Source organism: Scylla paramamosain, chromosome 5 (assembly GCF_035594125.1).
Source record: "Scylla paramamosain isolate STU-SP2022 chromosome 5, ASM3559412v1, whole genome shotgun sequence".
In the NCBI taxonomy this organism is placed as follows: Eukaryota; Metazoa; Arthropoda; class Malacostraca; order Decapoda; family Portunidae; genus Scylla; species Scylla paramamosain.
The window spans coordinates 31,940,222-32,012,310 of NC_087155.1; the positions used below are offsets into that span (position 1 = coordinate 31,940,222).

The 72,089-nt window shown below is 36.2% G+C and overlaps 3 protein-coding genes and 1 long non-coding RNA gene across 13 annotated transcripts in view; 2 read left to right on the plus strand and 2 right to left on the minus strand.

Annotated features, from left to right (window-relative positions):
* Positions 1–5,083, plus strand: part of LOC135100838 (ras-related protein Rab-9A-like) — a 33,568-nt gene extending 28,485 nt beyond the window's left edge. For 4 of the 7 annotated variants that reach the window (XM_064004282.1, XM_064004280.1, XM_064004277.1 and 1 more), the window contains one exon: positions 2,967–5,083. The gene's annotated coding sequence lies outside the window, so the exon portion shown is untranslated. Of the gene's footprint in view, positions 1–204 lie in introns of all 7 variants that reach the window. The other 3 variants (XR_010268940.1, XR_010268939.1, XM_064004281.1) reach the window with 2 other exon arrangements.
* A 13,708-nt stretch (positions 5,084–18,791) lies between these two features.
* LOC135100841 (uncharacterized) lies at positions 18,792–27,161 on the minus strand. Its single transcript, XR_010268942.1, has 3 exons — positions 27,027–27,161; positions 25,728–25,841; positions 18,792–19,542 (listed from the first exon to the last, which is right to left on the minus strand). It is a non-coding gene; the product is annotated as an uncharacterized LOC135100841 (long non-coding RNA).
* Positions 27,162–27,247: 86 nt separating this feature from the next.
* Positions 27,248–58,355, plus strand: LOC135100840 (dentin matrix acidic phosphoprotein 1-like). Of its 4 annotated transcripts, XM_064004283.1 has the most exons (9): positions 27,248–27,410; positions 38,066–38,120; positions 38,560–39,424; positions 44,310–44,415; positions 45,024–45,349; positions 45,628–45,711; positions 56,200–56,400; positions 56,977–57,132; positions 57,259–58,355. In XM_064004283.1, coding segments are annotated over exons 1-9 (1,977 nt in total). In that variant the 5' UTR covers positions 27,248–27,408; the 3' UTR covers positions 57,441–58,355. The 4 variants fall into 4 exon arrangements, with proteins under 4 accessions (XP_063860353.1, XP_063860354.1, XP_063860355.1 ...); XM_064004284.1 differs by lacking the exon at positions 45,628–45,711; XM_064004285.1 differs by lacking the exon at positions 45,628–45,711 and having other exon boundaries at positions 45,024–45,280.
* A 12,383-nt stretch (positions 58,356–70,738) lies between these two features.
* Positions 70,739–72,089, minus strand: part of LOC135100842 (spore coat protein SP96-like) — a 1,982-nt gene continuing 631 nt past the window's right edge. Inside the window, exons 1-2 of the mRNA XM_064004288.1 lie at positions 71,890–72,089; positions 70,739–71,611 (exon numbers count right to left, since the gene is read on the minus strand). The exon at positions 71,890–72,089 is cut by the window's right edge and continues 631 nt beyond it. Coding sequence (XP_063860358.1) covers positions 71,184–71,611; positions 71,890–72,089 — 628 coding nt within the window. The 3' untranslated portion in view covers positions 70,739–71,183. The remainder of the gene's footprint in view (positions 71,612–71,889) is intronic.

Consider the following 72,089-nt stretch of genomic DNA (forward strand, 5'->3'; position numbering starts at 1 on the left):
TCTTACAATAACATGTTGATGTTTATAATGTTAGACCTCAAGTCATAGAAATACCTATAAAATATATATTTATTTCCTGCACATGAAGGCTAGGCAAGTGGGAAATTATTAGAGTGAAAATTATCAATATACATAAAGAAAAACCAACTTAACAAGTCCAGACAATATTTTCATTGTTGTTTTGCATGTATTTCTCAATTCAAGGAAATGACGAACAGCATGTCTGATCCTGAGAGAAAAACAATGGTGAAGAGATGCTGAGATATCACTCTTTGAAACGGTGAGGAACCTGCCAACCTTGCAGGAAGTGAATTTTTCAGATTATAAGAACCCAGGACAGGATACTGATTTAATCAGTATTTATTATACCTGAGCCAAAGACTCCAAGGCAAAAAGAAAAGTATTGATTATGCATAATCCAAAATTTAACCTTGCAGGGACTAACCTCAACTCAACTTTGTAGAAGTTTAACCTAACCTTCTGGGGCCCTGTCATAACCTAACATAACCCTGCAGGGTGTAACCATAATCTAGCTTAACTTAACCTGACTTTTCACCTGCTTCACAAGTTGAGTTAACATCAGTATGTCATCAGCACTGCTGGAAAATATTAATTTCTTGTAAATAAGTCTGCCATAGTTGCTGAGATACAAGTCAAAGGATGCTGATGCTGGATGGTAGAAAGCGTTGTGTGTGTGTCCTAGGCAGAGCTGATGTAAGCATCCTATGTCGGAACATCGAGAGTTGACAGTCAAAGGAAATACATTCCATTGTGATAACTGCTGAAGGGAGCTTTCATTACTAAGCAATCACTTAAATTACAATATAAAAAATAATAGCTAATTAAAGCATGTCAGTTTGTATTTCTGTTATTCACAATAGCAATAATTAGCATTAATAATGTATTTAATGGCTATAAAGTGTCATAAAAGGAAATAGTGTTAATGTATCTTGAGTGGCTGGAACCAATTGGAATTAGCCCTATAGATTTTATGATTTCCATTTTATGTTTTCACACATCACACACTATGGATGGTCCCAGTTATATGTGATCTGGATGGGTTGTGTGTATAAATATCTATCTTGAATTGAATATTGTGAATATTGTGAGTGACATCATCATTATGAGTTATTGTCATCAAAATGCCCTGGCATACAGTTTTGAAGTTTATTTCCTCACCATAATAAAATTGTCTCTCATCTATTGCCACAACCAACAGCATGTCCATTCAAATGTGAAAACTTCTGTTTTTTTTCATATTTTGACAGATACTACTTGTTTTTTGCAAATTTGCAAATATTTGAAATGTGTATGAGCTGATATCATGGATGCAAGACCCTGTTGTATAGGTTGTGTATACTAATTGTTGAGGTATGATTGCATATCTCATAAACACCTTATAAAATATAGTCTTTTCACTGGAACATAAGTCAAGCAAGATGTGTGAGTCTGTGCATGTTTGTAACCATGTACTGATTGGCTTCTGTCATATATTTGCAACCCAGTTACTTTTATTGTCCTTACAGTTTTTTTTTTACAGTGATCTTGCAGTTAGAGCATTTTATCATATTTTATTAATACTAATGGACAGCAGCAATCACGAAATTCAAACATGTCATGAAAGATGAAGAATTGATAAAGAAAATATATCAGCGAATGCAAGGCCAAACTCATGTCAGGTACATGAGAGTTAAGCAGTACTGGTACTGGCATCACACAGCCACTACACTACATCCTCACCATATTTTTTAATTAAGCTGTATAATAACAGCATTCAATCCATCCAGTATCAACACCTTAAATTTTATGGTGTTTTGCATACACTTGATGCCATTGTCATAAATTTACAGCGGCAACTTTAAAAAATTCTATACTCTTTATTTGTTTATTGAACTTAACAGAAAACACACTGCATGTACTTCAAACCTTACTCAAACCTGTGTATATGTAGTCACATGTGTGTATGTATGTGTGTTTGTAGTTACATGACAAGAAGCCATTGGAAGCATACTGACTCGTGATTTCAGAGAAATGAGTATGATGTAGGCTTGTGCCTGGAGCACTGCTTCAGAGAATACCGCACACCTCTTCACTTCTGAAGTGATTCAGTACTGCTTATAAATAGTGTCTTTATGAAAAACAACAAAAAAGTGCTAGCACACATTCAGTCACATGTGAATTGCAATAGCCTACTGATTGTGCAGTGAGGTAGATGATTTTACCATTGGTGAGGTGACATAACACCATCCACAAACACTGATGATGGCCACAAATTGCTAGCACCACAAACACTGCTGGCATCACTATTTGTCACATTACACATACCAGTGCCAGGCAACTTATAATGTCAGTTTCAAAAAATTTTTCACTTAGCTAAACCCCCTTTAACATGTTTTCTCACAATCTTTACATTGTTTAGGATCTTTTCAGTGCATGAAAAAAATAAATAAAATTTGCCTGGCACCACAGGCAGGCTGATGGTTAAAATAGCTGGCACTGTGTTGGTTAAGAATAATAACACCACAAAACTGTGAGAAAGCATTGTGGCTGTGTGATGGCAGTGCTGCCTAATTCACAAACTTGATAGCCACTGTAGCTGTGCATTCATTGGTATAATTTTGGTATCGATTATTTCACATGATAGGCTTCAATTTTGTAATTATTAATGCCTCTTAGTACTTAAGAAATATAAAATCATGTAATGATGTCACTATAAAACATTAAAAACTATAAGTAATGCTGATTTATGCATTTATGGCAGTAATCACTCAGCTCTTGGCTTAATAAACTCATGTGGGCTTACAGTTTGTTCAGTTTAGCCTTCATTGAAAAAAGTATAACTCATAAACTACTACTGACATTAATTGTATATAAATCTTTGTGTACAAGAATTCAGAAAAAAAACTTTGTGTGCATTTATGTCAAGGATATGAGAAATAGTCATAGTATTGATCTTTTGCCTACAGAATGAGTTGTGAGGAGGAAAGGAAGATGCTCAAATGGATGTGCAGAAGACTTCCTATTGTATGATGTGATGAAAACAGGGAAGAGTGAAATTACTAGGACTTCCCTGTCACTCCTAGTAATAGTATCACAGTAGGTTCAACTGTCTTGTTATCAACATGTTGATTTTGTTGATTGACATATAACTAATGTAAAATGCATTTTTATTTTTATTCTTTAGGAATAGTTGTTTAATATTCATTTTCCTCTTTGGTGTTGTTTGTTGGTAATATCCTAATTTGTTATAGACCAAAAGTGTGCTAGTTTATTTAAGTCCTCATATCTGAACAGCTAAGAATGCAGTGGTTGAGATTAAGAGAGAGTCTTGATGGACACAAATATATTTTTACCAAAGTGAAATATGATGAAGAAAATCATGATGCTTCCCAAACATGATAGTAGTGTTCATCATATAGTTATCATTGCACAGTGATGTCTGTTTTATGTTTAGTTATTACATGATTTATGCAAAGAATTTGTTGCACGAAGTTAGTGCATCAATTAATTGTGCTTCATTCCGTCCGTTAGCCTAAACATGGTGACATTTAATTCAGAAAATATATTAATAGATTTAAAACTGTGAAGATAAGTACCTCTTGCATCAAGAAAACTCTCAACCATTATTGGTACAGAATTTCAAAAGAGTATGTGTACTGAAAAAAAAGATGCTTTGCAATGATTTTTTGGCCTAGGAAAATGTAACTTGTGATATAATCCATGCTCAGGCATCTTGGTATTATTTCAGCTCATAAGAATGTGTCTCATGTAATTTAAGAATATGACATTACATTCAGATTATGCAGTTAACTGAAAACTCTTTGGATCATTTTTATCTTGACAATCTGTTTCAAGTGTAAGAGACTTACTTTTATTTGCTATTCCCACCATTATTTTTTTCAGTTAAGTATTAAAGTAAGTACAGAAGGTAACATGTCTTAATAAAATTGTAATGATATAAGTAATCACACCACAGCAATACTGTAGGAGTCCTTTGGGATCATATTACACTTACAACACTGCAGTAGAAAAGGTCAAAAGGAGTGAGAAATTGTATGTAACACATAATCACAAGTATATCATAACTATTAAAAAGTTTCATCAGTTGACAGAGCCCAACTCATGCAGACACTAAATCTACTGTGTTATGGTGTCAGAGTCCTCTGTGACTGCTGAAGAGAACAATATGGGAGATAATGACTAGGGAAAGCAAGATGGTGCTGAGTGGAGGTATTGCTGTGTTGTAACCATTCAGAATGTTTAGGATTATTTTTCACAGATCCATCTGACATAATTCACTATTCCTTTATCCTTTATGGTGTATTGTTTATATAGCATGTTTTTCATATGAAATTAACTGCTTATGTAATCATAGTACTGTTTTCTATTAAGGACATTGTATTGCCAAATTACTCGTATAATGACGAGTTTTCTAAAAGGCCTTGCTTTAATTACTGATGGATATAGCAGACTTTTGTAGGGGTATCTGCCCTTTCCTTGAAGTAGATTTATATATATATATATATATATATATATATATATATATATATATATATATATATATATATATATATATATATATATATATACAGTAAACCCCATCTAAGTCAGATTAACGTGGGGAAATGCTAATCCAAAGTACTAAAAAATCAGAGTTATTAGGGAAAAGCTAGATGTAGCCTTAGAAGCCATCATGAAAACCAGCACATACAGCAAAAGTCAGGCAGGAACACCAGTTGTGCATGACACAGCAGGACAATGGCCATACAGATAGCAGGCAATGTTTCCAATGCACATACTTTTGTAAACACCAGATGATTATGTATTATGTACTGTATAGGAGAAAAAATTAGTATTTGATATTTGAATTATGTATTTAATATTTAATATTTGAATATGTACCCACCTTTTCTGGTGCATTTTTTTTTTATTTATTCATTTTTTTTTTTTTTTTTTTTTTTTTAGCACTGGCAGCATTAATTGCAACACAGTCTCCTCCACATTCACCTCTTGCAACAGCACCATGCACCTCACCACACTTTCTTCTGTTCATGCAATTGTGTTAAAACCTAAGGTCATTTCAGTTAGTGGTTATTTTTTCTTATTCCTTCATTTGAATAACTCAGGATAGCACAAGATATGATGCTCTACAGTAAAGTAGTACATTAGATAGGTATCCGATGTCTATCTGAGTGTCCAACTTTCCCCATGTATCTTGAAGAACAATCTGGAATATTAGGTGTCTATATGAGTGCATGAGTATCCAACTTCTCCCCATATATCTTGGTTGACAATCCAAGATATCCAACACTTATCTGAGGGAGTGAAAGTGTCCAACTAATCCAATATCCAAGATATTTGGCTATGACTTAGATACAGTTTAGTGTGTGCATATATATATATATATATATATATATATATATATATATATATATATATATATATATATATATATATATATATACAGTGTAACCTAACCTAAGTTATCAGATGCTTCCTTTTTCAAACAAACCTGTTTTCAGACGAAATTTTAAACTCGTTATTGCTTCAGTTGTGGTACCATAATTTAGTTCTAGAACAAAGTTACTTGATTTCAAAGATTAAAAGACATAGCAAAAGCTGCCATTCATTACTAATTTATAGTTTCTATAAATATATACTTCATTTTTATATAATTGGAGGAGAGAGACAGAGTGTAAGGCAGTAATTCGATCTTTGAAATAAGGTAAATGTGATCCCAATGAAAAGCCTCAAGTAGTTTTCATTGCTCAGGAGTAGTCCCAAGCCACCTGTGGCTCTCTCAGTGACCCCCAACATCATCACTACTGAACAGCTGCATTTTTCCAGTAGCTTTTCCTAGCAGCAAGATGTCTAAGTGTTATGTTCACCTTCATTTTGGCAGTGTGTCTCCCTCTGTAAGGCTTCCCTCTCTAGATCAGTTTAAACAGTATCTTCTGATGAGTTCTGTGTCACAAAGTTCATTCAATACATCCTTTCTTTATAAATAATTTGTGAGCAGATGTGAAGCAGCCATCTTGGCTGTGGGAGCATCTGTCATAAGCTGCTAAGACAGTGTAGACTTGTGTTCAGGAATGGATTAATCCATTATTTTACATTGATTCCTATGGGGAAAATAGTTTCAGTTTGTGAACATTTTGGATTTTGAACAGTATTCAGGAATGAATTAAGTTCAAGAACTGAGGTTCCACTATATATATATATATATATATATATATATATATATATATATATATATATATATATATATATATATATATATATATATATATATATATATATATATATATATATATATATGTGCACACACACACACACACACACACACACACAATAGGGTATGCAACAATGCACAGTCATTATAACATACAACTGCTATAATGCAGTGAAATTTTTATAAAAATTTAATTAGAATAATAAACCAAAACTGGCAAGATAAACCTCCCACTCTTGCAAGCACTGAAGTTTTAATAAAAATTCAATCAGAACAAGAAACTAAAACTCACAAGACTAACTTGCCAGCTGTGCGAGCCACTGCTTACCTATCTGCCACCAGCACCACTTTCTATGAACTAACAACATAAACATTCAGTTTACCGCACCTCCACCAGTAGCAGCCAAACAAGCTCATTCACACAATAACCCAAGGTTAGTTTAGGGCACTGTATATATTTGTTTTGTTATCCCAAATGAAGTAGTACAAATATGCTCATTTTGATGTATTTTTCAAAAATTGTTGAATTTTTTTATATTTTCTGGTTCTGTGGAACCATTTAATTTTTTTCCATAGGATCTGTCACCACAGTGCACATTTACCATAATGAACACTACATTGGAACAAATCAAGCTCATTTTTGCATACCCTACTATATATATATATATATATATATATATATATATATATAAGGTGTAACATGAATTTCTGGTGATATTGCTAAAGGTGAAAATACCTGTTAAGTGGAAAATGTTCTATGCACATATGCATTTTGAGGGTTTGTTTAGCACTGGTATGAAATTCAAATATGGGTGGGCAACACATTCACAACAGCCAGACCAGGGGAGGTAACCATGCTGGAGGAACACCATCTCCGCATATTCCACATTACTGTAAGTGTGTTGCATTGCCAGCAGTGTTTTTCTTTCAGATTTGTGCAATACAATCTAAATATATTCACTGTCACTACCTTGGTGAGAAACTGAGTATGACTGACTGGCAATCAGCTGATTTGTACCTAGCCTCACTCCTGCAAAATCTGTAAAACAATGGCTTTGTGATTATGGTGTCAGATGCATTGATGAGTGGCCAGCAAATAGTCCTGATGTTAGTCCTATAGAAAATCTGTGGTATGTGTGCATGAAACATAAAAGGCAAGGACATCAGCACCCTGACAAAGTGGGGATGGAGTCTTGGGCACAAACACCTCCTGAAACACTACAAAACTTTGCCCTATCACTTCTACTATGACTGAGAGAAATAGAGAGACATTGTGGATTGTGTACAAAATACTGAAGGTAAGGAAAATACGCTAGGGTTTTTATTTGTTGATGATGAATGTTGTGGTGTTAGAAAAAGTGTCACCTGGGAAACACTTTTGCCAAGCACTGTACGTCCATTGGTAAAATTGTGAATTATTCACACAATTTCTATAAGTTTTGCAGCTTTACAGTATTCCACAACAAGTGGTATTAATGGACAGGTGGTTCACCAATAAACGTTACACACTTGGCACCATTACTGCATAGGTAGGGAGTGGGAAGGAGCAAGGCTAGGAACAAATCAGCTGACTACCACTTGCCAGTCACATTCAGAGATGGTGACAGTGAATGCATTTAGATTGTATTGCATAAGTTTGAGAGCAAAATACTGCTGGCAATGCCATATACTTACTGTAATATGGAGTATGCAGACATAGTGTTTCTTTGGCATGATTACCTACTTGGCCTGGCCGTTGTGAATGTGTCACCTGCCCACATTTGAATTTCACATCACAATTAAACAAAGCCTCGAAATGCATATGTGCATATAACATTTTCCACTTAGAAATAACTTGTATTTTTACCTCCAGCAATATCCACAGAAACTTATGTTAAACCCTGTATATATATATATATATATATATATATATATATATATATATATATATATATACTCGTATATATATATATATATATATATATATATATATATATATATATATATATATATATATATATATACATACTTCAGTTACTGAATGCCTCCCTTTTCAAACAAATCAGTTTTTTTTTATTTTGAGCTCATAATTGCTTCAGTTGCTGTACCATAATTCAGTTCTTGAACAAAGTTACTTGATTTCATATACTAAAAGACAAAGCAAAAACTGCCATTTATTTCTAATTTAGAGTTTCTATAAATATTTCCTTCATTTTTATGTATCTGGAGGAGAGAAACAGTGGGTAAGACAGTAATTCAATCTTAGAAATAAGGTAAATGTGATCCCATTGAAGAGCATCATTGTAAACGGTTTTTGGTGTGGTCAAATGTAATCCAAGCTACCTGTGGCACTTTTGATGACCCATAACACCATCACTGTTACACAAGTGCATTCTCCCAGTAGGTTTTCCCAGCAGCAGGATGTCTAAGTGATATGATCACCTTCATTTTGGGTTACTCCTCTTTGTGTCACTCTGTAAGGCTTTCTTCACTAGTTCGATGACAAGATATCCTTAAGGTCTAAACAATATCTTCTAATGAGTTCCATGTCACTAAGTTCATTCAATACGTCCCTACTGGATAAACCATTTTTGAGCTGAAGATGTGGAGCAGCCATCTTGGCAGTGGGAGCATCTGTTATAAGCCACTAAGATAGGGTGGACGGGTGTCTGGGAACAGATTAATCCATTTTACATTGATTCCTTTGGGGAAAGTAGTTTTGGTTCCCAAACATTTAAGATTTTGAACAGCATTCAGGAATGAAGTAAGTTCTAGAACAGGATATATTATGACTGAAAATGAGAAATATTATTCTATGCACAGTGTGTTCTTCAGTAGAGATATCCTGATATTTGAGTGTGGGTGATTGAACAAAAATCCAGCTTCCTCATCTTGATGACAAAATCTCTTTTTGTATTCCTCTATTGGAGTTGCCATTGTTTTGCTGTTGTAGAAGTTTAGGGAGCAAATGTAGAATCCATTTACAAGTTTTTTCCCTCCTTGCTAAAGATCTGTTTTAGCAATAATGATCATTCAGGCTTGAACAGGCCCAGGTGCCACTGGCTGTAATAATAAGAGATACATATTTAGAATATAAGTTATCTAAGTTGCCTTAATAGTTTAAGCTCATATTTATTGATGATTTTTCATTATTACTCTGCTTGCCATTTATATGAACTAGTAATTCCATAAAACATGTGTCACTGTGCATAACTGAATTCTTGTTTCAGTTGATGGTTCCTGAATATGAAAACTAATGGTGAGAAGTTGCCACATTTTTCATTTATTGTTTTTTTTTTTTTTTTTTTTTTTTTTCATTTACATCATCATTATTGTCATCATCATCATCATCATCATCATCATCATCATCATCATCATCATCATGCCCTCTGTTAAACAAGTTACAAAATCCAGAATTACAGAAGAATTGAAGCTTTAGTCAAAACAGAAAGCATACTAAATTCATTCAGTATTCCATGTTACCATCTAAACTCCAAATCTCACATTCCACACATGTCTATATTATTATTATTATTATTATTATTATTATTATTATTATTATTATTATTATTATTATTATTATTATTATAGTTTCTTTTCCCCCCCAGTAGAAGGACCAGGAAAGATAGTCCAGGTTCTCATCCCTCAAAGCTTTCATTCCATTAGTAGAACCACTACTCATGATCTTGAAGAACAAGTTGCCACTTTTTCAATACCAAAGATTTAATTAAAAAAATGTAAGGGCTTGTATAATTCTTTTAAGTAAGAAGTCTAAACAGTAAACCTTTTTAAGTTTTGCACCTCATTGATACCACCGGATTGCATAACTGTTATACCTAAATATCAATTTGAGAAATGCTAATTGGATCTAGAATTACACAAAATCTTTACTTCTCAATTCTGACTTTAATTTTTGCTTAAATGAAATATTCAAATAACAGAGTCATGTACAGAGTCATGTGCTAGATACTAAATAACAAGTGCTTTCACATACTTGTGAAATTTGTTCCAAGTTGTCATCACCTTTACCTCCTACACCCAGCTAGTCTCTGCTTTGGTTTAGCATGATTATTTCAAAATACTCTCGCTTTAGCAAGTTACAATATCCATCAAAATGCGTTGCATCCAGCATGTGCATTTCAAACTACTAGAGGTGAATGGGGTGCAAGTGAGAAATTTTCAGGGAGGACTAGTGTAGTCTCTACCCTCATGAGTATAAAAAACTGCAATGCAATATATATATATATATATATATATATATATATATATATATATATATATATATATATATATATATATATATATATATATATATATATATATATATATATATATATATATATATATTTTTTTTTTTTTTTTTTTTTTTTTTTTTTTTTTTTTTTTTTCTTCTTTTTAAACCAAAATATTAACTCCATAGGAGTGTATAGTTAATACCAAGTGTCATGCTCCACTGTAATAGTAGCATTTATTTTTTAAAGAAATTAAAGTTGTTCTTAGTTTGCTATAAAGGTTGACATTCAAGGTTGGCAAATCTGTTTTACTTATGTCCATCAGTCTATTTCACTCAGTGATTACTATGAATGATGCATCTTACTATCTGTCTTGTCTGTTTCACACAGTGACAAGATAAAATTTTAAGATAAAAGCAACACCATTCAGTATGGCATAGTGAAACTAATGAAATTGTGAACAGTTAGTCTGTCAAAACCTCTTTGGAATATAATAATAATTATAAAGTTTACTTCAAGAGACAGTAGGTGCTCGATGTGGTGATAGGACTGGAACTCATATTCTAGCCCTGCCATTACCTTATCACTAATTAGAGCTGCTGTCCTTTGTATCTAGTGTGAGCATTGTTGGAGCTTCCTATTTTGGTTGTCACTGACCATTCTTGCCACTTCCCATGCTCTGCTCCTATTTGATTAATTCCTCTGTAGCAGGAATGATAACACATAGATGGAACAAAATTCACAGCCACCAAGCTTTGTGTACAGGCAAAAGTGTAATTGTAGTAGTTCATAAGAATATTAATAGCTTCCTTATACTTTGAAGGTGGAAGTATAATACCTATTTATTGTTTTACATGTAAGTTCAAGAAGTATTCTTCCGTGAATTCTAAGGAATCTAAATGTCAGCAGTAGACAAGACATTGTCAAACAGCTGAATCAAATGGCCACAGCTCTTTGGGAGAGAAAAAAAAAAGAAAATCTACCAATGTGAAACAAAAAATGTGTATACACTAACTGGCATGAAGCAATCACAATTGTTGATGTATGCTAAATTATTTTTCATTTTCCCCTAATATTTTATCCTACATTAGATTTTTATGGAATACAATAAATATTTTCTTTTCTTGTAGGACTACTGAGAAATTTGCTAAACTTAAAGGCTTACTGTAATTTAGGCTTTATATTTTTGTATATAGGTAGTTTTCTTGTGCAGAAAAGATGTTTATAAGAGAAAAGTATTATGTTGTGTGTGTGTGTGTGTGTGTGTGTGTGTGTGTGTGTGTGTGTATATATATATATATATATATATATATATATATATATATATATATATATATATATATATATATATATATATATATATATATATATATATATATATATATATATATATATATATATATATATATATATATATATATATATATATATATATATATATATACTGTAAGTGTGTTGTAGTTAATGAAATTTCTAAACATTGATTTGGGATGTATTCCACACTGATCTAAAACTGATAATGAACTCTAATGAGCACTAAGGTAATGTCACATTAGGCAAAATCTCTCTCTCTCTCTCTCTCTCTCTCTCTCTCTCTCTCTCTCTCTCTCTCTCTCTCTCTCTCTCTCTCTCTCTCTCTCTCTCTCTCTCTCTCTCTCTCTCTCTCTCTCTCTCTCTCTCTCTGCTAGGCAGATGATATGGGCATTATCACATTCTGTATAACAGCAGTGCAGATACATGGAAGTATGCTATATTATAATAGTTTACAAAGAAGTCCTGTGTTTACTTCAGACTAATTCTATCAAATATTCATCCTTGAAGTACCGACTTTGAAGTGTCCTAGTCTTGTGTATTTTCATCATTTCATCTTCACCTATCTCTTTCAGATGATTAAGTCATTACAAGATGTCCTATTTTTATTATATACACCAATAAAAAACATTAGTAATCTACTCAGCATTTCGGATTTTCATCATGGCCAAATAATTTTATCATTCATTCTATTCATATCACATGCACTTCTCAATTAATCAATTTCTACTGATTTAACCTTTATTGTATCTTCAGTCCCACCTTTCTTTTTTTCTTTTTGAATTTGTTATTATTGTCCTTCTCTCATCATACATCTTAATAATCCTACCCTATTCTTATAGATTCGGGCATCTGTTCATGTGCTTAATTTCAAATGGGCTAAGCCATCAGTGTCAGTCCCCACCACTCACAATCACTCAGTTGTGCCACCTGTGATCAGAGTCCAACTTCCAGGAGGCAACAGCCTGCATCACCATTAGCAGCTTTGGTATGAATTTTGCTGACACACTACAAAATCCAAGTCCTCACTCAAATCAGAATGTGCTGAACCATTGCTTTTGCCCACCTCACCCCTCAGTTCCTGAATGATGGCACAATTGTTCTACAGTTGTGTCAAAAGATCTCATCATTTAAGCTTGTTTAGGACCTATCAGAATATAAATCACTCTCCACCAAGTAGCCATCTGTGAACCAATTGTAAATCTCCTTAATTTATTTAATATGCATTATGAAAGCCTGCTGAATTGTCTCAGCATCATAAACTTTGCCTAAATTGTACTAATTTTAGGGAATGTCAACCTGAGATATCAAAAAAATTCAAGTTATCACGGGAAAACTAGATGTACCTTAGAAGCCATTGTGAAGACAAAGGCATGTAGTATAGTATGGTATAATACATTTTTCTGTAATTTGTACCACAGATTTTTACCGTACCATAATTTTGTACCATATCTAAAAAATCCTTTCATACCATACTAGTACAATAAATTATCATAGTCATTTTGTACTGTTTCTGTACTTTTTTTTTACATTGTAATTTAAAGATACAATACTACTAGTACTACCACTACTACTACTACTGCTACTGCTGCTACTACTACTACTACTACTACTACTACTACTACTACTACTACTACTACTACTACTACTACTACTACTACTACTACTACTACTACTACTACTACTACTACTACTACCACCACCATGAAATTAGTGTTATATCATATGATAATAAAATAATACAATTTTATTATGGTAATGATACAATACAAAAATAATCAGTGATACAATATTAACTTTCTCATTAGTCATTAGTAGTTATGCATGCATTTCATGTGTTGCACTTTAGTAGTATAATAGCATCAACAGTGTCCTCTTTTAATCCTAACCTCAAACCACTCAGTATATAGCACAACCCAGAAAGTATCTACTCTACACTGACCTGATTAACAGGAAGAGCAATGGCTACTTCAGCAAGTTTTTTTATTAATACTTTCCTGTTGGTGATGCCACCACTGGAAAATGCATTCACTTTTACCTTTACGTAAGGCTTTAGTGAACATTTTGAGATGTCCAGCCATCTCACTTTCTTTGTTCACATCCCACTGGGCCACTAAATAGAGGTGAGCAGGTGGGGCCCTGCCTATCCCTGCTATGGCAGGGCTGGGTCATAGCTGGAATTAACACCTCAGTGAGGAGGCCTCAAGTCACCTCATTAACCTTTGTTAATCCTATAGGCCCACACACCTGATTGACCTGGGTGGTGGCCAGAGGCATTGGCCAGTGAGCAGCTGGGTACTGGGATGGCTAGCCACTGTATTCGATCACCTAGTTACGGAAATGATACAATTATGAAAAAAAATATTGTACTTTTGTACTGTAGTGAACTTGAAAGAAAATATACTGTAACATCAAACCATACATACATCCCTGAAAAAACATACCATACCATAATATCATGCTGAACTACATACTACGTGCTCTGGTGAAGCAGGAGTCAGGCAGAAACACCAGTTATGCGTGAAACACCAGGATGATGGCCATACAGAGAGCGGACAGTATTTCCAGTGCACGTACTATTGTAAATACCAGGTGGTTATGTATTATGCACTGTATAGGATAAAATTAATATTTGATATCTGAATTATGTATTTAATATTTAATATTCAAATATGTACCCATCTTTTCTGTTGTGCATCTTTAAAAGTTTTTCTTAAGCACTGAATGCATCACAGCATCCCCCATACACATCTCTTTCAACAGCACCATGCACCTCACCACAGTTTCTTTTGTTCATGTAATTGTGTTAAAACCAAAGGTCATTTCAGTCAGTGGTTATTTTCTCCTATTCCTTCATTTGGATAACTCAGGATAACACAAGATGTGATGCTCTACGGTAAAATAGTACATTAGATATCTGATGTCTATTCAAGCATCCAGCTTTACCCATATGTCTCAGAGAACAATTCGTGATCTAAGTGCACAAGAATCCAGCTTCCCCATATATCTTTGTTGACAATCTAGAGATATCCGACACTTACCCAAGGGGACAAAAGTGAATGCCTTAACCGATATCCGAGATATTCGGCTCCAACTAAGCCTGGATTTAGTGTAGTTGTCATTTTGGTATTCTGACAAAATTTCATTCCATCCTGCTGTTTGTCAACTTGGCATTTCATTGAAAATTTAAATTAAATAAGCATTGAGTTAACTTCCTCTCTCATAGACAGACTGTACTTTCATAGGCAGAACCCCCAGTGATTGACATTGTCTGCAGATTTAAAAGCATATTCATGCATGCCCATGGATGTGCTCTTCACCTTCCCACCAGAGATTGTCTTCCTTGCTTCATTTGTTTCTGCAGGAAAATTTTAGGTTTAGTATTTTTTAACAGACCTCTTATATAGATTACTTATAAGTTAACAGGATTTTTTATCAATTATGTTACATTATGCATCCACATTTTTTTTTTTTTATATAGCATTCAACACATATATTATCAGAATAATCAAGAATCAGAATAATCTTCATTCTATCTAAAGGCATCTTCTATCTAAAGGCATCTTCCTCCGAACCAGGCAGTTTCTAATGTATTCCTTTAGCTCTGGTCTCCTGAGAGCCTCATAAGCTTATGGCTGTAAGAAGTTGTAAGGTTCCAAGGCTCCCAAGGGACCTTATTACAAAATGGGTAGGCAGCGAGGTGAAGTGAAAGACACAGCCACTCATAGGCAACAATGCAGATATAATTGCTGAAAACAGTCCAATATGCATGTATTGCTTCTTGTAAATCTCAAGCATACAGAATTAACTGCATGCAGGTCATAGGTGAATACCATTACTAAAACCACGTAGCATGAGTTATTTCAGACGAAATGAGTCATAACATTTGCATGCAGTGAGCATGGAACACTCAAGCCTTCCAGTGGCATGCAGCATTCTGGCAGGTCAGGTAAGGGTGTCTAAATGGCTTACCTGTCTTGTGCCACCACTTCCAACACATTACTGTATTCTGGTGGAATGCCATAATGCAGTGTGAGGCCATGACTGATACAACCAGTGCTTGCTAAAATACTTTGCAGAATGGTTTGCATTTGCACAGGTGATGTAGTAGGAGATCTCATTAAATGATACACGAGATAGAGTGTGGCTTTAACATGGTGGGTTCTAAGCAGCAGGGGAAGGGACTTTGCTCTCACCTCAGTAACTGATCAGTGACCTGGGCAGCTGCCAGACATACTCCCTATAACTCATTTCTCATTGCTCTTTAATCTCTAATAACAGAAAATATTTTGTTATATTATATTTCCAGTCTGTCTATATACACAAGGATAATGAATAGAGATAACTAGGTGGTGGAATGCACCCAACATGCACAGTCATCAAGCATCATTCTGAACCAGCATGTCTCAACCAGGCTATTATTTATTACTATTTGCCTCATCTTTAGATATAACAACTATTAAACTAAAATAACTATTGTATCTTCCTGTCTCTGACTCTGTCACAAAAAACAAAGAATTGGTCCTATATGATTTTTTTTTTAACTGATAATATCATAAGCCCTTGGAGACCAGCTATTCACTTTTAAATACTTTTTAATGGCATAAACTTCAAGCAGTGAGGGGTGAAGGCTGCTGCAGTCTCAGTGAGGGATGCCTCACTGCGCAACAGCATATCCCGTGGCAGCAGAACTCCCTGACTTCTGATCTGTTTTACAATGGTCAAGGGACAGAGCTCTGACAGGCTTAGAATTTAGGTGCCTCAGAGAACTGAAGAGGACACCTTAAATTTTTGCTTTTTGAGTTTCAAGCTCCTTCATTTAAATTTTTCATCAGGCATTACAAGATGAAGTTCATGCCCATTAGTCTTGGGAATGTACAAAAGGTTTATCCAGACATTTTAAATAACATGAACACTGGTTATGTACTCTGTATGTAACTTGGCAACTTACCACAGGATACCTAACTGTGTATGTGTAAACAGATGATCTGTATGTAACTTGGCAACTTACCACAGGATACCTAACTGTGTATGTGTAAACAGATGATCTCTCATGGGATTATTCAGTTTACAGAGATACCACTGAGCAAGCTTGTGTATTGGGTTACTGCTGCACCCACAATGCTTCAAACTTGAGTAAGAATTCATTGAAAGCAATCCATGCTCTCAAAAGCATTCAATAAATTGAATGTGAAAGTGTTTGTCCTATGAAGGTTACATAAAAGAAAACAGGAGATTGACAGTACAAAAATTATAAAATCTATGGGTTTCATTGTCTACTGTTTCAGAGATTATGGCAAAGGATCTTAGTGTGAAACATGCATCCCAAAACATCACATCATCAAGAAGTGTTGTCAAAATTTACATGAAATTTATGTCTAAAACATCACATTGCCAACTGCCATTTCTAATGTTAAAACAAGCAATGGTGAAGTCTTCAGGAATAGGACAAAAACCACTGATGTGAACTGACATTGACTTTATGATATTATTTTTGAGAATTTTTCATTTAATGAAGAAGTATTTTATTATACTGAAATATTATATTCATGAAATATTATAAAGGCAGGGTTAAAGTACATTTTATCAGCATTTGTCTGAATGCTTATGTGTACATATTTATTTATATTAAACATGTATTTACCAAAGTGAAAAATTCTTGTTAGTCATGAAAATTATTTTGAGCCAAAATAATGAAAATGTTTGACATGTTTGAAATAATACCTGACTTTCATTTTACATACAATAAATTGAGATTACTTTATTATGAAGAAAAGTAATGGATTGATCTGACAAAATACCAAATAACAAAAGAAGCTATTCCCTACACCTCACAGAAAACAAAATTGTAAAAATAAATGTTGGTTTTTTCATATGGTAAAATGAATGTTTGAAATGTAATAGGCCCTATTATTTTATAACTTTGCAGAACATTCGTAAATTATTCAATAATCAGAAGTGCACAACTTAAAAAAAGAAATAGATATGAAGAAGTATGTTAATGGTACAAAATATGTAACTTGATTTCAGGTTTTCTTTTATTTCATAAGTCTGTGTTTTATGTAAGTCATCCCATTTTTATCTGTTTGATTATTTATTTTTTTCATTTAAATTTTCAAAGATTATTAGTGAATCAGTGTAGTTGTTAAGGCACCCATGAACTCTGGTAATTATGCCTCACCTAAAACATTGTTTATACTCTAGTGGTGTATAAAATATAAGCCATGATTTTTTTTTCTTCTTTTTTAATGAGCACAATTTGAAGTGTATATGTACTGGAAAGAAATTACCAAGTGATGTTATCTATAAAATTACAATATGTTTATATGCTACTTTGTTTTTGTCTCATCTCAGATATGCTGTAACCTTCTTGTCATGCCATTAAGAATAGAAAATTGAATTGCAGGTAACCTTTATGTATGTAAGGGAATTTATTTACTCAATGTTTCATGTTTGAATAATTTTGTCCTCTGTGAATCTAAATTACTTCTGGATTTTGATTTCCTCACAGATATGTATGGAAATATTGAGCAACATTTCCTCTGATGAAAGGCCTTAAAATTACATATATGTATGTGAGTATGCAAGAAAGAGTTTGAGTGTAATTTGAAGTTTGGAAGTTTTCTGTTTTACAAGATTATATAAGTATTGATATATTACTATGCTAAGCAAAAGCTGCTGTGCAGCTTGTTGCAAAATAATGAGATTGATAGTATGAGAAGGAAGGAATGAGATTTGGATAGGACATTAATGTAAATTGTCTGAATGGCCAAAGAAGAGTTGTAGTTTTGATGAGAATCTGGCTCAGTAACAGATTTATCTAGTCTTCTTCACCATTAAGACCTCATGTCTATTTTTTTTTCTATAATGAAATGTGATTTTTTAGATTATGATGAATGATAGCTGTTATGTAATATATTTGAGTTATCTTGACCAATTAAAAATAAAGATTTAGTCATTATCTGTTTTCTCAATAACTTAGCCTTTGTAGTTGTATGAATAAAGGTGAGAGGTGGAAACAGAAAATATATCAAAGCTAGAGAAATGTGTCTTTATTTAAGGCTAACATATCTCTGTAAAGGGCCTTGGAAGGATTAAAGTATACAGGAGGGGATCCCCAGTCCCTTTCCTGCATTCTTTGGTTTCCATTTACAAAACAGGAAATACGATGACTTCTTTTCTTACTCCAACCATGGTTTGCTGCCAACCAAGCACACTTATGGGAGGGTGTCAAGATGAACATTTGTATCAATCAAGATGAAATTTGCATTTCAATGGGTTATACACATCACATATGATTATCACATACCTCATGGCATACAGGTTTATTGTGGTGGTTGCTTAGTACTCCTCAGGGTTAGACACACAGAAAAGCAAGAACATGAACCATCTGCTTCTGTCAAAAAGCATGGTCACAACTTTTGGCTTACATTATTTGTACCTATTCATTGCCAGGTGAAGGCTGTACTGTGAGAAGACAAATCCTTCAGTCTAGAATTCAAACCTGAGCTGAACCAAGACTGTTTCACCACTACCACCCATGATAATGGTGAAGAATGCTGTATTTATATACATACATATACTAACACTGTCTCCCCCGAAAAAGGGGGATAGACAAAACAAGGCAAAAAATTTCACTTTATTTGTACAGGGATTAGCCACACGCCTTGGACAGTTTGGCCTGGAACAAAGCGCTTTCATAGCAAGTTCCCTCCTCTGTCACTGTATTCACTGTGTTTAATTGCTTGGTGATAAATCCCCATGTGAGGGGTCACTCCACAGTCACCACTGGTGAGAAAATGTCAGTTAAACTCTATCCATTTACCTGATTTTTTTTTTTCTTTAATATTGTTCCAATAATACACTGATACTATTCATGACTGAACACACACACACACACACACACACACACACACACAAAGTAGATCAAGTATACATTGTCTGAGTCCAATGGGAAGAAGCAATCATGTGATAATAGAAATAGTACCACAGGAGGAAACATTGTTGTACAGGAGAGAACAATACAGAAATGGGAGACAGAACTATGTAAAGGCAAACTTTGCAGAACTTAATAAATTTTATGGAAAAATTAACTGGAAAGAGCTATTTGAAGGTAAAGTAGTGTAAGAAAATATGAGATATTTTTGAGCAAGTATAGAGATGGGGTGCAACAGTTTGTGCCAAGTTATAAAGTGAAAATCAGGAAACATGAATGGTATAATGCCAGGTGTGTAGAAGTAAAAAAAAAAAGAAAAAGAACAGGGCATGGAAAAAAAAATGATGAGAACTGAACAGGAATACTAGAGAAGAATATAGAAAGGCAAGGAATGAATAAGAAGAGAAGAAAGAAACGCTGAAAGTGACATAATAAGAAAATGCAAGAAAGAATCCAAACTCTTCTACAGATACATAAATGGGAAAATGAAACAAGGACAGCATAAACAAGTTAAAAGGGAAGGAAGAATTTATGAAACTACTGAGATGAGTGAACTAATTAATAAGGGTTTTCAATCTGTGTTTACAAAGCAAACCAAATTTGTGGCACTGAAAGTGGTATCACAGAACGAGGGAATATGGGAGATATAAGTAAAGAGACAAGAAATCAAGAAACTGCTGGAAGAGCTGAATGTTAGAAAAGCTATGGGATCAGATCAAGTAAATGGTTGGATATTAAAAGAATGCAAATGGAAGAACCCATATGGGATATAATTAACAGCTCATCGAGAGAAGGAAAAGTGCCAAGGGAATGGAAAAGAGCCAACATAATGCCAATATACAAAGGGGGAAATAAAATGGAATAATTAAATTATAGACTGGTGTCACTAACAAGCATTATAAGAAAGCTTTGTGAAATACTAATTAAAGACAGATAGATGGAATATCTAGAAGATGAAAGGATAATTACAGAAAAGCAATTTGGATTCAGAAAAGGGAGATCCTGTGTCACAGTTCTACTGAGCTTCTATACAAGAATAATAGATGGAGTGCAAGTGAGGGACAGATGGGTTGATGCAGTATACCTGGGTCTCAAAAAAAGCATTCAGTAAAATTCCCCACAAAAGCCTCAAGTGGAAGCTAAAGAATGGAGGAAGACTAAAGGGAGCAACATTGAGATGGATGGAGAATTATTTACAAGAGAGGGAAATGAGAACAGCAATCAGACACTAATTCAAATTGGAGCAAAGTGACAAGTGGATCTATGTTGGCACCTATTAAGTTTCAAATATATGTAAATGATATGACAGAGGATCTAAATAGTTATATAAACCTGTTTGCTGATTATGCAAAAATAATGGAAACAATAAAGGATGAAAATGACTGCAAAGAGTTACAAAAGGATATTGGCAAGATGCATGCATGGAACCAAAGATGGAAACTAGAATTTAACACCAGAAAATGCCATGTGTTGGAAATAGGAAAAAGTAAAAAAGAGACCTTTGTTAAAGTACAAAATGGGAGGAGAAATAATGATGAAAAATAATGAAGAAAAAGATTTAGGAGTAATAATTCAGGACACACTATCACCTAAGAGACACATAACAGGATATTTGGCTCTACATACAGCTTGTTAACAAATATTAATGTGGCATTTCACTATTTAGATAAAGAAATGATGAAGAAAATTATAACAAGCATGATAAGTCCTAAAGTGGAATATGCAGCAGTAGTTTGGGCTCCACATAGAAAAAAAAAGATATACGGAAACTGGAAAGAATACAGAGGATAGCAATGAAGATGGTACCAGAATTGAAATAAGTAAGCTATAAAGAAAGACTTGAAGAGATGGGTTTACCAACACTACAAGAGAAAAGAGAAAGAGGAGACCTGATAACAATGTATTAGTAAACACTATAGAAAGAATAGACATAAATGAATTGGTACCCCAGATGGAGGAGGGAGAGAGACAGATGAGGAGGCATGAGAAGAAAACAAAGAAGAGTGGATGTTCAAGTGATATTAAGAAATACAGCTTCCGTATAGAACTATAGAAATCTGGAATTATTTGAAGGAAGAGGTGGTTGTGGCAAACAGTGTACACGTGTTTAAAGAGAAATTGGATAAATATGGTAATGGAGACAGGACAAAATAAGCTTTGGCTTGTGCCCTGTACAATACAACTACAACACACATGCACACTGAGAGAGGCAGTTATATCAGGAAAACCCTTTAGATTACGGACCTGTGTCATTGATCAATGTGGTAGCTGAGCTATAGAAAAGAATGAAGAGTTCAAGATCTTGACAAAACAACAATATCACTATAGAAGTATAAGATCCTTTAACACCAATTTGTTGAGTTTTTACACAAAGGTCATAAATGAAATACAAGAACTAGGGCAGAGGAAAGATTAAACAGACTAAACCTCCCATCCCTGGAGGAATGAAGAGAAAGAGGGTGATTTGATAACAACATGTAGAGCAATGAACAAATTAGAGTCATTTGGTGGGGATGACTTTGTGTGAAACACTACAGAATCAAGAGGGCATGGAAAGAAACTAAGGAAGACAAGATGCCAGACGGATATAAAAAAAATTCAGCTTCCCATACAGATGTATTGACATGCAGAATGGGCTTGAGTGAGAGGTAGTTCATACCAGAAAAATTCATGAGTTTAAGGAGGAACTTGATAACATCAGATATGGAGACAGGACCTTATGAACCTAGCTCACTTCTGGCATATTACAACTAGGTACACACACACACACACACACACACACACACACACACACACACACACACACACACACACACACACACACACACACACACATACACACACCACATAGTGTAGTGGTTAGCATGCTTGGCTCACAACCAAGAAGGCCCAGGTTCGAATCCCAGGTATGGCAAGGCAAATGGGTAAACCTCTTAATGTGTAACCCCTGTTCACCTAGCAGCAAGTAGGTATGGGATGTAATCCAAGGGGTTGTGATCTCGCTGTCCCAGTGTGTGGTGTGAGTGATTTCAGTCGTACCCAAAGATCGGTCACTATGAGCTCTAAGCTCTTTCTATAGGGGAATGGCTGGCTGGATGACTAGCAGCAGTAGGTGAATCACACACACACACACACACACACACACACACACACACACACACACACACACACACACACACACACACACATGATGACACAAAAATAATAAAAATAATAATAAAGGATGAAAATGACTGGAAGGAGTTATAAAAGGATATTGACAAGATACATGCATGGAATCAAAGATGGAAACTAGAATTTAATGCCAGAAAATGTCATGTACTGGAAAAAGTAAAATGTAAAAAGATATCTTCATGGAATTACAAAATGGGAGGAAAGATAATAACAAAAAATAATGAAGAAAAAGATTTGGGAATAATCCAGGACACACTATCACTTAAAAAGCACATAAATGGAATATTCATCTCTACATACATCTCTACATACAAATGCCATTAGGGTGGCATTTAACTATTTAGATAAAGAAATGATGAAGAAAATTATAACAAGCATGATACAACTTAAATTGGAATACACAACTGTAGGTTAGGCTCCACATAGAAAAAAACAGATATCAGGAAACTGGAAAGAATACAGAGTACAGCGACAAAGATGGTACCAGAATTGAAAGACTTAAGCTATGAAGAAAGACTTGAAGAGATGAGATTACCAACACTACAAGAGAGAAGAGAAAGAGGAGACCTGATAACAATCTACAAATCGGTAAACAATATAGAAAGAATACAGAAATAATTTGGTACCACAGATGGAGGAGGGAGGGAGACAGATGAGGGGGCATGGGAAGAAAATAGAAAAGAGTGAATGTTCAAGTGACATCAAGAAATACAGCTTCCCATATCGAACTATTGGAATCTGGAATGATTTGAAGGAAGAGGTGGTTGTGGCAAACAGTGTACACATGCTTAAAGAAAAACTGGATAAATATGGTTATAGAGAGAGGACAAAATGAGCTTTGGCTTGTGCCCTGCACAATACAACTTTGCAAATACAACTAGGTAAATACACAGCCATGTGTTGTGTGAATGTGGGAGGTAAGGCACACAACTTTTTAGGCATCAATGGTGGGGAGGGCAACATTATCATTTAGCTAGAAAATAACTGGGGGTTGAAGGTGGATCTTCTTCCTGAAAAAAAAAAAAAAAAAATAGATAAATAATTAATGCTGAACTACCTCTCAGTCAGCCAATTGTGGGTAAAATAATGGAATCTGTAATTGCAATGAAATTAGGGATCATTTAGACAAGCATAAGTTGATAAAAGATTCACAGCATGGTTTCACAAAGGGAAATGCATGCCTCATAAACTTTAGTTTTTTTTTATAGTAAAGTCTACAGGACACCAGATAATGGGGATAGTTACAGCAAATAACCCACCAAAGTCTCTTGAACAAAATTAGGGTGCATGGTATAGATAGGAAAGTTTTAGGCTGAATAAGGTCACAATTATGCAGCAGGCAACATAGTTATATTTGAGTGATGTCAAGTAATTAATGGGGTGCTACAGGGATCAGTTTTAGAATAATTATTATTTTTAATATGATGGGATTAGTATTGAAGCTAGTAAATTTGCAGTTATCTAGGTCCAATTCAGATGCAGTTGTCCTGCAGATAGATTTAAACAGGATGAACAAATTGAGACATAGATGGCAAATGCAGTTTACTATTAGCAAATGTAAAGTATTTGGCATAATTGGGAAAAGTCCCTACAACAGGTACATAGTAAAGAACAAGGCTCTAGCAAGTTTAAAGAATAGAAAAAAAAAATAAATAAATAAATAGAAAATAAAAATATAATATATATATATATATATATATATATATATATATATATATATATATATATATATATATATATATATATATATATATATATATATATATATATATATATATATATATATATATATATATATATATATATATATATATATATATATATATATATATATAAAGTTTTATTAGCTCTGATCTCCATCAGAAGAAACAATGCATAGAGGCCAAAATATTAGGCATTAATATTATATTAATGCCTAATATTAATAAATATTAATATTCATATTATATTAAGATTCATATTTATGAGCATTAAAAATAAAAGTTGTAAAGTAATATCAAAATTATATTTGGCACCGGTCAGATCTCACCCTAGATCATGCTGTGCAGTTTGGATCTCCATATTACAGGAAGAATATAGGCCTGTTAGAATCAATACAAAGAAGAATGACTAAAAAGGTACACTGTGAAAAGTACCCCTTACAAAAGGAAATTGAACCTTTTAAATTTGCATTCCGTGAGAGGTGCAGGTTAAAAGGATAAATGATATAGGTCCTTAAATATTATAGGGAATATATTAAGAGTGACACAAGCAAAATACTTGGGATCAGCAATCAGGATAAGATAAGAAATAATGGGTTCAAGTTTGATAAAGATAGGAAAGAAGTGGTTCTCAAATAGTGGTAAATGAATGGGGCAGTAACTGCTGTTAGTGGTGAATCATTAAGGAGCTTTAAAAGAAGATCAGACAAATCTATGGATGAGGTCATGATGATGATAGAAATAGATAAGTACGTTTCATACAAAGACTGTCATATATAGACCTGATGGCCTTTTGCAGATACCCTTATTTTCTTATGTTCTAAAGTAAGTTCAGGCCAGCTACTGCACCTTAATGGACAGGGCAAAAGTGATCAGAAGTTCCTATAGGTTAGTTAACAGTAATATCAGCCAAAACCTAGAACATCAGTTAGTTCAAGATCAAGATAATTCTCTGAAACATGAACAGGGCCACATACAAGTTGTTCACAACCTGAGAGATTTGAAAGATGCAACCATGTCATGCTTATCAGTAACAGCATTCATATAAAATACCACATCTACTTCTCATCCAAACATTGATTATTTTATTTAGCTTTATTAGTAATACTGCCACTGCTGCCGATTAGTTTGGTAACTTACATCAACGTGCTAACTGTACGTACTTTTAACTTGTCCCACTTTTTGCTTCAGCTTATATCGTTGATATTTCCCAGACTGACTGTCACTCAGATGGAGCATGGATTGGGCGAAAAAAATTGATGAAATACCAACAACTCCTGAAATAAAAAATACACATCATGATCTCGATACTTTATTGCAAATCGCACATCATAAACTCTGCACGGGGAGGACTGTGGAGCCAGAAATAATGAAATATAAAAACTAGCACCATAAAGGCTAAGATGAAGTCTGTCTGCTGGTATCGCTATGAGCCCCACCTGAGTATCTGTATCTGGACCTGTCTTAGGCTCCACCATGAGGAAGGATAGCAGTACTGTCATGGCTGTCTCTATAGCTGCCACTACCAATTTGCAAAGCTGACTTGAAGAGAGGGTGAGGCATGGATAGAAAATTATGACGAATTGTTTCAGTACAACAGTGGTAAATTTACAATGAAGCCTAGTGGAGAGCAACCACTAATTTATTCTTAGTTTATTTCAAGACTAGGGATAAAGGGAACATCTTGGATCCACCGCACATACACACGCAGAAGATAAACCACTGACAATACAGCTTTATAGTAATTGAAAACTCATCCAGACATGAAGTGGTCCCTTAATTTTCAGTAAGCTGCAATCAGGTGCATGAAAAAAAAAAAAAAAAAAAAAAAAAAAAAATATATATATATATATATATATATATATATATATATATATATATATATATATATATATATATATATATATATATATATATATATATATATATACACACACACACACACACACACACACAATAAAATGTCAATGATCGTAAGTCAAGGGTGGATTAACGGGGGTTCCGCATACTCTGTCATAAGACATATTGTTATCACTTATCAGTAAGCCCTGAGTTATTTCAATGGGGACACTTAGAAGGGTGGACGACTGGACGCAAAAAGAAGAAAAAAAAAAAAAGACAGGACAGTCATAACTCAGTCAAGAGATGGAACTTTTTTTCTTTTTTTAGGTGTCCCCTTGAATACATGAGCAGCCGAAAGAACCGAGTGAGAAAGTTGGTGGAGGCACTTGTATTACAGTGGATAATATAGGTAATGAACTTGACTTGAATGGCGTCACTATGTAATGTTTATGAATATTCAAACAAATCAGCTGAATTATACAAATCGACATTAATAAAATTACATCATCCAAATGAAATTTGTTGACATGAGTAAAGTGCAATGAAAAAGGGCATTTTACACTATTTGTTTACAAATTTACTGTGAAAATTAATAAATAGTCTTGGAAGACAATACTCACAAGATCAACTTCTTTTAAAATAGTTTAATAACCATTACCGCCAAAAACTCCTGGCCTCGGTGGAGAACCTTTGATGGTGGACGCTGGAAGAAATGCCCGACCTCCGACTTCAGTATAACATGAACATCTTTACATTGTCAAGCGAAAGTTACCTATGATAGTTAAGATATTCAGAGGGATATCGTAGATTTGTGTTATTGCAATTCATTGAAGTATGAGCTTGGCAGAGGTGAAGCGGGTGAACAATAAGACTTGGGCCAGGAGCAAGTCTGGGCCAGCCAGCGGCGGGACGAGTTTGTTGTGGCGCCGCGACGCAGCGAGCAGGCCAGTGTGCTTCCTGCTAGGCTTCCCCTGCTAATCTTGCGCGTCATTGGGATTCATAATGTAAGTATTCTGTGAGAGCCTTGGTAGGTACACAAGAAATGAGGTAGGAACAGCAAGAGGCGCGAACGTAAGGCAGTGAGGGAGAGGAGGCCACCACACGGTGACGCCGCGGCGGGTGGCGGCGGCGGCTGTGATGGCCTGGCCTACACCTTTGTGAGGCAGGCAGACGCTGACTCCGCCTAACCATGAAGAAATACCACCTGCTGATGCAGATATATTCATTATAATTAGTGATTTCAGGGAAAATATTGACTTTGTCTTTGTATTGTTCTAACAAACTTTAAGAACAATAACAAACATAGGGGCACGTGACCTGAACAGCTTGAGCTATGGGCGATACACAGGGTCAGGTCAGTCGTCAGTGACCTGAGTCATGTGAAGTTTATCTACCTATGCCATATTCTCACCGCTATTGCCTTCTCTCTATGAGACATGGTGTAATGCTATTTCTCCTTCACTACTGTGCTGATGGATATCCATTGGTAATATTAATATATTGTTGCGGCACCCACCACCTAAATCGCTGCCTACACCCGACCAGCTACTAGTTACACTCTTGTCCGGGAAGACAGCAACTCGCACGTAGAAGTCAGGGCAACACTTACTGTCAGCAGGCACCACAATGCAGATGGAAGCAACTCACAGAGATTAGCATACTAGTTGAGTGTGAGGTAGGAAGGGCATGCAAAGATCATATGCACAACATAGGTGTATATTTGATAATACTGGAGTTTATACCCTGTCACTTATTTTGGTATTTTTGACAGATTTTTATGAAAATTGATACTTTTTTAAGAAAATTTTCTTGTATAGTTTTTCTGTCAGGAGGTAATAGTTTTCAAGGTAGGAAATGTTTAATTATTATTTGGGCTATGTGGAAGGTTGCATGGTGAACAACAATATTATTATGTAAGTGCCCATAAGATTGGTATCCTATAGCAAAAAGAAAAAAAAGTCAGTGAAGTACTTGGGTCACATATAACAGTGGTGTATATATTTACCAACACAAATTGTTCTTTCCTGAGATATTAATTCTTATTAAATTTATAATTATTGTTAAGTTTAGGTAAGGTTTGATTTGGTTAGGTTTAGTTAGGTTTGGTTAGGTTAGGTTAATTAGGTTTAGTTATGTTTTTTTTTTTTTTTTGTCAGGCATGAGGATGTAACTACATTTTTCTGGTAGATTTTTGGGCTTTTTTTTTTTTATGGATTTGCTTGTTTTCATTGCAAATCATTGGTTTTCATGTGTGTGTGTGTGTGAGAGAGGGATGGTATAAAAAAAAAAATTTGCTGCAGAAATAGAAACTATCCCCACTTCTTCAATGATGCTTAACTGTACCTCTCCTACGCTGAATATCCTTAGTCTGTCCTTTACTTATAATCTAAACTGGAAACTTAACATGTCATCTCTTCCTAAAACAGTTTCTATGAAGTTAGGCGTTCTGAGATGTCTCCGTCAGTTTTTCTCGGCTTTCCAGCTGCTAACTCTGTACAGGGCCCTTATCAGTTCATATATGGAGTATACTTCACGTGTCTGGAGGGGTTCTACTCATACTGCTCATCTAGACAGTGTGGAATCAAAAGCTATAACTGACTGTCTTCAGTCTCTTTCTCATTGCCGCAATGTTGAATCTCTTGCTATCTTCTATTGTTGTTTTCATGCTAACTGCTCTTCTGATCTTACTAACTGCATGCTTCCCCTCCTCCCATGGTCTCACTACACAAGACTCTTCTCTCTCTCACTCCTATTTTGTCCACCTCTCTAATGCAAGAGTTAACCAGTATTCTCAATCATTTATCCCTTTCTCTGGTAAACTCTAGAACTCCCTGTCTGCTTCTGTATTTCCACCTTCCTATGGCTTGAAATCCTTCAAGAGGAAGGTTTCAAGACATTTATCCTTTAATTTTTGACTACTGCTTTGGACCCTTTCAGGGACCAGCATCTCTGTTCTGTTCTCTCTCTCTCTCTCTCTCTCTCTCTCTCTCTCTCTCTCTCTCTCTCTCTCTCTCTCTCTCTCTCTCTCTCTCTCTCTCTCTCTCTCTCTCTCTCTCTCTCTCTCTCTCTCTCTCTCTCATGCACATTTCCTTTCTCCTTCTTGGGTCATAAACACCTTTATTCATATAATTTATTGGGATGGCTGGCTGAAAGCATAAGACAAGTATGTTTGCCTATTCATGGACTTAATGTAATGGAGTAGGCTTTTTACACCATGCAGTGGAACCCTCCAGTCTCTATGCTTGTCATGGGCCATCTTGCAGAGATCCGCAAGTCATGGAATCTCAAGCTAGACTTACTGCAGTGCAGTACGATAAGTTTTAAATTAAATTTAGATTTTAAACTAGCGTCTCAAAATAAACTACTACAGGGCCTGTGTCCTGAGGTGGTGGGTGATCCTTCGTTATGCTGCTACGTAGTGGCAAAGTGGTATACTAGGTAAATATGGAGCATAGTACCAAATTGGAACTTTTAGTTAGCAAAGGGAACAATATCAAGAGCACAGTTTCATTTTGCAAGTAGACTGCTTGTATCTGAACATTTGTAACTCATTACCTTGTAACTCAGACACCCTTTGTATTATACTTAAAAAAAGAAAAATAAATGTGAAATTTGGCATCCACTTATACTTTCTGTATGTGTGTTTGTGGGGTGAAGCTTCATAAAGAAGGGAAATGTGTCAAATTTGTTCACTTCATTTGATAATACAGTATAAAAAATAATCCCAGCATGAGAGGATGAGTAAGCCTTGGAGAAACCCAGGCACCATCACAAAAAGCATGCATGTGCTCCATGGTAAGAAATGACAGGTGCTCCATGGTAAGAAATGACAGGTGACGGAACAGCGAACAGCAGAGATGTGAACACAACCAAGGGTCAGCAGGAACAGCTGAGTGTTGTAGTTGTGTAGCTGCATGGAACAACAAGGGCAAATGCAAGAAATGCCTCTTGGTAAAAATTTACTGTAAATACCAGTACATAGTAGAGCATATCCGCAGATAGTAAAAAAATAAATATGTATGCACTATGTATTGTATGCTTATTTCCTTGTACAGCTCACGTAAATGAGGAATTTCTGAGAAGTGGCTGTCCCCATGTGGCAGGAGTGAGCCTGTAGTCGCAACTCGGACAATATTGAGTATTATTATAGAGGTATTCTACATATGTATTAATGTATTCTGGAAAATAAATTGAAATATTAATGATGTAAAAGAAGAACAGTCCAAAGAAGAAGAAGAAAGCTATCATATGCATGTCCAGATATTTAACTGGATACGTGTCCAGTTTAGTATCCAGGCATGGTTATGTGTAGATATTGATGTCTCTGGTTATTGAGTGTGGTACAGTGGCTAGCATGTCTGGCTATGAATCCTTGGATCCCAGCTTGAATCTTGGTTGGGACAGCTAGTGCATCCTCTGATAAATGTCCCCTTTCTGTCTTTTAAAAGTGTGTCTGGATATTGGAAGGATTAATGTGTATATATATATTATTACTGTTGACATATGACCATATCAACTTGTGATTGGTCTGGCATAATGTAATTTGCATTGACAATTTATTATTGGTCTGTTGCCTGTGGAATGTTTTTGGATAGAAATGGAGCAAGTTCACAAGAATAGTGAGTGCTTCCAGGAGCAATTTTGTTGGTGGGAGTAATTTTGTACCAAGTTCTCAACCCTCTATCATCAATGCTGTGAAAAACAAACACATTAATTGTGTATTTTTACAAAGGAGGTCAGCACCCTCTTTGCATACTCCAGGGGTGTCTCCAGCAGATGTGAGTGACTATGATAGTGGGGGGGGGGGGAAGAGGACAGCTGGGCAGCAGTAGGAAATGCACACAATTGGTTGTCAAAACCATGGTAGATTCACAACACTTTAGGCAGTAGAGGGAATGTGGGTTGGTGTGATGGGTGGCCTGTGTGTGTGGCATGATGAGCCACACTGCATGTGAGATTTGAATTGGTGACAAGCCATGAAAAATTATGTTAGCATATGTTTCCTTTTTGTCACCAGTCAGTGAATGATGGCATCATTGAATGTTGAACCTGCAAATGTTGATAGCTGGCTGTGCTGTAATTATTCTTTAATAATTTCAGCCTTACAGTTTATCAGTTCCATTTCTTTTGGTATGTTGCTTGTGTTTTTTAAAATCCCATGTTGGTGGTCTTTTAATAACTTTCATGATTAGGAGTTCTGTGTCCATCTCTGCATCGGCCTTAGCAGGTTAGCAGCATGAATTCTCTGAGGAAACAGGAAAATCCAGTAATTCCTCCAATATCTGGTGTTTCAGTAACTAGACTCATTAATATCTGGACATGCACACTAGTGTGATGGAGCACAGTTTCATCATGGCAGATGTGGTGGTGCCACATTGTGAGATCCCTCTGATTTGTTTGTGTTTGTAGTGTGATGGTGCTGTTGTGGCCACTGCATTGTGACACCAGCTTTCCTCTCCCCCTCTTTTGCAGGCAAGCTGATCCAACTATTTTGATGGCAAACAGGTGGCATATCCACATAAATAACTTGTATGCTCAGGTATGTGGGCTGTACTTCGAAATACACATACAGTACATAGCACATACGTATGGACACTCGCTAACTTATGAATATCTGAGTTACAAATGTCCACAGATACCAACGAGAAGCCTGAGTCACTTGTAACATCAAGATCGAGATCAAGAGACATCACATTTACACTCTACCACACTGCTGTTTCATGTTGAATGTGAAAATAAAACACACAGTTCTAAATGTGTTGGTGTTGCACTGCTGCATTACACCATTTTTTCTCTTTCTTTTTATGTAGGAGGGACACCAACCAAGAGCAACAAAAATCTAATAATAATTAAAAAAAAAAAGCCCACTGAGATGCCGGTCCACGAATAGGGTCTGAAGCGGTAGTCAAAAACTGAAGGATAAGTGTCTTGAAACCTCCCATTTGAAGGAGTTCGTCATAGGAAGATGGAAATATAGAAGGGAATTCCAGAGTTTTACCAGAGAAAGTGATGAATTATTGAAAAATATTGTTTAACTCTTGCATTAGAGAGGTGGACAAAATAGGGGTGAGAGAAAGAAGAAAGTCTTGTGCAGTGAGGCCACGGGAGGAGAGGAGGCATGCAGTTAGCAAGATCAGAAGAGCAGTTAGCATGAAAATACTGGAAGAAGGTAGCTAGAAATGCAACATTGCAGTGATGAGAAAGAGGCTGAAGACAGTCAGAGGAGAGTTGATGAGATGAAAAGCTTTTGATTCCACCCTGTCTAAAAGAGTGGTATGAGTGGGACCCCCCCAGACATGTGAAGCATACTCCATACATGGACAGATAAGGCCCTTGTACAGAGATAGCTGCTGGGGGGTGACAAAAAAATGGCTGAGATATCTCAGAACACCAAACTTCATAGAAGCTGTTTTAGCTAGATAAGTTTAAATTATAAGAAAAGGATGGACCGAGGATGTTTAGTGTAGAAGAGGGGGACAATTGAGTGTCATTGAAGAAGAGGGGATAGGTGTCTGGAAGGTTGTGTCGAGTTGATAGATGGAGGAATTGAGTTTTTGAGGCATTGAACAATACTCTTCCCCAATCAGAAGTTTTAGAGAAATCAGAAGTCAGGCATTCTGTGGCTTCCCTGCATAAACTGGTTACTTCCTAAAGGGTTGGACGTCTATGAAAAGACATGGAAGGAAAAGTGCAGGGTGATATCATCAGCATAGGAGTGGATAGGACAAGAAATTTGGTTCAGAAGATCCTGGATGAATAATAGGAAGAGAATGGATGACAGGACAGAACCCTGAGGAACACCACTGTTAATAGATTTAGAACAGTGACCATCTACTACAGCAGTAATAGAATAGTCAGAAAGGAAACTTGAAATGAAGTTACAGAGAGAAGGATAGAAACCATAGGGAGGTAGCTTGGAAATCAAAGCTTTGTGCCAGCCTCTATCAAAAAGTTTTGATGTATAAGGCAACAGCAAAAGTTTTGCCAAAATCTCTAAAAGAGGATGTCCAAGACTCAGTAAGGAAAGCCAGATCACCAGTAGATTGGTCTTGATGGAACCCATACTGCCGATCAAATAGAAGGTCGTGAAGTGATGGGATGTTTAAGAATCTTCCTGTTGAGGATAGATTAAAAAACTAGATGGGCAGGAAATTAAAGCAATTGGACGGTAGTTTGAGGGATTAGAATGGTCACCCTTTTTAGGAATAGGATGAATGTAGGCAAACTTCCAGCAGGAAGGAAAGGTAGATGTTGACAGACAGAGCTGAAAGAGTTTGATTAGGCAAGGTGCACTCATGGAGGGCAGTTTCGGAGAACAATAGGAGGGACCCCATCGTGTCCATAAGCTTTCCAAGGGCTTAGGCCAGTGAGGGCTTGGAAAACATCATTGTGAAGAATTTGAATAGGTAGCATGAAATACTCAGAGGGTGGAGGAGAGGGAGGAACAAACCCTGAATCATCCAAGGTAGAGTTTTTAGCAAAGGTTTGAGTGAAGAGTTCAGCTTTAGAGATAGATGTGATAGCAGTGGTGCCATCTGGTTAAAATAAAGGAGGGAAGAAAAAGAAGCAAAGATATTGGAGATGTTTTTTGGCTAGATGCCAGAAGTCATGAGAGTTAGATCTTGAAAGATTTTGACACTTTCTATTAATGAAGGAGTTTTTGGCAAGTTGGAGAACAGATTTGGCAAGGTTCCAGGCAAAAATATAAAGTGCTTGAGGTTCTGTTGATGGAAGGCTTAAGTACCTTTTGTAGGCATGTAGTGTCATGTATAGCATGAGAACAGGGTGTGTTAAACCAAGGTTTGGAAGGTGTAGGTCAAGAAAAGGAGTAAGGAATATATGCCTCCATGCCAGACACTATCACCTCTGTTATGCACTTGGCATACAGAGATGGGTCTCTTTCTCGGAAGCAGTAGTCATTCGAAGGAAAATCAGCAAAATACCTCCTCAGGTCCTCCCAACTAGCAGAGGCAAAATGCCAGAGGCACCTCCACTTAGGGGATCCTGAGGACGGACTGAAGTGATAGGACAAGATACAGATACGAGACTGTGATCGGAGGAGCCCAATAGAGAAGATAGGGTAACAGCATAAGCAGAAGGATTAGGGGTTAGGAAAAGGTCAAGAATGTTTTGCATATCTATAAGACTGTCAGGAATTGCTCTAGGTCATGGAGGATAGTTCATCTGGATGGTCAGTGAAGGGAGAGGAAAGCCAAAGCTGGTGGTGAACATTAGTCTCCAAGAAATGAGATCTCTGCAGAAGGGAAGAGAGTCAGAATGTGCTCCACTTTGGAAGTTATGTAGTTAAAGAATTTCTTACAGTCAGAGAAGTTAGGTGAGAGGTATACAGAACAGATAAATTTAGTTGGAGAGTGACTCTGTAGTTGTAGCCAAATGGTGGAAAACTTGGAAGATTTAAGAGCGTGGGCATGAGAGCAGGTTAAGTCATTGTGCACATAAACGCAACATCCAGCTTTGTATTGAAAATGAGGATAGAGAAAGTAGAAGGGAACAGAACAGGGGCTACTGTCAGTTGCCTTAGAGGAAAAAGATGAGGAGGTTTAGGAGAGGAGAGATGATGTTCCACAGATTGAAAATTAGATCTAAGACTGTGAATGTTGCATAAGTTAATGAAGAAAAAGTTGAGGGGGGAGTGTCAAGACACTTAGGGTCCATACCAGAAGAGCAGTCTGATCTGGGGACATTTGTGGTCCCCTCCCCAGATAGGGACTGCAAGGCTGGTGTAGGAGTCGCCATGATAATTTTGAGTGAAGGGTGTGTGTGTAATTAGGTGCTTGCAGTTTTGTGTGAAGGAAGAGAGTTATCTTTAGAGAGCAGGCTGTGACTGCCCCCTTGTATTTTGAGAGACAAAGGGAAACATTCAGTGAGGTCACAACTGAGTTTAATTGTAAGTTCACAGCATTCCCTGATCCAGTGCTTTAGACCTCACTGGGAGTAATTATCATTTTGGCAGGTGCCTACTGCACTGCACTACTGCATTGTGCTGAATGTGAAGACAAAACATACCCCATGTGTGGCAGCAGCACTGCTGCATCACCCCAAATGTGAGGACAAAATACACACTCATGTGGCGGTATTACTGATTCACAGGTCGGATATCAAATGTTGAATTGTTGATAAGACCTAAAGCTGTACCAATAAGCATTACACAAAAAATAGTACAAATATGGCTGTAATTAGTGATACATAAAATGATACACTATGTGGCACCATGCCTACCCAGGTGTTATGCTGGGTGTCTCCAAGTATCATGTTCACAAACTTGTCGTTTTTGCATTTCTCTTGGTTTTATGTTTTTTAAGGATAATAAGGTATAGTACACCTTGCAAACTTCAAGACCACAGTGAGCTTCCTTTGTTCAATAGTAAGTTTGCCTCAAGTGATACAATTATTAGAGATACTTTCATTATTCAGGAATTTTCACCTATCAAGTATGATCTCACAAATTGGACACATATGATTAGATGTAGAATTAAATGTGCTATTGATTGATATTTGTAACAGATCTTTAAACAAATAAAAAAAATCAAAAAAAGTAGTGGAAACTTAGGGAACCTTCCAGACTATTTTGGATTATTATCTAGTTTATCCACAGAAAAGAAGGTCCAAGTCATTACATCATGACACTACGTATTACATAATTCACAATTATTTGACATTAAGTGTTCTAGAGGCTACAGTAATTATCTTAAAGTAAAGTTATTTGGGCTGTGGAAGGTCATTTGTTAATCTGACCATAAAATATCCTCAGAATGTCACTTTATTTATTTATTTATTTATTTTTGTACGAGCAGTGGGCACCTTCCCTTCCCTGCATGATGCATTCCTTGCTAAACATTGTCTTTCAGTTACATAGGTAAAGGTGCACAATCAACATCAGATTTGCTTGTAAGTCCGTCATTTGTACTAGAGTACTGTATGTCCCCAAATTTCAAGGTACAGTAAGATCCCTCTCATCCGGCATTTGAGTATCCGGCAGCTTCAAGTATCCGGCACATTTTTTCCCGAGCCTTAAAATCAATAAAAAATCAATGTGTACTCATAAAATTGATTAAAATTCCCGCGCGAGGCATACTTTGTCCCCTCGCCACCAGAGTGCACTGCTTCGCACCACCCGCGGCCCACTGCACTGTGTTTACTCAGTGACTCAGTCCCACATGTGCACTGTTTATCGCCTGATGCCTTCATCATGCCTAAAGTTGTAGAAAAGAGGAAGCGTGTTGTGCTTACACTTAAGCAGCTGATCAGATCAGCTGCTGATTAAGATCAGCTGATCTTTGTTATGGTAAGATGCGTGAGTGTAGGGACATAATTTCACTTCTATTCAAGTATCCAGCAATATTCAAGTATCCGGCATGTCAGCGGTCCCGTTGATGCCGGATAAGAGGGATTTTACTGTATTCGAGTTTTGCGCTCAATCCAAATTTCTTGCCATCCTGACTTTTGTGCATTATTGGATGTGAGGACAAAATACTTGCACTCACAGTTCCAGGCCATGCAGCTGGATTAAATAAGTGTTTTTCCAGTGTTTTCAATATCCAGAGTTTCACAATCATCAAGTTTTTCGCAAGTGCGAAACTTGAGAAGGTACTGCGTACAGTTTGTATTACATGTAGCTTTAGATTTGGACATAGCAGTATTAACAGTAATTTCTTCTTCTTCTTCTTCTTTTTCTTTTTCTTTTTCTTTTTCTTTTCTTTTCTTTTCTTTTCTTTTCTTTCTTTCTTTCTTTCTTTCTTACTTTCTTTCTTTCTTTCTTTCTTTCTTTCTTTCTTTCTTTCTTTCTTTCTTTCTTTTTCTTCTTCTTCTTCTTCTTCTTCTTCTTCTTCTTCTTCTTCTTCTTCTTCTTCTTCTTCTTCTTCTTCTTCTTCTTCTGTACTTTGAACAGCCATCAGGTGTATAAAATGAAGTCTATGATTGTAGCAAAAATAAGGTCTTTTAGTGTGGCATCCTGGGCTGTAATGAGGCATCCGACAAAAAAAAAAAAAAAGAGAAAATGGCATTTGAAAGTCTTGCTATCCACCAACCTGCGGCTGTACTTACCAGACTCCAGCCCTGAGTTAAAGTGAGGCAGGTGACCATGCTTGGGTTGTTCATCGAAACTTTCCAAAAGCTCATTGCCTGAGAGGTGGTGCTTCACCTATGCACTGATTGGTTACAGCTCCCCTCGTGGGCATGTATCCTTCTCCAACACAGAACATCTTTTTGTGGGGTCTTTAAGTGGAAAAGAAGTGAGCTTTTTGTTAGATTCTGACTTTATGAATTTGCCCTTTGGGCTTTCAGAATGTCATTTATCTCATGAGAGATTGTGTTGGACTTTCCGATGCTTGTGACAGCTCAATTTCAACCCAGGTGTCACTTACCTCACTTCAGCAGAGGGGGCCACAGTTAATCTTAGATTAAGTTGATAAGGAGGCACAGATGGAGTACATGGACTGGCTTTCTGTGACAAGGCAAAACATGTTACTGAAAATGGAGGTGGTGGTGGCAAAAGATGAATAATAAAGATTTAGATAAAAAAAATGGACAGCCCCTTTAAAAAAATCTTGCTTGTACTTAATAGTAGTTTGCTTTACCTGTTAAAGTTGCACTGTCGGTATAAAATTATGAGTGCAGTACTAATGTTTTTGTCTTGCAGGAACAAGATCAAGACTGTGGCTGAAGTAGTGCAGCAGGACAGTGCCAGACCTAAGGTCAGTAGTCAGATTTAGTATTGTGTATGGCAAATCCCTTATAAATTAGTCTTGTTGAAAATTATCAATAAAGATAATAACATATAATTCATATAGGTAAATGTAGTTAGGAAATTTGTGTAAAAAGCAATGTTATGTTTGTGAAAACAACTTTAGCAATGCCTGTTGCCTGCCACTTAATAGTGGCAGGGAGAGGGTTAAGTAAGATAAGAAGATAATGGTGTTTCTTGTTCTAATCACCTTAAAAATTAATAGTTTCTGTCGTGCAAAAATGCCTTAATCTCTCTCTCTCTCTCTCTCTCTCTCTCTCTCTCTCTCTCTCTCTCTCTCTCTCTCTCTCTCTCTCTCTCTCTCTCTCTCTCTCTCTCTCTCTCTCTCTCTCTCTCTCTCTCTCTCTCTCTCTCTCTCTCTCTCTCTCATAAAAATAAATAAATTCTAGGAGAGTGCTAAAAGAAAAAGAGGTGCCTCAGAAGAAATCATGAATGGAACATCAGATGAAACAGCAACCAAACAAGAAGATAGCACTGTGTCAGCTGGCACAGTGAAAAGGGAACGGAAGAGTACCGAGGAGAAGACCAGCAATGGTACACAGAAAGGTGTGGAACAGAAAGACAGCAAAGATGATGCTGTAATTGGGGATAAAGATTCCACTGAAAATACAGAAAATAAAGATGTGGAATCCAACAAAAATACTGATGTAAGTGAGAGTAAAGATTCCACTGAAAATACAGGAAATAAAGATGTAGGATCCAACAAAAATACTGATATAAGTGAGGGTAAAGATTCCAGTGAAAATACAGAAAATAAAGATGTTGAATCAGGGACAGAAAAGATAGATGAAGTAGATGAAAGCAGTGCTGAGAGAAAAGATGACAAGACTGATGACTGCACTCAGGAAACAAAGGGTGAAGATAAAAGCGGTGATATCAGTGACAGCCAAATTAAAGAAAAAGATAAACAAGTAAAAACAGAAGAATCCACAGAGAATAAGGAAAGTGACAGCCAAATTAAAGAAAAAGATAAACAAGTAAAAACAGAAGAATCCACAGAGAATAAGGAAAGTGATAAAGGTGAAAAGACAGCCTCAGAAAAAGGAAATACTGACGCTTCAGACAATGTTGAAAATGAAACTGCTGCAAGTGGGGAAAATGTTGAGAATGTGAAGATCAAAGAGGAGACAGCTGAAGTGAAAGATGTCAGTAAAGAGACAAAGACACCCATCATAGCAGCTAGAAGAAGAGTTGCAGCAAAGAAGAAAGACTCCCCCTTAGTTGGTAAAGGTTCTCGAAGAAAACCTGCCAAAGGTGAGTGTTCATGATTTGTATTGTTTCACAGCAAAATGTGCAACTGATGATTTACCCTGTGTTATTCAAAGTGTAAAGATGGCTTTCCACATCAGTTTAAGTTTGACAGGCTCATATAAATTTCAGTAGGTACCTATTATAAATGTGAAGACTAAATGATAAAATTTCTTACTTTTGTGAAAAAGTGATAAAATTTCTTACTTTTGTGAAAAATGTCTCCAATGTTAGTATACATGATAAAAAAAAAAAGTCAAGTAAATTGAGATTGGTTAAAATGTTTAAGGAGGAATGCTGTTGTTTTTAGTGAGAATGTAAACTGTACACTTTGGATTAGGTTATCATCAAATGCTCTTCAGATTCTGACCCAATAAAAATGAGAATAAATGATATATAGGACCACTAATGTGTGGCAGTTCTGGGGTCTGCTATGGTACACGGCTAGTTGTTTACATACATTCAACCTGTTCTTGAGGGTGGATTGTTTCCTTTCTTCCAAAGTACTGACCTATTGTTTTGATTTACTGACCCAAAGCTTTGGAGCAAAAAAAAAAAAAAAAAAAAAAATTATATATATATATATATATATATATATATATATATATATATATATATATATATATATATATATATATATATATATATATATATATATATTTATATATATATATATATATTCAGTGCCTGTCTTTTTACCTAAAATCTACTATGTGAATGTCAGTATGAATTCCACTAAAGATAATCTACTGATGATCCAACTTTTACTGAATTCTAGTCACATGCTCTTGGTAGTTTTGGTTGAAACTTTGCTGTTGCCTTCATCAAAGGCTCTAGATAGAGTGGCATAAGCCTTGAATTTCTAAGCTTCCTTCATGTGATTTAGCCATCTATCTACCATTACTTAAACATTTCTTTGATTGTTATATTGCTGCAGTGACCATGGTTCTTCAAAGCCCATTGAGAATGGTCTCACATAACTCTGTTCTGTCACTAACTGCTTGCTATTTGTAAATGATCTTCAGTCAAAGCTTTTTTTTCCCTTTCCACTAAGTTCATGACTTCCTGCATTTCTCAGCATAATTTTCTAGATGATCAACCACCAGGAATTAAACAGCTCAACTGAAAGAAACCACAGAACATTGACCTTGTGATTTTTTTTATGATTTCTGAATTGGGCAGGGCAAACATTTTGTTCTTCAATGCTCTTGCTATCTTCTGCCTCTATTTTCATGCTAACTGCACTTCTGATCCTGCTAACTGCTTCACCCCTCCTCCCATGGCCCTGCTGCACAAGGCTTCTTTCTTGCTCTTATTGGGAACTGGCACTGAAGTGTTTTTTCTCTCTCTCTCTCTCTCTCTCTCTCTCTCTCTCTCTCTCTCCTCTCTCTCTCTCTCTCTCTCCTCTCTCTCTCTCTCTCTCTCTCTCTCTCTCTCTCTCTCTCTCTCTCTCCTCTCTCTCTCTCTCTCTCTCTCTCTCTCTCTCTCTCTCTCTCTCATAGTTTTGTTGCCCTTTGCCAGTGACCCTCTTACATAAAAACAAAACAAAATGAAAAAGAAAAACTTTCTTCACTGTTCTGCTCAGCATAGCCTTCCAGAACAACTCTTCTATCTACATTGGCTCACATTTGTCTCCTTTAGATTTTTCATAGAGGTTTTTGGTAAAGGACTATCCCATATATATATATATATATATATATATATATATATATATATATATATATATATATATATATATATATATATATATATATTATATATATATTATATATATATATATATATATATATATATATATATATATATATATAATATATATATATATATACACACACACACACACACACACACACACCACACACACACACCACACACACACACACACACACACACACACACACACCACACACACCATAATTTTCTGCCATATAAGATTGCACTTTTATTTCCAAAAAACATATTCAAAAAATCACCCTGCATCTTATACCACAGTGGTTAGGTTTGGGTAGGCCTGTGGGTTATGGTTACTAGATACTAGAGTAACACCTAAACTCCACTGTTTGACCCCTGAATGAAATGTGTATGTTTATACAGTGGAACCTTGGTTACCAAATGCCTCCCTTCTCAGACAAGTTGGTTTTCAAACAAAATTTTGAACTCATTATTGCTTTAGTTGTGGAATCATAATTTGGTTCTAGAATAAAGATCCTTGATTTCAAATATTAGAAGACATAGCAGAAGCTGCTGTTTACTACTAATTTATAGTTCCTATAAATACCCACTTCATTTTTATATATTTGGAGGAGAGAGAGTGTAAGACAGTAATTCATTGTTTGAAAATTAGGTAAATGTGATTTCGTTGAAAAGCCTTGATGTAAACAAATAGTTTTTGTCACTCAGGAGTAATCCTGAGCCATCTGTGGGCTCTCTTGATGACCCCCAATTGCCATCACCACTGTACAACTGCATTTTTCCAGTAGCTTTTTCCAGCAGCAAGATATCTAAGTGTTATGATCACCTTCATTTTGACAGTAAGTGGGTTGCTCCTCTCTATATCCCTCTGTAAGGCTTCCGTCTTTAGGTCAGTCTAAACAGTATTTTCTGATGAGTTCTGTGTCACTAAGTTCATTCAATGCATCCCTTCTGGATAAAAATAATCTGTGAGCTGGAGATTTTGTGAAGCAGCCATCTTGACTGTGGGAGTATCTGTCATAAGCTGCTAAGACAGGGTAGACTGGTGTCTGGGAACAGATTAATCCATTTAACATTCATTCCTAAGGAGAAAATAGTTTCAGTTTTCAAACATTTCGGATTTCAAACGCCATTCAGGAACGAATTAAGTTCGAGGACCAAGGTTCCACTGCATATTATTAGATAATGATTACAAATTGAAATAGTGCTAATAATTACTAGATAATGATTATGAACCAAAATAATGCTAAAACATAAAACCCTGTAGCATCAAAATCAAGATCAGTGACTTTAAGATGTGCAGGGAGTGTTTTTGTTTACCATTTCAAGTCAGCAGCTGGGTAGGAGCATTGTAACTCTTCTGTGTTTGTTTCAGCTGCACTACTTGAACTAAAGTCAGATTGAGAGGCAGGCTATGAAATTAAGAGAAAAGTTGTGCTTATTTTCTTTTTTCTAAATATCCCCTGCCAAATTATGGATGTGTCCTTGTTCTCCAGTGCATCTTATTTATATATCTGTGTGTATGTGTGTGTGCATTTATGCATGTGTTCGCGTGCACGCGCACAACCTTGGTTCTAGAACTTAATTCATTCCTGAATGTCGTTCGAAATCTGAAATGTTAAAAAGTGAAACTATTTTTCTCCATAGGAATTAATATAAAATGGATTAATCCATTCCCAAACACCAATCTACCCCTGTCTTAGTGGTGTAAGAGATGGTCCCACAGCGAAGATGGCTGCTTCACAACATCTCCAGCTCACAAATTATTTATCCAGAAAGGATGTATTGAATGAACTTAGTGACACAGAACTCATCAGTAGATACTGTTTAGACTGTGCAGGTGTTCTCTTTGTCACTGATCAAGTGAGGGAAGCATTATAGAAGGACATGGAAAGGAGCAGCTTACTGCCAAAATGAAATGATCATAACACTTAGACATCTTGCTGCTGGGAAAAGCTACTGGAAAAATGCACTTGGTGCAGAGTAATGAAGGCATTGGGGATCATTGAGAGAGCCACAAGTGCCTTGGGATAACTCCTGAGCGCCGAAAACTGTCCTTTTGAACGGGATCACATTTACCTTGTTTCAGAGATTGAATTACTATCTTATACTCTGTCTCTCCTCCAAATATATGAAAACAAAGTAAATATTTATAGAAACCATGAAGTAGTAATAAACAGCAGCTTTTGCTATGTCTTTTAATATTTGAAATCAAGTAACTTTGTTCTAGGACCAAAATCATGGTACTGCAACCGAAGTAATAGCGAGCTCAAAATTTTGTTTGAAAAGCAATTTGTTCAAAAAGGGAGGCATTCGGTAACTGAGGTTCCAATTGTGTGTGTGTGTATGTGTATGTGTGTGTATATATAGATGAGGAAGATAGTTGTCTGGAAGGTTGCCTAGTGTGGAAAAGTGTAAGACTTAAATTTTGAGACAATAAACAAAAAATGTATTATGTCTCATACATTATTGAAGGATAAGTTATTAGCTTTATTGTTTTTTTTTCCAAGTCTTGTTTGTTATATACTGATAATGTCGAGAATGTAGGGTTAAGGGTATCATTTAGGTGAATTTATCTTAAAAATTGGTCCAGATATCAAGGATAGTTAAATAACAGTAGAATACTAATAACCATTGGCTATAGTGTCAGTTGGATCAGTAACATGGCTTACAGGACAAAATGAAACTGACCTTTTTTTTTGTGTGTGTGTGTGGTGTTGTGTGTGGTGTGTGTGTGTGTGTGTGTGTGTGTGTGTGTGTGTGTGTGTGTGTGAAAAAGTTCCATTTCATCAAAACCTCTAGATATTGCAAATGTAATGACTGTTTTCAACAGAGTAATCCAAAAAGAAAATTCTCTCAGGTCTAATTTGTACATTTTTCCAATAAAGCTTTATAAAAACTATGAAAAAAATTCAAGGTTAAAAAAATTGCTATCAAGCCAACTTTGTGGTAATCAAAAAAATCTTTGTGAGAATTTTAGATGTGATTATATGCTGCGTGAAGAAAATTGTCATACAATAATAATTAAAAGAGATGTGATTACTTTGAACCACAAAAATCCCCAAAATTTAAACAATAAAAAAAGGAAAAGTCATTATTTTCACTTGGCTGTGATTCTACTAAAATGAAGGTGGTTATCCCCCAAAACTGTCACTGATATAAGGGCAATTACTTGATAAGTCATGTTATGATGTTGCAGTGATGAGTGAAGCTGGGGACGTGCCAGTGCCTGAGGGATGGTCCAGGGTGGTGGTTCAGCGGACCAGTGGAGCCTCTGCTGGGAAGTATGATGTTTATTATTTCAGGTAAGGCTTTAATTTGTACATAAAAATGTTTTGTCTTTATATATAATTGCATAGTTGTTGCCTTTTTTTCTGCCTGATACACTCTCTCTCTCTCTCTCTCTCTCTCTCTCTCTCTCGTCTCTCTCTCTCTCTCTCTCTCTCTCTCTCTCTCTCTCCTCTCTCTCTCTCTCTCTCTCTCTCTCTCTCTCTCTCTCTCTCTCTCTCAACTCCAATGTAAAGAAAAGACTAAGTCTTAACCTCATGTTCATCTTCAGCTGAAGCTGTCAAAATGACAATTTAAATGAACTTCATCACTTTATTTTGTGTATGGTCATACTTTATCACAGAATTTTCTTTATCCAATTTTAATTGATACGGTATGGATTATTTCCTTAGAAAATAGTTTCCTAACATGATAATGTATCTGGGAAGGAGTTTTGGCAAACTAATATAAAACCTGCCAGATCCATGATTAGCCAATTCAAAAAGCTGTTTTTTTTTTTTGGAATTTTGTGTTCTTTAAGCCATTCTTGTATCCATATGATAAATGAAGTTTTAAAATACATGGTATTAACTGAAGTATGAATACGCAAAAAAAGAAAGAATAACTAAGCTGCTTCTTTTCACAGTCCTCTCGGGAAGAAATTGCGGTCAAGAAATGAAGTAAGTAAACACTGTGAAGAAAACCAGCTTCATGTGGAGATGGACATGATAGCGTTTACTCACAAGGCTTCAGGAATTCCAAGACAAAGGGTGAGATCTGCTTCAGTTAAGACCCCTAAGGGTGCTGCTGCCAAGACCTCAAAGACCCCGAAGACCCCTAAGACGCCCAAATCTCCCAAGGCTGAGCCAAACAGAAAGAGGAAGTTAGCAGACAAAAGTGAGGGTAAGGGTAAAAGGAGAGCGGATCAAGTTGGACTTAAGACTGGAGGTCGGACTTCTAAGCACAACTCCAGTGAGTCAGCTCAGAAGACACAGGTTAAATCAAGTGGAAAATTTAAAATAAAATACAACTTTGGTGGCAGGAAAAGGGCAAGTACAGGTGGTAACCCATCTCCTGCCAAACGTAGCAGGACATAGTGGATTCTTAGTAATCTAAATAGTGTTACTCATTTCTTGAGTAAAATGAAGAAAGAAGGACCAATTGAGAGTTCAGGGTTGACATGAGAAAACTAAATACATCTACACTTTCTACTTGTCCACAAAGGACTAAGAGCTTTCACTCATTTTCAGGAATTGCAGATCCAGTTTTAAATTCACCTGTAGATGAGAAGGATAAAAGTAGTCACTTTACTGCCTCAGCTGACAAAAATTCAGGTTGGAAATAAGATTATTTTTCACTTGTAGTTTTTCTTCCAGTAGCATCATGATCACTGCCTCAGTACAAAATGTTTTGGCCTTTAAATTTTTTAATTTACAGGTCAAGAACTTTTTTTTTTTCTTTTTTTTTTCCCAATTTGTAATGGGAGCATATATATTGTTGATATTCTTCATATAAGAAAGGACAGTGTTTACTAATCCAGTGCATGAATCTTGTTCAGTCTACAATTTTTACTGTTCAATATTTTTCAGAAATCCATGTCAGTCTCTTATATTATGAGTGATGTTCCATGTTGGGCACGTGACTGATTTGCTTCTTGAAGATGAGTTGATAGAAATTGAAAACTATATCTGATTTAAACAAATGCAAGTTTACCTGGGAGATGCCCAGGATGGTGCATCAGTGATTTGTAGTAATATTGTTAATATTCCTGTGATACTCTCTTTGTGATTTACCTTCAGGAGCAAATTATAGATGAATACTTCTTTGAGAATAATTTCAATTGGGCTTACAGACCAAAAGCTACTCCAATATGGCATAATAATTAGTTTTGATAGAAATGTAAATATAGAGTAATATATAAATAAGAAAAATAAATGGGACGAGGGTTGTATGACAACAAAAGGAACTCAGCTGATGCCATTTGTGATAAGTCAAGTGGTCCAAGATGAAGGATTTTTAAAGGTAGATGGATGTTTTTCAAAGTGGCAAGTTGCAATAAAGAAAAGTATATAGTCATATGAACATTTTTCTTGGAAAGATGTTGGGACTGAAGATTTTGGTGTTAATATTGAAATCAGTGTTTTGTTTTAGGATTATGTATGTAGACCAGCATTTTTCTTAGAAGTGATTGCAATGCTTATTTTGAGCTGAAGAGGAATATATGAAGGAAGAATTTTTGAAGACTACAGTGGCTGTCCAAATTGTGAGCATTTGCAGATATGAGCAATCTACTTGGAAAATGAAATTGTGCTCGTTGCCATTCTCTTTGCCAACCCTAAGTTTAAATTTGGCACTACGTGCCACAACAATGACATCACTGAACCAGTACTCTATTCAAGAAGGATGTTTTTAATATACCTAGTGATGCAGAACTCTTCACAATAACTTTTGGGTACATATAAATTCTACTTATACAATTAAAAAGGGAAGAGGGACTGTGTCCAGTTAGCCTTGTGGGAGCAGGAGCATCTGGGTGTGGAGAGGGCTGAGGAAGTGGAAAATTCCAACCTCCAGCACAGTCCTGTAGAGAGTACATATAGCAAGACACTTATGGTAGACATGATAAACAACATTCTAGGTTATGATACACATCAGTTTTAGCTGTGACACATTTCATATCTTTGTGAAGGATACGGGCCCAGTCCCTTGTAACCTCGGCTAGCGGTAGGACAAGCTCTCTTGCAGCATTACATTGTTTGCGGAACATATATTTTTTCTTTCAATGGTACAAAAAATATATGATGAAGAGTTTGATAAAATGAGTTATGAGCAGCCTTCCAGAGCGTATCTCCTTTGCAACTCAAACACCCCCTGTACTGGAAACCAGTTTTACATGAAAAGTATATATACAAATATTTAAATTATTATCTCTCAAAGTTCTAGAAGGGAATAATTCTTACAAAATTGAAAGTGTTACGTGATCTTCCTACCACAGTAGCATAATACATACTGTGTTACTTTTGTTTTTTTGGAAGAGTCTTTGTGATATTCTCCATTTACAAAATTAATTTTCTTGCTGTAATTCTTAAATTACAAGTGGGCACACAGTTCTTTCCATTTATAAGAAGAATGTGCTCTTGCCATAACAGGAAAGTATCATCCAATGTGGTCAGTTCATCCTGCTAGTTGACCACATCATAGAAAACTGTATTGAATGCCAAAGAAATAGTGGGATTCTGTGTAGAATATTGGAAGTTTGCAAGGCCATCTCATGTATAACTCCTTTGCAAGACAGTGAAGTCAGTCAATATGAGAATGTGTGTACCCATAAGTACACATTAACTCACCTATATACAGAGATGGTGGCATTAGGAGGAACTGTTAGAACAGTTGTTAGTGAATCACTTTAAGTCAGCCAAATTTCTGGCCTGAAGGGTTGGATGACTAAGAAAACTTTTAGAAATTACCCAGATTACCTGGGTTGAGCCATATTCCTAGCCTGAACGGTTGGATGTCTAAGAAAAGACTTAAAAATTACCCAGATGACCTGGGTTGGTGCCAGTGAAGTCATAAGAGATGCAGCTGCCACAGTTCCCACTCCTGTTAATCTGTCAGTACCTTGGTGTAAGTATAGGGAATGAGAAATAACTGTCAAATGTTGCCTGGGCTGGTAGGCTGCTTCACTGAGATGTGCAGAGCAATACAACCTTATCAGGCATTAAGTGAGACACCCCAAACTCCCCACACATAAAGTCTTAACATTCAGTTTAATCTTGAAATCTTTAACATTTGTGGCTGTTGTTAGTCCACGAGGGGAAGGTGGGGGCAATAACAGGTTACCAGGTCTTGTGATCTACCTGTAGTAGATCACAAGTTTTTAAGAGTTTCACTATTCATATAATGACCTATATTCTCTCTCTCTCTCTCTCTCTCTCTCTCTCTCTCTCTCTCTCTCTCTCTCTCTCTCTCTCTCTCTCTCTCTCTCTCTCTCTCTCTCTCTCTCTCTCTCTCTCTCTCTCTCTCTCTCTCTCTCTCACACACACACACACACACACACACACACACACACACACACACACACACACACACACACACACACACACACACACACACACACACTATACTGTTGAAAAAAAAAAGTTAGGGGTGTCAGTAAAAAGTACTCACAGCACAAAGTACTCATACTTGGACTCAAGTTCAAGTATAGAATGGAGTACATGTACTTGTATTTAGACTCTTGATATTGTAATGTAATCATACTTGTGATTGAGTACAAAATAATGCACTTGGAAATCAAGCCTGGTATGAAGTATTTTGCATCTGCTGTGGTCTTGGGAGTGGAGTAGGTGTTGGATAGGGAAGTCTCATTATGAAGGGGCAGGGGTAAACCAGTGTATGCTGTCAGTTCTTGCTGTGGATGTGTGTGGCCAGCTGTGCTGTGCTTGGACTCCTGTGGTGTAGTATGGTGGTCCACAACCCTCTTTCTACCATAGGCCAACAGGGTTAAGAGTGTGAGTGATGTGTGTATGCATGTGTGGTGCCTTGTCTGGGCCACTCTGTGTTGGATTGCTGGCCTACTATTTGGATAGATTATTATTATTATTATTATTATTATTATTATTATTATTATTATTATTATTATTATTATTATTATTATTATTATTACTTATTGATAGATTATTTATTTATTTATTTATATATATATTTTTTTTTATTATTTTTTTCTTCTTATTTGTTTATGCTTTGATCTTACTCATACCCTGAATACTTTTCAGCACAACCTACACCTGTCTTCTTTTCTTAGTTTCTGTGCATACTACCTATAGGGTAAAATTTTAGTAAATGTCAAGCATTATTAATCAGCATATATAAGTCAGTCATGGGATGATTTCTGTGAGAGAGAATCCTATTTGCCAAAACTGGACTGAGTAATCTGTGACCACACCTTGAGTTCACACTTCAATATTCCTTAGCTGCCTACCTACCTGAATTAACTGAAAGAGCATCTCCCTATAATAGCCTCCTCATTCCTGGTATTGCCATTCACAAGTAAACCTCATTCCATACAATCTACATTTCTTAACCTATATCCTCTCAAATTCCACAGCATGCAAGTCTCCATATTTCACCTCTGTTGTCCTGCATCTTCAGCATTCCTGCTTCTTCTCTATTATCTTGTAAAAACACCTGTCTAGTCCATTTCAATCTAGTAATGTGTTGACTTGCACTCACCTGGTTACACCTCATAACACCTGTCCTGTTTTCATATATTTTTTGAAAGTTAGACCTGAACCACCCCATACCCACAAAGCCTTTGTATACCTACACCCACTCTTGGGTTGCAGGTGTCTGCAAGATCTACACTATTAGTCTAATACATTCTGGCATGTAGACACATACACATGCACATCATAGCGTAGTAAGCTTGGCTCACAACTGAGGAGGTGTGGGTTTGAGTCCTAGGAGTAGTGAGGCAGATGTTTAGTTATCCCTGTTCACCTAGCAGCAAGTAAATATGGGATATAAGCCAAGTGCCTGTGACCTTGCTGACATGATATGTGGTATGTGAATGGTTGTGGTCTGACCCAAAGATTGATCACTATGAGATCAAAGTTCTTTCTGTAGGGGAATGGCTGTGTCATGAGACTAGCAGATGACCATAGGTAAATCTCTCTCTCTCTCTCTCTCTCTCTCTCTCTCTCTCTCTCTCTCTCTCTCTCTCTCTCTCTCTCTCTCTCTCTCTCTCTCTCTCTCTCTCTCTCTCTCTCGAGAGAGAGAGAGAGAGAGAGAGAGAGAGAGAGAGAGAGAGAGAGAGAGAGAGAGAGAGAGATTATGAAAATGTATTGAACATTTATTTTTATCTAATATTTAATCATTATTATTATTATTATTTATTTTTTTTTATTATTGATAATGTTAATGTTATATGTTTATATTTTCATTATTTTTCTGGTTGGGTGATGAAGATTAGTTCTGATGTATCTTTACCAAGCTGCAGTCTACCTCAGAGACAACGAATAGGCAAATAATGAAGTGCCTGACATCAGCAATACATTTGCTCCTAACTACCATATAATTTGCCTCCTGTCATTTGTGTCACCTGAATCCACCTCAGGGTGAGTCTTGCCAGTTTTTAGCATGGTCACAGCAAAGTGTAAACATACACACTGCAAACAAATAAGTCATGAGTTGTGAAAGAATGAACATGGAAGTTACAGTGGTGGAATGGGTGAGATTTGATGGAATGAGTGGCATTATGACTTATTGGTGCAGGGATGGGTTTGTGCATTTTCCATAATATATGCCAATTGCAGTTGACTGATTCATTATGTACAAATGTATTACCCCTATGATTGTTAGATGATACCTTTCTCACACATACTCACATGCACATAAAAATAGATGTAAGTAATGCCTTCTTTGATTAAAAAGTTCAAGGAAATGCACCTTTCACACTGGGATTCAGAGTTGAAAATGAAAGAGTTTGCAATTTTCTTAAAGTAGCTATTGCTAATCATTGCAAAAATTATGATGTGTAAGAGTTACATGCCAGTAGTTTGTAGGAAGATATGGTAGGATCCAATTATCATATCACAATTACATTGTGCTGGTTTGGCGAAGGTTATGATTTCCTGCTTCTGGAGGATTACTATTTGCTTATCAGATGGCATTTATTTATTTTTGTTTCTTAACATTCTTTTAAAAATAATATATAACAACATAATGATTAATAATTAAGGTTTAATTTATGTTTGATATTTAGCTGATGTGATGTGTATATTCAGTTTGGAGATGCTAGTTGTTTGATTGACAGTTCATTTGTAATTTAACTGCCTCATAATTTGTAAATCACCTGCTGGTAAAGCTACATTTTAAGAAGCTCTAGACTTTAATTACAAGAGCTTTTATCAGATACTTTTATTTTGCTGTTGCAAGTTATGGGGTATGTAATGCATAACAATTACAAAAGATTGCAGTTAAACTCTCATGTTGGGAAAATTTGCCATGATGATTACTCTCAATCACAGTTTATTCAGAAAACGTCCATATGCTAGATTGATCTAAGTGGCTATTGGAGAGGCCTCAAGAATATGTCGTAGTTATTTATGCACAATGGAGGGTCATGGGACTTATATTTCTTATCACTTTGTCAATAATATGTTGGGAGCCAGTAATGATTCTTTATAAAAACATGCCCCCCAACTTTTTTTTTTTTTTTTCTTCTTCTCTCCCAATTGATGAAGATCTATTTTAAATGATAATGTGAGTTCCCATTTTAACTTTTCAATGAAGAAATGTATAACAATAAACTGAGTTGCCATCACATGCCTAATGCTCTGCTCAAGTCATTGAGTTATGGCTGTGTTGTCATCATGGAAATGTTCAACACTGATATACAGAAGTGCTTCTTTTTTTCTTCGTATTTGACAGTTTTTGGTCATATAACATTGTAACCTTAAGTAAATGCTATACTTGAACATATATATTACAATATTGCTGTTTCTTGCACTGTTAACAAATGGTTTTGGCAACTGATATCAGACCTTGCTGCCTTGACTGGATATTAATTAAATTGACAACATAGTATAACTGCAGGAAAGACCATTCTCAACTCAGCTTTGCTCTTTTCCCTTAAGCATTGGCAAATATGGTGAACTTTCATATAGTAGATCAACAAGCATTACTGCTTGTGTACTAAAAACTTTTGGATCTGATAAATTCACAGCTGCATGTGACATCAATTTTGTTACAAAATTTTTACTTAATACTTTATTCCCTCATAAAACACTGCCATAATTTCTCCATGTGTTGGTTACATTTTACAATTGAAAAAAAAAAAAAAAAAAATTGCATGCAGCTCATTCAGTACCTAATAGTTCACTGCCCATGTTTTGATAACATTTGTAAACTGCATATACCTTCACTTTTCTGAGTTCTGTCTGCTGGTCATAGTGAAATATGAGCTGGATCTGCCTTGCTTGGTGTGGTAGTTGTCTGTTAAGAAGGGTAGCACAATTACTGAACCTTAGGCATTGCATTGTCAATAAACTGCCCTGTGATTATACCTTTATTAGTCAATTCTTTATTGTCTGGCTAAGTTTAGATATTAATTTCTCTCTCTCTCTCTCTCTCTCTCTCTCTCTCTCTCTCTCTCTCTCTCTCTCTCTCTCTCTCTCTCTCTCTCTCTCTCTCTCTCTCTCTCTCTCTCTCTCTCTCTCTCTCTCTCTCTCTCTCTAATTTAGTTACATATAGTATTGTGGTTTTCTTATGAATGATGACTGTTGTGTATCTTGGCATAATCACCCTCTTTACATGAAATTTGTAAAAAATCAATCAAAAAAATTTAAATAATTTATTCATGTATGCTTTAATGTCACTGCATTGTAATATCCCTTTGTAAGTGCTGTACTTTATGAATAAATAACTGAAAGAAACATATGTTGTCTACAGCTTCACAAATCATCAGAGATATTACTTATCATTCAAAGGGTGTTTATGCCAAGATCTGTTCAGTGACTTAGAATATATATGTTTTTGATGATTTGTGAGTTTGAGGCAAATTATCATCTTACCTTCTGGTAACATTCTCTCTCTCTCTCTCTCTCTCTCTCTCTCTCTCTCTCTCTCTCTCTCTCTCTCTCTCTCTCTCTCTCTCTCTCTCTCTCTCTCTCTCTCTCTCTCTCTCTCTCTCTCTCTCTCAGACCTGTGAATCTCCTTTTGTCTTCATAATATATATATATATATATATATATATATATATATATATATATATATATATATATATATATATATATATATATATATATATATATATATATATATATATATATATATATATATATATATATATATATATATATATATATATATACACACATTTATAGGAAAAGCTAAAATATGATCCAAGTGCATTTTTCTGCTGAATATTAATGTACACACAAAATATCATCAAAAGTGTGTGCATATTCATGTAGTTTGGTTTCTCCAAAAAGATTTTTTATTGCAAACTGAAAAGTAAAAGAAAAGTGGGGACTATTTACATGACTCTCCAAAAGTTCTTTTTTACCAAATGTATGTAAATACTTCACAGGACTTATAATGTGTTTTGCACCATCAGTGATGACCATTCATTTGGTTTACAAAGCTGAAATATTGTTTACTGCTTGAAAATGGAGTTACCTTTGGTGGGTTATCATGATAGAAAATGTTGCAACACTTCTGCTTGCTGATAACCAAGGAAAGTTCACAAATGTGAAATACAATACTTAGTAACAAGTCACAAATTTGTTGGCAATTGTACAGATTTGTGTTATAGATGACCAATTTCATTGATTATTTGTGCCACCGTTTTAAGAATGAAATTATTGTGTTCTGGCTCTTAACTTCTGGTCTGCACTTTCTCAGTGATTTTGTCTAATCAGCCAAGCAATAGGGACAACTGTTCTGGTCTGGTGTGATGCAGGAGGTTTTGCCATTTTTATGTGAAGTTTTTTATTTAGTCGTATTTTCTCTCCTAGTCTAGTATTTAATGGAGTTAATGTTTTAGTCCATTCAGTTCTTCATCTCCAAGCATTTTGTCAGTATTATTGGTTTGTTGGGATCAGCTAGCAATTTAAGATGTCCTCTTATGTTGTGTCTTGTGAAGCCTATGGCATGGACACTGGGCAATAGTAAACTCAGGCCCAGTCAAGCTGACTCTTGTTTAGATGCATTGTGGGGTTTTGCCAGCAGCAAAATGTTCTTTCAGGCATGTTTAGCAGTGCTGTGAGTTGATGTCATACCATGCTTTGATGAAAATGTTGATGACAAATTTGATGATAAAGCTTTGCCAGTGTTGCTTGACTGATAGAATGGCTGGTGCACTTGAGTTACCACTCTAGCTGGAACTTAAGATAATGTGACTTCAGCAGTAGTGGTATAATGATAAACTTGTATATCAGCGAATTAGGATTGCCACTAACTTGCTCTCATCCTTCTTACAAAACAATGGTAAAGGACAATTTTGCATTAAACCAAATCCTACTTCATATTCCAAGTAGTACCACTAAAATAATATGTAATATGTGACTAAGCAGGACAGTAAAGTTCATTGTAGATACTGAAAAACTTATAAACATTATCCTGATTTTGGGAAGTAGTTTTGCTCATACACAGCGTATCTACTAAGGTTGGGAGGCTATTAAGTGGTGTTATATTTGCACATTGAGACAAGATGTACAGATAGATAGATACATACATAGATTGTACACATTATTAAGATTGGCCCAGTGTTATAGGGGTTAGTGTGTGTGATTCACTCCTAAGAGGTCTTGGATTCAAATCTTTAGCAGGATGAAGACATGCCATAGGATGTTCACTTATTGAAAAGTACAGGCTGTAAGCTGGGTTGACTTTTTTTTTTTTCTTCTTTTCTTAGCAAGAATGGAAGGCTAGCAATCCTTTGTGTGTGTGTGTGTGTGTGTGTGTGTGTGTGTGTGTGTGTGTGTGTGTGTGTGTGTGTGTGTGTGTGTATACTGAAGAGACCAGAAATTATCTATGCCACATCCTGAGGAGCAAACAAGGTGAGGTATGAAGAAAATATTGAGAACATTAAGTTTGTCTGCCTGGCTCAAATTTTGACAGCAGTGAGATCAAAGTATGGGACAAAGTCTAACACTATTCAGCCTAAAATAGCTTAAAATATTGTACTACCGAGAATGTCCCTGCTGGTGCCTGTGGGGCTCTGTCATTGTCTTGTACATATATTTTTTTTTTTTTTTTTCTTATTTATTGTTTCATCAATCAATTTACTTTTTTTGTTCATTTTTTCTCTATTTATTTATTTATTTAGTTCACTTATAATTAAAGGCCAAAGTTAGTAGAAGTAATTTCCTCAGTATGGGTGCATTTTAAAAATCATATTTAAAGCTCCTTAAAAAAAAAAAAAAAAAAACTTAAACATTATTTAACACAAAATATGACACATGGCATTTCAATGTATCTTTGAAGTGTAATGCCTATCAGAATAATAAAAAAAATGTAGTGGAAGACTGTGCAAGACTTCAGCTTTAAAGTTCCCTTAGTGCTCAGCTTTGGCTGTACTGTGGTGATTAAAGAGTAATTTAATATATTTAACTTTTTATTGATAATTGTTTAATGATAACCCATATGTGTTTTATATTAAAGAAAATTGTTATCAATCTAAAACCTGCTGTGTATACTTGCGCCTACTAATTTCACCACTGCTCTCCCTGGAAGCCAGAGTCAAGGCCAGTTAGTTCAGGGTATTTGCTTGAACAAGGGCTCCCCCTCTTCCCCTCACATACTTGTACATGGCAGTTTGAATTGTTTCAAACAACATTTACATTGAGGTATGTGTCAGGGCAGAGGGTGTGGCTTGTTCTAGCAAATGCCCAGAATTGACTGGCCTTGACTCCAGCTTCCTAGGTCGAGGAGAAATTTGTAGGCACAAGTGTACATTTAATAGTTATACGTGAAAAATTTTGTTTTAAATATATTTCATGGAATTATTCAGAAACTGGAGGTTTTGAACAACTAGGTAACTCAAGCAGTGTTAATGTAGTGTAAGTCTTTCGTAATCCATGCTTCACTCTAAGTCATCATTACTTTTTCCTCAGAATTTGTGGTGTAACTAAAGTTTCACGAAAAAAAAAAAAAAATTCCTCACTACATTGTAAAATTTCCCATTTCAATAATATATATATATATATATATATATATATATATATATATATATATATATATATATATATATATATATATATATATATATATATATATATATATATATTGCATTATAATAAGCACCACATTTTTTTCAGCACCTCTCTCCAAGCGAGCTAGAAGAGATGACCGCAAGAGTGAATACTTCAAAACAAAGGGAGACAAATTGAGTCGAGTAAGACTAAAGTCTGGAACGCGCTGGACCCCGCCTCGCTCCCCTTTCAACCTCTTCCAGGAGTCCCTCTATCACGATCCATGGAAGCTCTTAGTGGGTACTATATTCCTCAACAGAACTACTGGTAAGATTAAACGTTATCTTCATTCAAAACCCACTTCCATCTGTATACCAGACTGACATCCCTCTCAAAATATATATATATATATATATATATATATATATATATATATATATATATATATATATATATATATATATATATATATATATATATATATATATATATATATATATATATATATATATATATATATATATATATATATATAGAATTAAGGCTTGAGGCTTCTGCCAAACACAAAACTGAAGTATGCCAGGCCTACAACCTGGGTTAAAATGAGGCAACTCTCTCTCAGTCTCTCTTTTTCATTTGTTTTCTCACACACACACACACACACCTTAAGAATAAGTAAAAAAAAAAAAAAAAAAATCCATCTCAGCCCCTATATTTTAACTATAAAATATTTATAGTCATTTGGTCATTGTGTGTTGTACTGTATATTTATTAGGTATATACATTACTGTTGCAGCTGTTGCCGTCTTTACAAGATGTACATTTCCAAACTTTTGATATGCTGTTTGAAAAGTAATGGATTTAAAGAGTTGACTAATCCTTTCAACCTTTTCTGTAATATAGGAGAAGAAGCACTTGGAAAAAGCATCCTTTGGAAGTTTCTGGATAAGTGGCCTACTCCAGAAGAAACCATCAAGGCTTCCTGGGAAGAGTTAGCTGCTGTCATACAGCCTCTTGGACTTCATGAGAAAAGAGCAAAGATGATCATTAGATTTTCAGGTGATTAATAAGTATGATATATTGATAATGTTTTGATACCATAAGTTTCACATATATGTAATCTTTTCTTTATATTAGAGGTACATGGACATTTGTACAGCACTGATACTCAGCTTTTCATTTCAGAGGAATACATAACAAAGGATTGGGTTTATCCCAAAGAACTTCACGGCATAGGAAAATATGGGAACGACTCCTACAGAATCTTTTGTGTTAATGAGTGGCGCAAGATCCGGCCGTCTGACCACATGCTAAATTTTTACATTGACTGGCTTTGGGACAATCACCGATATTTGGGACTTGAGTAGTGTTTTACTCTTCTCAAAATTTGTCCCTACTTGAACAAAGTGTGAATTCCCAGTAGTATGTACAAAAATAATAGACTGAGGTGTTTGGGATGTCATGTTAGACAAGGCATCTCTCTCATTTCAGATAAATAATTTTACTGACAGTTAGATAGCTATATTTTTTGTTTAATGCTGAGTCAGGATGTACTAGAAAATTATTATATACAGATGGTATGGCAGTGGCAGTTCACTGAACTTTCAGTAAAATGGAAAAGGGAAATAAGTTCAAGGTTATACAGACTTAAGTTGTTAATAAATAGGTGAAATTCAACTGAATTGTTGGGGGAAGATTTTAGGGAACAATACTGCACTCATTCATTGTTACAAATTTTTGAAAAAATATGAAAGAGGCTTTAATCTAAAAATGGTTTTATCAGTTTTTGGATAGGTTTAGGAGAAAACATTAGTGTAATTTACTTTCATATGTACCAGCTACTTACTGTTTTTATTTTCTTAAGTTATCTCACCTATCATCCTTACTTCATCAATATAACCATAAGTAGCTTCATCAGTATTTTCTCATGGAAGGCTCAAATTATTTACCAGCTAAAGAATAATACCAAATTTATTAACAATTAGAATTATGAACTCATTTGGAATTAGTACTTTGTAATAATATTTAACACTCATTCAGGCAGACAATCTTATGTCAGCAGAATGTATGTGGTTAAACCACTCATGGCATTATTTTCTTAGGGAAAAATGATACCAGTAGTAGTATATGTTAGAACTTTCAAATCTGATTTTAGACAAATTACTCTTAAAAGGTATGCCCTCCAATTGTCAAAGAATTGTTATGCTTGACATGCTACAACCACAACAATTATGAATTTTTAATCTATAAAGGCTGGACAGTAAAGTTTCATCAAATTCTTATTCATTTATTATTTTCATGCAACTTTCCCCTGAAAGGTGTGTATTGGTGTGAGAGGATGATTGTTTAAGCTTCCTTTGTGCTTCTACCTCCAACTAAGGTCCTCAGAGCCTTTTCATCATTGATATATTACATTCTTTCCAATCATTCCTGTTTCACAAACATTCCTTTTTTGCCTCCAGTCTTTCCCCCCATTCATGCTTTCCCTTTGACCTTAAAATTGCTCTTCTAATATGCAAATATTTTCATAATTTCCTTTTCCTTCCATTCTACATGTCCAGAGTATCCGACCAAGGATTTCAAGGGCAGTTTTTTTTATTAATTATTTATGTATTTATTATTTTTATTTATTTATTTATTTATTTTTATTTTTATATATTTATTTTTATTTTTATTTATTTATTTGTTTAATTTTTTTTTGTGTGTGTGTCTCAACAGTGTCAGACAAGTATGTAACTTTGACAGTGGATGTTTGAGACTCCAACCTAATTTCAAAATTATGCTTTGGTGTCAAATGTGGATGATTAAGGCATTTATAAGAGTAATTTTAGGGTAAACTAAGAATATTATGAGACAGCGAAGCTAGCTGTTGTCACGATACATGCCCCGCCCATCATACAGGTTGTGATGTGACATTTAACTATGATGTTGCCCAGCTGGCTACCTTAATCGAGTCATACTTTGTCCGACTGCCGTTCCCACGCTTGGACAAGAAGCGCCGTACTAGGCGGCAGACAATCCCCCACTGGGGAGGGGAGGGAAACGATTGGGTAGCGGGTTAAAACCAGCACTACTCACACCCGCCGTCATTTAAGACGGCATGAGCGATGCGAAACCTACTTACCGGGCTCTCACCCGATAGGATTCCAGCTGAGGACGCCACCTTCAGACCAGGCGGTTGGCTACCTTCCACAAGGCCCGCCGCAGTATGAAACATCATTAGCAAGCGTAACACCGTCTTTATGTAAGCTGCTTCAGATTCAGTGCCTCAGCATTACTCATATTTCTAAGCTGAGCCTGATTTTGGGAAAGATTTCGAGGTGGGAAGTCAGGCCACAGTAGGAATTTGTTATATTTCCTCATAATTCATACCAATCAAATTTAAAATGTTTTTGTTTCTAAAAAGTAAAACAGTAGAATTTTCAAGCCGACTAAAGATAAGATAACTTTCCCACATACAGACAAACTCCTATGACAAGATTTTGTCATGGAGAAGTTATCTTCTGGGATCCTGAGGCAACTCACCTTAGTGATACACCGCTAGTTGGGGGTTGGAGAGGTGGAGTCCAGCTACTATGAGCTAGATCTCACAGGCAAATTAGCAACCTTCATCCTGGGAAACATCTGTAAGCATCAGTAAGCAAATTTTGGATAGCCACTTCTTTTCACATTCGGAACTTTTTGGAGGGGCACTGGCCAAGGGCACGAAAAAAAAAAAAAAAATGAGGTGCCGGTCTCCAGAGTCGAAAGCGTTAGTAAAAAATACAAGATAAGTGTCTTGAAACCTCCGTCTTGAAGGAGTTCAAGTCACAGGAAGGTGAAAATACAGAAGCAGGCAGGGACTTCCAGAATTTACCAGAGAAAGGAATGAATGACTGAGAATACTGGTTAACTCTTGCATTAGCGATGTGGACAGAATAGGGGTAAGCAACGAGACCGCGAGAGGAGGGGAGGCATGCAGTTAACAAAATCAGAAAAGCTTTTGGGATGAAAATATCAGTAAAAGATAGCAAGAGATGCAACATTGCGGCGATATGAGAGAGGCTAATTAGGTTAAGCAATGATAAACTCAGGTCGTTGAATTTGTTGCAGTCTTCTATGGGTTTAGGAAGCGAGTTACCGGAGCACGTGTTGACATGGAACAGCTTACTGATAAGTACTTTGTGACTGGCTCCAATTGTCAAAAAGTTTCTTTATAACTGTTCCTTAAACTTTCTGAAAAGAAGAAAATTATGCGTTGTTGTTCAGGCGACACCACATAATGGTGTAGCTGTGTGAAAAAAAAAAAAAAAAAAAAAATAAGCAGTGCAAAACACGAAAGATAAGTCACCTTGGCTGACCGTCAACAACCTAAGGACCTTGCGACCTTTCCTGAAACCGCCACTGAGTCCATGGGTGTTATGGTAGGATGATGCTAATCTGACAGAATCGAGCCCCCGCAGACCTTGGGGCCGACGGGTAACGCAGGATGTGTTGTATAAACGTGCTATCACACAGGCAACTTTACCGGCATCCTGCCACCAATACAAGAATCTTGGCAGCGGTACTGGTGGCAGGATGCCGCTAATGACGAGACGCCAGTGATCGTCATCTTAAAGCCAGTACTGGCATCCTTGTTTATATTTGCTCAGCTATTGTGAGGACATCGTCAAAGCCATGGAGGAAATTATTTGGTCCAAGAATGCTCTTGCCATCTTCTGTAAGCTCTATCGGAGAAAAAAAGTGTATGTGGGACACCAGAGATGAAAAATATGCGAAGAAGAATATTAAGAGAAAAATCTTCAATAAAATAGCAGAAGCCCTGAACAAGTATCTCAACGTGGGACCTATAATGTCTGGTTAGTCCCACCCCTCCTTTTTTTTTTTTTTTCCTCTTTTCTGAATATGAGCCAAAATGCACGGATTAAGTCCAATTCGTGCAAGGCGTCTCCTGTGCTCACGGTCTATCTTGATTGTTTTGATCTGTGAGTATGCCAATAACCTCTGTTGCACATGTGATAGGACGCGTGCTCTTTGCCACCCGTACTGGTAGCAAGATGCCAATAAAAGACAGCAGAAATGTCCGTGTGATAGCGCCTATCAGTTCGAACTGCTGCCCCATCATACATAGAATAAGATAACTGCATATATTTAACTTGTTATTTTTCGAAACCTAGAAGTACCTCCCGGTGTGGCAGTATGAAATATCCGGGGTGTCCAGATGACCTGTTCGTTGCCAGACGTGCGTGGCAACATCCACTTGCAGCTCGCCGGAACCCGACTCTTGAACACGCTAAACTGGTTTAGGCTAGGTTAAGTTAGGTTAGGGTTGGATTGGGTTAGGTTTAGACTCTCATGAATAGGAAAGGCGAGTCTTGAAAATTGTTTGAAAATATAATGATAATATGAAATAAATAACCTTTTAACAATAGGCTAAATTAGGATTACTGTGGGATAAGTTTAAACTCTCGTGAATAGAAAAGGTGAGTCTTAAAATTTTCTTTTAAATCGATACAATGGTAATACAGTAAAATCCCTCTTATCCGGCATCAACGGGACCGCCGACATGCCGAATACTTGAATATTGCCGGATACTTGAATAGAAGTGAAATTATGTCCACAATCACCACCCTACACTCACGCATCCTACCATAACAAAGATCAGCTGATCTTAATCAGCAGCTGATCTGATCAGCTGCTTAAGTGTAAGCACAACACGCTTCCTCTTTTCTACAACTTTAGGCATGATGAAGGTGTCAGGCGATAAACAGTGCACACGCGGGACTGAGTCACTGAGTAAACACAGTGCAGTGGGCTGCGGGTGGCGCGAAGCAGTGCGCTCTGGTGGCGAGGGGACAAAGTATGCCTCGCGCGGGAATTTTAATCGATTTTATGAGTACACATTGATTTTTTTATTGATTTTTAAGGCTCGGGGAAAAATATGCTGGATACTTGAAGCTGCCGGATACTCGAATGCCGGATGAGAGGGATTTTACTGTACTAGATAAATAACTTTAACAATAGCAAATAAAAAAAAAAGATAAGCTACAACCGAACGATGACGAACGTCAGCCACATTCCTTTAATATTTCCCATACAGTATCGAAATATTTCTGGTACTCATGATCTTGTAACATGTTATACTATTATTACACAATTATTAGCGTTAACATAAATTTCAGAGCATTAGAATAATGTATAGTTATAAAATCAAACTTCATAGGAGACATCGTGTCGAGTGATCCAAAATATCATAGTTTACCATATCAAACAACATTGCCCGCTTACACACAACTTTCCATTTAGACGCTTTGATAGACCACCGCACCTCGCTCCACGAGCTGTACAAGTTTGGCGCTTGGACTGTCCGGACACTTCATACTGCCACACCGGCCGTTGGCTGAGTATATATATATATATATATATATATATATATATATATATATATATATATATATATATATATATATATATATATATATATATATATATATATATATATATATATATATAATCTTTTTCATATCTGTTTCATACATTCTTGAAAGCTATCCGTTACATATATGTAATAATTTTCCTTCACAAATAGTGGTATACCAGAAGTAAAATGAGGTGCAACTTTTGATGCTTTGCTATATGTCGAATGTTGTGCAGTGTGTGCCGAGTGGGCGGCCGCTGTCTGCTGTTGTGTCCATTCCTTATACTATACGTACATGATTTATACTTATCTAAGCGTACACACGTATATACATACATACATTCATTCATTCTTATATACACAGAAACAACTTAAGTGACACACACACACACACACACTACGTAGTGCAGTGGTTAGCACGCTCGGCTCACAACCAAGAAGGCTCTGGTTCGAATTCAGGGCACGGCGAGGCAAATGCACGAGCCTCTTAATGTGTAGCCCCTGTTCACCCAGCAGCAAGTACGGGATGTAACCGAGGGGTTGTGACCACGCTGTCCCGGTGTGGTGGTCTTAGTCCTACCCAAAGATCGGTCACTTTGAGCTCTGAACTCTTTCCGTAGGGGAACTTCTGGCTGGGTGACCAGCAGACGACCGTAGGTGAATCACACACACACACACACCAAATGGCAGTTTAAGGGTTAAACACCAGTTATACAGCTTTGTGACTCGTCACTGATCGGCGCCACACACACACACACACACACACAGGGCAGTTAAGCTTATGGGAGTGTAGTGTTAACTCCACACCATACATACCATACCACACAACACCACCACGGTATCCTTGACTCCTCGACCTGCCCAGCCCCGCTGGGGCCCACTAAGTTCCTCGGACCCCCGTACCCCGTCCCGGCCACCCAACTCCGTCCTGACGCGGCTAAGATAACCATTTCCCGTCACATATTAAGCGTAATTTCGAAGATTTTGCAGCTGTTTCCAGGTGATTTAAAGGCTCGCTGTGTAGAAGTAGGTAGAGGAGGTGGAGGTGGAGGGGAGAGGTAGAGGATGAGGGGGAGAGGAGAGGAGGAGCAGGTATTGAGGAGAGGTGCAGAAAAGGCGTCTTCTTCAGTTCTCACAAAGGCTTAGAATTTTAGCTCTTCGGAGCTCCGCCCACTTTACCACTGAGGAACAGATCAGTGGAGTTGCCTGGCGTGCTGCACAAGGAAAAAGTGTACAGTTCATTGGCAACGTGTCCCTCACAGAGACCACAGCAGCCTTAACCACTTGCTCCTTGAGTTTATGAGATTTAGAAAGGAATTGGTGTTCTTTCTGGTTTTGTGATATTGTCAGTTGAATAAAAGTAATCATATATTGGTTATTCTTGTTTAATAGTTGTTACATGTAAAGAACAGGCATATAGTAATATGCTGTAGCCTGTTTAAGACATTCCGGGTCAAAATGATGCCTGATGTTGGCCAATATGACTAGTAAAACTTGCTGCATGGTACTGTACATACAGCAGTTATGAAATGAAAGGCGTCTTTTTCAGTTCTCACAAGGGCTTATAATTTTAGCTCCTTGGAGTTCCGCCCACTTGACCACTGAAGAACAGACCAGCGGAGTTGCCTGACGTGCTGCTCAAGGAAAAAGTGTCGTAGTTCATTGGCAATGTGTCCCTCACAGAGACCGCAGCACCCCTAACCACTCGCTCCTTGAAATTTATGCTATTTAGAAGCGAAATGCTGGTCTTCCAGGCCTTGTGATATTGTCAGTTGAATAAAAGTAATCATATATGGCCGATTCTTTGCATTTTTTCTGACCGAAGGAAAGAGACAGGCAGACACATTGGTTATTCTTGTTTTAATAGTTGTTACATCTAAAGAACAGGCAAACAGTAATATGCTGTAGCCTGGTTAACTTGCTGCATGGTACTGTACATACGTCAGTTATGAAATAAAATGTTGAAGCGTCTCTTTGCTGGTATTTTCACACTATTTCAGCGTTTTTGGTGCGTTCAACTCTTAGTTATCCCTATTTATTATCCTATTCTGTCTCTACAGACTGCAAATATTATAATATAACGAAATATGGTCTATTATTAGCGATTATGGAATGGAGCAAGGGGAAACTGTGATCCAGAGAGCAGATATAGCAACTCTCCAGGTCACAGGTGGTGAGAGCGAGGTCACTTGCCCAGCTGTTTAGATTCAGCCATGTTAAGGGGACGTTCTATCCCGTGTATCACTTCTTCAGACCTGTCCTACTTCATCACCTGTGCAAATACAAGCCACTCAGCAGAGTATTTTAGCGTGAAGAAGTTGTATCAGTCATGACCTCAGACTGCATTATAGCATTGTACCTGAACACAATGATGTGGTGGAAGTCGTGGCCCAAGACAGAAAGGCCATTCAGACACCTTTACCTGCCCTGCCAGAATGTCGCATGCCGCTGGAAGGTTTGACTGTACCACGCTCATTGTAACCAAATGTTACTTTTCACTTAATTTGAAACAATTCACGCTACACAGTTTTAATAATGTTTTTCACTCCTGACTGACTTGTATGCGGATAATTTTGTATGTTCGAGACCTTATTGAAAGCAATACATGCACATTGGCTTGTTTTCACCTAACATGTTTGCATCGTTGCCCGCGAGTGGCTGTCTTTCACTCCGCCCCGCCTCCTGTTACAATTTTCGCAAGCCCATAGAAAGCTTGCGACCCGGGGTAGTTGTAAGGTTCCGAAGCTCCCAGGAGACCTGCGTGAAAGGAATGCGTCGGAAAATGCCTGTTTCCGAGGCGCTTGCGAAGAACTGAAGAAGACACCTAAAAACTACTTTGGCTCTATATCGTCATTTTGTTTATTCATTCTTTTTATTAGTGAAGTTTGCATTGTTTTGATATTTTATTTCATAATGGAAAAGTATAACAAGTTATAGTATATAATAAAATCTTGTGTAGTTTTTTTTTCCCCGGTTGAAATAACACTCGTCATTATATCTATCTATCTATCTATCTATCTATCTATCTATCTATCTATCTATCTATCTATCTATCTATCTATCTATCTATCTATATATATATATATATATATATATATATATATATATATATATATATATATATATATATATATATATATATATATATATATATATATATATATTTATTTATTTATTTATTTATTTATTTATTTATTTATCAGCACGCCTAGGAGTGTTTTGATATATAACTTCTTAATAGTAAAAGTGTAACATGTTATAGTATATAATAAAATCTTGTCTATTTTTTTTTTTTTTCCCCGGTTGAAATAACCCTCGTCATTTTATAAGTAAAAAAAATATCTGCACGCCTAGGATTGTTTTGGTATTTGATTTAAGGCTTAATATATATATATATATATATATATATATATATATATATATATATATATATATATATATATATATATATATATATATATATATATATATTCCAAGTAATAATATACAATAAAATCTAGTGTAACTATTCGTATTTTCAAATTTAAAATAAGTCTGTTGCTAGATACGAAAAAAAAAATCTTTATACGATGATACATTTATATTTTCTTTATTTATCTAGAAAGTAACGAATTATAACGTAATCTAGTCTGGCTGTGTTTTTCTTCTCAATATTATAAGTTTTTTGTGACCTTCGTAAAAATTATGTGTTAGATTTTCTTTGTTATTAGTCAGGCTGGAATTTTTTTTTTCTTTTTAAATATATATATATTTCAGGTATTTATTAAAGTATATGGCAAGTCAGAATATATAAAGCATTAATGTTAATATAAAGCATTAATCTTTCTTTCTTTTTCTTTTTTCTTTTCTTTTTCGAGGGGTCAATTTCAAAATACCTCCATCAATGTTCAATGTGTTAGTTGAAGTATATGACAGGTCAGAATATATAGTGCAGTCCAGTCTGGGCGTCTTTTTTCTCGCGAATTTCAAAATGAATCACTGTAAGTAAAAATAAGGCTGAGACTGACATTTTTCCCTGCCTCCTTCCCTGCCTGTACATCAATATTTAGTTAAATCTCCGTGTTTCCAGACTCAGACATGAAGGAAAACCAGAATTAACCTGTAATATAGACAGATAACTCCCAAATTCCCCAAAATAAGGCTTAAATAAAGTAAATGTTGGAGCTCCGTTCAGAGCGCAGGTCGTGAAAGCTCTCTCTCGATGATTTAAGTGTGGCATGTGTACAGATGTCAAGCCATCGCAGACCAAACGTCATCTTAATTTCACAGATAGCGAGATCTTACGTATAGTTGATGAGGCGAGGGAGAAAATGCTTACAGGCTCCTTCACTAAGCACATATTAAATGGCCATGCAAAGGAAAATGCCTGTGCAAACAGTGAGCTGCCAGGTTATTGACTGTGTAATATGAATAAGTTCAGAAGCTTCTGCTCAAAAGTGAAGAAGACAGCGAAAAGGAAGGACGAATTACGTAACAAGTAAGTTTATGAGGCCACTGATGTGAAGGAAATAGATAGGCGATATGTCTTTCTTACTGGTACGTGTATAGCAGATACTGGTAATTTCCTCTAGCTAGGTTTGGCTGGCATCGGCTCACCATGTGATATTTGTTCGGACGTATTATAATTGTTGGTGGTGGCATGATTGAGGTGCAATTGCATTTGTTTCCAGAGAATGTTTACATGCTTGTGGTTTTTGCTTTTGTAACGGCTGCTATCACCTCCACGCTGACGGTCGGATCTATTGAATGACAAGAACAATTATGAGTTAAAAGTAATATTATTGCTTACACACACACACACACACACACACACACACACACACACACACACACACACACACACACACACACACACGCACACACACACACATATATATATATATATATATATATATATATATATATATATATATATATATATATATATATATATATATATATATATATATATATATATATATATATATATATATATATATAGCTGTAAAAAAATGTGGAGTCGGGAGAAATATAAATTTTCAAGAGTGGTCTCTCTCTCTCTCTCTCTCTCTCTCTCTCTCTCTCTCTCTCTCTCTCTCTCTCTCTCTCTCTCTCTCTCTCTCTCTTGTCCACTCTGCAATATCCGTATAAGATGGTTGTTTATAACTACTATTTACGGTTAAAAGTACATAATGTAACATGTTCATGCGCCATAGTTCTAGGCGACAATAAACAGACAAGACACCGCAGACTGTCTTAACATCAGGCAATCGATGTTTCTGTTGCCGAGTCGGTTTAGTAGGGAATTTTCGTTCCCGGCAATGTAGTGTTGGTAAATTCGTCACCAAAAGAAGGAAACTACGTTTTACTAATCATGCATTAGTCAAGAAGCTAATTTATATAATCGTTCTGGAAGTCCTTTCATCTTGTTCACCAAGTCACATTTTCAAGAGTGGTGTAATAGAATAGCATCTTATTTTTAATGTCCTAACTTTTGTTTTCATTCAGTTCAACATATACAAGGAAAAAAAAAAAAAAAAAAAAAATATATATATATATATAACGAGCAAGACAAGACTTTCCCAGAAATAAATTATTAAAAACGTGCCTGTATCTTGTCATCGTTATTGCCATTGTGATGTTTATAAACAACTTGGGTGCAGATTAGAACCTTGGCTGAATAATCAGGCAGGGTTAGTTTTAAAGGTCGTTGGTCTGAAGCATGTTCATCCAAGGACTACACACATTGCCCCTTGAAGTTTCTTGCAGGTGTGGCGGAGATTCCATTAAGAAAATTATATTGAAGTCTGGTTAATATTTCATTTTCCAAAAGATATTTGGTATGTACTTCGGTTGAGTGTGACAATACGAGTATATTTTTGTACTAAGAAATATATAAGTCTCTAGTACTATTTAGAGATGGTGGCTAAAGAAACACAGTTATAAAGCAGCTGCAGATATGCTAATAAAATAGAATGTACAAAATAGTAAATATGATGCTGCCAGTGAGCCACATGTCCGTCACCGAGGTAAGGAGGACAAGGAATGCTGATGCTGGGGTGCTTGCTGGGCCGCTTCAGGTCACAGCCGGGACCGGCGTCCCGTCTATCACGTGGTGATAGGAGGGCGGCCAGAGGCTTCGCGTCAGGTCCCAGGGGACCGGAGAATGGAATGCAGGGGTGGGCGAAGTGTCCCACCACATTTTCACTCTGTCACAAAGCTTTGATTTCCAAACTACCCCCATACGACTTCCATCCTTTTCTCTCTAAATTAATTTTAAGTTTCCTTTCTGATCATTCAATTTCTGCTGTGGTAGATAGTCACTGTTCTCTTTAAATCTATAATACTCAAGGTTCTGTCTTGTCATCCACTCTCTTCCTATCATACATATATTATTCCTATTATCCACTCCTCGGGTGATGATACCACTCTGCACTTACGCACGTCTTGTCGTAGACGTCCAAGCCTTCAGGAATTAAGCAACTCACGCAGGGAAGCCATAGAACGCCTGACTTCTCATCCTTCTAGAATAAAACAAACTTAATATTGTTCAGTGCCTCACAAACCCTATTCCTCCATCTAGCTATCAACTCCACACAGTCTTTCAGATAACTATCCCCTCTTCTTCAATGACACTCAGCTGTAGCCCTCTTCTAGATTGAACATCCTCGGTGTTTCCTTTACTACTAATAATAATATAGATTGGTAATTTCACATCTCTAGGAAAACAGCTTCGATAAAGTTAGGCATTCTGAATCGTCTCCGCCAATTTTTCTCACCCCTTCCTCAAAACTGCTAGCTCTGTGCAGGAGTCTTATCCGTCCATGTATAGAGTGCGCTTCACTTTAAATATATTATGGTTGGTGGGGGGGGGGAGGAAGGTTCCACTCATACTGCTCTACTGAAAAGGATGGAACATTACGTCTTATCAACTCCTCTCCTTTAACTGTCTCCAGTCTCTCTCTTTTCACAATGCTGCATCTCTTGCTATCTTCTATCGCTACTTTCATGCTAACCTAACTGCTTTTCTGATCCTTCCGTGGTCTCGCTGCTCAAGACTTTCTATTTTTTCTCATCCCTATTCTGTCCACCTTACTAATGCAAGAGTTAACCAGTGTTCACAATCTTTCATCACTTTCACTGGTGAACTCTGGAACTCCCTGCCTGTTTCTATACCTTTCCCTCCTATGACTTGTATTCTTTCAAGAGGGAGGTCTCAAGACACTTCCCCAATTTTGGATAATCTTTTTGACCCTTTTTCTTTAGAGACTGACATCTCAGTGTTTATAATATATATATATATATATATATATATATATATATATATATATATATATATATATATATATATATATATATATATATATATATATATATATATATATATATATATATATATATATATGAAAAAAATAAATTGCATGTGTTTTATGAGTTGCCTCAGAGCAATTTTTTTTCCGTTATGAAATCAAACACCCGCTACTGTCTTATTCCTTAGTTTTGCATTGTTTTCCTTTTTTTTTTTTTTTTTTCGTTGTACAGTTGTACGGTTTGACTGAGATAATTTAACCAGTCCCTGATGTCACCATTCTCCTTGAAGTGTGATAATAATTTAATGCTTTTCCTTTACCGAAATGTGAATCCACGCCGCTTTTAGTTTTCTATTTATTTATTTATTATTATTATCATTATTATTATTATTATTATTATTATTATTATTATTATTATTATTATTATTATTATTATTATAATTATTGTTATTATTATTTTATTTTATTTATTTATTTTTTGTATGCTTCTTCTTTCCGATAATGTAAGTTTTTACGTCATTGCACAGAATTGGTTTATTCTTAAGACCATTTGTGGTGATCTTTCCAAGTATCTTTGCCTCACCATGGTGTACTTCACTGTTTCTTCCCTCCACTTATTGATATCTTCTTAGTCATATATTCCCAGTTTTCACACACACACACACACACACAAAAAAAAAAAAAAAAAAAAAAAAAAAACTTATTTGCCCTTTAAAAAAATAGCCAATATCCGATTTCCTCAACCAACGTCGTCTTCTATATTTCGAAACTTTCCGTGAGCCTAAGTTTGTATAAATACGAATAGTAGCTAAATGCATGTGAGAGTCCAAAGAATAGTGTATTTTATGGTTATGGTTCCTTGTGTTTTGAACTGATCCCATCCTACGAAAATGTTGGACAAGCTTCGCTACTGACGCGGTGGATTAACATCATGACATGAAACGCTGTCTTAACACTCTCTTTATTGTTACAGCATGGCACAGGGAAATTTACCAAAGTGATGACACCAGCAATACTCGTGACCTGAACCACGAGTTGATAACTTTGGTGGTGGTCGTGGCCAGAAGTCGAGTAACCCTCTGTACCTACCTGCTCACTTCCATTGTGTTTTGCAGTCTTCTGATCTACTGATAATCTTACAAAATCTAACCAATTATGGATTTTCAGCTGATCAAATGGTTTAAATTTGAGAAAATGCCAAATATACAATGAAAATGAGTACGGCATGTTACTCCACCACTGGAATTCTAAGCTTGTATTTAAAGAGTTTGCAGATAAAAACAAAAGAGGTACTGGTATAGGAAACAGTGGTGGTAGTAACTGCTGTTGTTACCGTGGAGTAAAGGAAATTATTTAGTCGTACATGTTTTATCAGATATCAGTGGATACTGCATCAGAGATCGAGGAGACTAGTTAAAGGCAATTTATGTACTGGTAGTAGGATTTGTAGCTGTTGCTGTAGGCGGGGTTGTAGAAACAGAAGTCGTTGTGGGCGGGAAAGTAGAAGCAGAAATCGTTGTGGGCGGGACGGTAGAAGCAGAAGTCGTTGAAGGAGCGTTAGTGGAAACAAGAGTCGTTGTGGGCGGGACAGTAGAAGCAGAAGTCGCTGCAGTAGTGGAAGCAAGAATCGTTGTGGGGATAGTGGAAGCAGCAGTTGTTGTTGCTATCGTAGTAACTGGAATCGGGGAGGTGGTACTAGGAGGAGCAGTAGTTGTAGTGGTAGAAGTGGGCGGCTTGGTGGAAGGAAGTGGCTGGCACGTCTGTCCATTACCTTCATATCCATCTTCACAATACTGGTTCCCGTCAGACGCGTTGCAGAGACAGAACGGAGCACTCACAATGCACTCTCCCCCTGCAATGACGAAAGCAGTTACACACACAGGTTAGCTCATGTGATTTCTCTCGGGAAGGTCATAATCAGCCTTGTGTTTCGCGGGATCTCAACACTACAAACTCAGATACTAAATAAATGAAGATCAATACTACTACTACTACTACTACTACTACTACTACTACTACTACTACTACTACTAATAATAATAATAATAATAATAATAATAATAATAATACGACTGAGTGGGGTCTGTGTTTGGTTATGTAAGTTTTTTTTTTTTTCCCTACACTACCTACCTGGCGTTGGGGTAGGGTGGCTGCAGTTTCTTCCCTCGGGCACTGGGCAGCTCGGCACTGGGATTACATTACATACGGGATTGGAGTGAATAGTAGACTCACAGTAGCCATAATTCTCGGTTGTTGCGGTAAAGATGGAGTCTTCTGGGCACTTCAACCTGACTTGAGCTAAACCTGTTCCCCCTACAGTGGTCATGTCT

Coding starts and splice junctions, on each gene's coding strand:
- LOC135100840 (XM_064004283.1), top strand. Junction 38,121..38,559: donor AGGACAGTGCCAGACCTAAG/GTCAGTAGTCAG, acceptor AATAAATTCTAG/GAGAGTGCTAAAAGAAAAAG. Junction 56,401..56,976: donor ATTCCTCAACAGAACTACTG/GTAAGATTAAAC, acceptor TCTGTAATATAG/GAGAAGAAGCACTTGGAAAA.